The 72,089-nt window shown below is 41.6% G+C and overlaps 4 protein-coding genes across 4 annotated transcripts; all 4 read left to right on the top strand.

The window, feature by feature from the left end:
* Window positions 1–25,121: 25,121 nt before the first annotated feature.
* On the top strand, window positions 25,122–25,916 carry LOC121443865 (spindlin-2-like; the record flags this gene model as incomplete). Its single annotated transcript, XM_041645616.1, has 2 exons — window positions 25,122–25,569; window positions 25,717–25,916. Coding segments are annotated over 2 exons (648 nt in total), but the record flags the coding sequence as incomplete, so codon positions are not given.
* A 7,700-nt stretch (window positions 25,917–33,616) lies between these two features.
* Window positions 33,617–34,428, top strand: LOC121443856 (spindlin-2-like; the record flags this gene model as incomplete). The annotated part of the gene is made up of 2 exons (XM_041645611.1): window positions 33,617–34,024; window positions 34,162–34,428. Coding segments are annotated over 2 exons (675 nt in total), but the record flags the coding sequence as incomplete, so codon positions are not given.
* Window positions 34,429–43,295: 8,867 nt separating this feature from the next.
* Window positions 43,296–49,582, top strand: LOC121443855 (Y-linked testis-specific protein 1-like; the record flags this gene model as incomplete). Its single annotated transcript, XM_041645610.1, has 3 exons — window positions 43,296–43,847; window positions 43,986–44,247; window positions 49,569–49,582. Coding segments are annotated over exons 1-3 (828 nt in total), but the record flags the coding sequence as incomplete, so codon positions are not given.
* Window positions 49,583–54,262: 4,680 nt separating this feature from the next.
* On the top strand, window positions 54,263–69,773 carry LOC121443854 (Y-linked testis-specific protein 1-like). The gene is made up of 5 exons (XM_041645609.1): window positions 54,263–54,285; window positions 54,555–54,660; window positions 56,839–56,997; window positions 68,983–69,442; window positions 69,556–69,773. The coding sequence occupies exons 1-5, from the start codon at window positions 54,263–54,265 to the stop codon at window positions 69,771–69,773; spliced, it is 966 nt and encodes a 321-aa protein (XP_041501543.1).
* Window positions 69,774–72,089: the final 2,316 nt, after the last annotated feature.

The following is a 72,089-nucleotide window of genomic DNA, read 5'->3' as shown; positions in this document are numbered from 1 at the left end:
TGGTGTATTGCTGACGCACAGCTTCCTGCCTGCCACTGCTCAGGAACCCTCAGGACCTGTGTTGTCGTCTCGGGACACACTGTCCCCTGCCTCACGCTGCCCAGGAACCAGCAGGACCTGTCATGTCATCTCAGGACACACTGTCCCTTGCCTGCCATTGCTCTGGAACCCACAGGACCTGTTGTGTTGTCCCGGGACCCCCTGCCCACTACAGACTTCTAAGGAACCTGCAAAACCTATGGTGTCTGAAAGACCCCAGCTTAGCTGCTGTAAAGCCATCTTGCAAAGCCATCTTGCAAAAACTTACAAACAAATGTAAGTTCAAGGTAAAGTCAGTACTCCTAGGTGACCAAAACAGGATATCTGTGGTCAGACACCAGGCCTAGGAGGGGAACGAACAGTTCTGGGAAAAACTACATGTACCCTAGATAGGGCCAAGTCTGTTATTATTATCAGACCTTCATGTCTCCGGGGAACTTGTCCCCTAAATGAACCCATCACCTCATTCGAACTGACCAATGAGATCCCTGTAACCATGCATTGTTTCTGTACGCCTGCTTTTGCCACCCTTTTCCTATAAAAAGACCTTCTCCCAGCCTGCAGGCACGCAAGTCCTCCGAAAGGACTTTGCCGCCCACAGGTACCTGTGCCCAACCAATAAACCTCTTGCTAATTGCAGCCAGTGGTCTCGACTGTTCCTTGGGTTAGGGGTCTCCTCCTGTCAGCTTTGCCTTTAAAGGTACAAGTCATATTGAAGTCGTCATTCAGACCCCCAAGGCTGATGATTCTGTGTAAGAGAAGAGGGAGAGAGTGCAGCCATCAGCTCAGCCTAAACTACTATTCGCTGGGGTGGGGAAGAAAGCTCCACAGCACGGGCAAGTGACTAGGAGTATACACAGTAAAGGCATATTCGGTTACCGGTCTGTACGGCAAGCATTTTCCCAGCAGGTGATTTCCCCATGGTTTCTTGTCCTGCTTCCAGCAGGAGCAATTGCCATTTCTGCAAGGAGCTAGGCTGTCGCTCTAGAGGTTTGGACGATACCTGGCAGAGCAGAGTCATACTTGCCTGCGGCTTATGTCAGAAATGATTCCAGAGTGGGTGGTTGTGACTCTGGCTCCTCCTTTCCACTTCCTCCTGGCAGATGACATCTTGTTCCCCAACTGAGGAGAAGGATGCACCTCGAATGGAGGGAGCTTACAGTTACTCTTCTGGTCAGAGACCTGAAGGTGGAGCTGCAGCCGTGTGGGTGTGGGGCTGAGTCCTCGAGGAAGAGGAAGTATGGAAGAGAGTGGCAGGCAGGTTTGTTCTCTGGGTGGGCAGCACAAACTGCTTGTGGTGGAGGCTTCAGGAGCTCAGGAGAAACCTGGGTTCGGCTTCTTTGTGCTGGAGGCCTAGGATTTAGCAGGTGGAGGAGCTCAGTTTCACCTCAGTGTCTTGGATTCAGGGCTACAGGCAAGTAGGAGGTACTTTCTCTTAGTTGTTCAGGGAGTAAAGCTCAGGGCCGGACCTCAGCCACGAATGCTCCTCTAAGGCATTCTGGTGGGCAGAAGGAGGTAGTGCGTTTGCTCAGCAGAGAGAGATAGGCTGTGAGACAGAGTGCTTTTACTTATTTGTTGTGGTTTATTTATTTGTTAAGTTCGTATTGTTAATTAGGATAGAAATGGAGCAAAAGAGCGGAGATCCTGCAGTCACTTTTTTAGGCCATTTTCATTTCCATAAAAGAGGACACTCTGCAAATTTCTTTCTGACATCTACTCTGGATTTCTGAATTTCTCTTGATGCTTTTAGAACTAAGGACTGAATCACCTGGGCCCCCATCGCACACTTGTCTGCACCACATGACCAGTATCACTCTAGGACTTTATGTGAAATCACTCTTGTGACTTGTTGATTGCCTTGGCGGGTTACTTAGTCTAGGGTTAGTAACCCACCTAGCAGTTCAGTTATTCCAGGGTCATGGAGAGGCACTACCTGGAAGATATGAGCTAGGAAAGAGGAAGGAGGCTAAGCGGGGGTTCTTGTCAAAGCCTCAGTTTATTAGAGACAGGGTACAACTTATATAGGGTAAAGAGTTAGGGGGTGGGCACAGGGGCCTGGGCTCTTGCCGCGTGGTTCACGTTGGTCACATGGTCTGTGTTGGTCACGTAGCCAGGAGGTTACCTTCGGTCAGGTCACTGTAGGCCAAGAAGTCACGAGTTGACATACCTAGATCTTTAGATAGTTTGAAATGTGGGATGGGTTCCGCTAACAGATAGCTTTCCATTAACAGCCAATTTGGGTGTGGGGTAGGCTCTGTCAATAGAACGATTCCTAACACAATTATGGGTGTGGGGTTCTCTGCAGACTCCCCAGGGTGAGGTTTCCTGTAATGATTTTAGGAGGAAATTGGCTCCCAACAGATCCCCCTTTCTTTTATAAAGACAGGCAGCTATTAAGTGGAGGGCATCAGGTCAGAGTTCAACCATGGTGTGAGATCTAAAGGAGAAGGGACTGGGACAAGGAGAGACCCTCCTCTCGAATGGTGAAGCAATTTACCTCTCCTGGGAACAGAGGGGTGCCTTATGATTCTTAGGTCGAGTGGGGACCAGGTCTTTATCCCCCTTACCTGTCCTAGGGTTTTCAGTATCCTGTCTTAGGTTGGGGAATTTCCTGCCACAAGTCACCCGTCCTTGGAGCTCCTCAAATGAAAGGTATCTAGCGAGATTTAAAGTAAGCAGATCACAGGGCACCCTGTCTTAGGCCATGTGGAGTGCACCCCTCGTGCCTGGTACCATGCCATTTTGAGCCGGTTTCTACAACCTCTGTATGGTGTGCTGTTCAGGTGAGGGCTCCACAATATCTCCCGTCATTGGGCCCCTGCGTCTATCATTAATGAAAAGACTGTGAGGAGCTCCTCAAACAAAATATATAGTGAAAGTGTCTCGGAAGATCAGTTTTGTGTGTAGGTGGGGAGGGCCTGTGAATAGATGAACCTTTGTCTTGGAGATGCCTAGATTTATTGTGGGAGCTGTGGGTCTGCTTTTCGTCCTGCCCGGCTCCTGCACGGCTAGCTTTACACCAGAAATAACAGCACACAAACTGTATTCTTTTAAACACTGCTTGGCCCATTATATCTAGCCTCTTCTCGGCTAACTCTCACATCTGGACTAGCCCATTTCTAATAATGAGTGTAGCACCCCAAGGTGCGCTTACCAGGAAGATTCTAGCCTATGTCCATCCTGGGTCGGAGCTTCATCGCATCTGCCCTGGAGAGGAGAGCTATTGAGTCTGAGCTCACTTCCTCTTCCTCCCAGCATTCTGTTCTGTTTACTCCACCCACCTATGTTCTAACCTATGAGGGCCAAGCAGTTTCTTTATTTTTTAACCAATGACATTCCTCCATCATAGAGTGTTCACATCTGGTGTTGATGCTCCATTATCCACAGAAACCCTTACTCACCTCCTTGTCAGAGCCAGATTTTGTGGTAACCGAGTTTGCTAAGTGTTGTAGGCCTGCTCAGCTGCACATTGGCTTCCAGGCCCTGCATCAGTTCTGTACTCAACACAGCAGGCGTCTTCAGCCCCATAATGAGGTGGGTGAGTGGGAAGGCAACCGGAAACTGTGGCTTGTCTTTTCTGTTCCCTGTGCCTGTTCTTCCTCCAGTAGGACATGATAGGGTCTCTCTCGGTTCCTTGTATCCAACCCGGAGGATGGAGCAGAAATGCTGACCTTGGCACAAGCTGTGGATGCTCAAGCATTGCCAGCAGCTCAGCAGGATTGCTTGGACATGGGCCTCGTCCGGAAGTTGGCATATGTAGCTGCTGGGGATCTGGCACCCATGAATGCCTTCATTGGTGGTTTGACTGCCCAGGAGGTCATGAAGGTCAGCAGGAGGGGGAAGGGGTGTGGAGCGCTGTGCCTCTCTTATTCCATCACTGCCTGTTTGTTGCTGTCACTCTCGGCACCTGTGACTGCTGGCGATGCTCTTTCCCCAGGCTTCTTCTGATGTGGGAGTGTCATATATCAATCTGTTGATTTCATTGGTTAAGCAATAAAGAAACTGCTTGGCCCTGTGGGTGGAGTAAACAGAACAAAATGCTGGGAGGAAGAGGAAGTGAGGTCAGACTCCACAGCTCTCCTCTCAGGAGCAGACGCCTGAGAGAGACGCCATGCCCCGCTCCTGGGCAGACACACGCCATGAAGCTCCAACCCAGGATGGACTAGGCTAGAATCTTCCCAGTAAGACCGGTTCTCACAGATTATTAGAGATGGGTTGATCGGGATAACAGAAGTTGCCTGTAAGTGCTAGAGCTAAAGGGCCAAGCAGTGTTTAAATGAATACAGTTTGTGTGTTGTTATTTCAGGGCATAAGCTAGCCGAGCAGGCGGCTGGGGTGTTAGGAATGCAGCCCCGCCGCCCCTATTACTACAGAATGGCGCCCACGTGGACAACTGCTTCCACATAAAGCCTGAGACAGCTTGGGAAGTAATTCTAGAACAAGATGAAAGCATTGTGCCTGGTTTCTTGGTAGCAATAATTTCTTGGTTCTGCTCTGCTTGCTAGAGGCAAGCAAGCACCTCATCTAAGAGAGGCTTCCTGACTCAGCTTTAGCTGCAAAGCCTGCAGCTCATTAAGAGGTCCTGCCATGAAACACTTAAACAGTGTTGACGAAAAGCTGAACGCATGCTTTTTGGTTTTCAGCCATAGCAGGAAAAAAGCTGTGCCGTTTAAAAATGCTGGCTTTCTGGGCTGTCCTGCCAGGGCAAACTCTGACTCTTTTACGCAGGTGGTTCGTGCGGTTTGCAAGCACAGGCTGCTGAATCTCGTTTGCTGGTAGGGACCTTGAAATGCCATAGAGTTGTGGCAGTAAACATGGGAGGCTGGAAAGCTAAGGAATGGACTGGATCTAGCTGGCAAAGCCACGCCTTTAATCCTACCCATATTGTTCAGTAATTTAAAGGCTCGTGTGGTCAGAAAAAGAGAGATATACAGTAAAGAGAGATTCAAAGACAAAGAAAATTTCTAAATGGTTTAAAGTTTGTTAAAAATATATGCAGACTAAAAGTTGAAGTTCTTAAAGTAAAAAAACAAAAAAAGGAAGAGAGTTGTTGTGTGTGGTAGTACACACCTTTAATCCCAACACTTGGAAGGCAGAGGGAGATTGACCTCTGTGACTTCAAGGTGTGGTAGCACACACCTTTAATCCCAGTGCCTAGAAGGCAGAGACAAACAGATCTCTGTGAGTTCAAGGTGTAGTAGTGTACACCTTTAATCCCGAATGCCTGGGAGGCAGAGACAGGCGGATCTCTGAGAGTTCAAGGACAGCCTGGTCTACAGAGTTACTTCAGGTCAAACATACAGAGAACCTGTCTCAAAAAGCAAAGAGTTAAAAGTAAAAATAAACAAAATAGAGGTTAAAATAAAATGAACAAAGATGGAAAATACACAGAGAATCTTGATACTGTATGCTATTATGCTCTCTTTGAATTGTGTGAATGCTGAGGAAGGAGCAACAGCTGCTAAAAGATATTTATTTATAAATGCTACTGAAGCATAGATCCAACATAGATATTTTGATGTCTTGACTTTGAAATTTGGATCTAAGGACATGATGCTTTGGAAAGGAGTTTCTTATTTTGTTTTCACAGAGGATGAGATGCTGTTCATTTCTTCTATTCCGATTTGGTATGATGGACCACGCCCTCCTGAAGGGTTGGTGTAAACATCTTCAGAAAATTGCTTCGCTCAACTGCCAACTGAGAAGAAACTAGCACACAGGTTATAATATGAAAGACCTAATTAATGACGCCCCCATTCAGCAGGAAGCAGTTTGGAGAGAAATAACTACGCCCATATTCCCAAATAATGTTTATAAATGTTCTTTTACATTTAAAGGGGGATATGATATAGATATGAATAATTTGCATTAGTATAGATTTTGCTTTATTGATAGAGATTTAAGGTCAAATTTGTTATATGTATATGCATTTCTGATCTTTATTAAGGTATTGTGATTGTGTAGTTCATTATTAAAATGTAATGTATAATTAGGAAATATAGGTTGTTGATGGATAATCATAAATAATAGTCAAGTTTGTAGTCATGTTAGTTAATATTTTCTAGATGTGTGTAGATATATTTTAGATAGGCATTCTTCATATTTTTCAAAGATTATAGAATATGGCATTTTAAATGTTTTAATAACTGAGGACTTTTCATGACAATGAGACACTCTGCTCCTGGCAGCACCAGTGTACTTCAAGAGGAAGATGGGCATAGAAGAGGATCCTTATGGAGTTTGATAGCCATTTGGGCAAGAAACTGCTCTTGCCTGGACTATTGCATAAACTGGAAACAGAGAACCCACAGAGAGAGGACTACTCGTGAGAGAGGACTAAAGGTGAGATGATCTTTCAGGGTTCCTGATTCATGAAGGAGTCTGCAAGACATTCTGCAGGACACAACAGGTAGTGACTGAACAGACTTTGAATTTTCCTGCTTCATGGAAACGTCTGCTGGATACTATGGGCCTGAAGGCTGAAGATTGATGCCCCAACGGTACAAAAGAACTTTGGGTGACTGTACAGGCAGCGAGATGTCTCTGTCATTTCTAGAGTTTTAAAAGTTGCTTTTTTCTTGTTTGCTTAGGTAGTATTGTATCTTTCTGGAGTCTTCGATGGAGTTAAGAATAGTTAGTTATAGTTATAGTTTTCCTTAGTTATGATAAAGATTATTGTAACTTTTACTTGATAACTGTTTTGTTATATGTAATTTTGCTATGTTAAAGTTAAAGCCTTCTTTTTATTTGTTTAAGCAGAAAAAGGGGAAGTGATGTGGGAGTGTCATATATCAATCTGTTGATTTCATTGGTTAAGCAATAAAGAAACTGCTTGGCCCTGTGGGTGGAGTAAACAGAACAAAATGCTGGGAGGAAGAGGAAGTGAGGTCAGACTCCACAGCTCTTCTCTCAGGAGCAGACGCCTGAGAGAGATGCCATGCCCCACTCCTGGGCAGACACATGCCATGAAGCTCCGACTCAGGATGGACTAAGCTAGAATCTGCCCGGTAAGACCGGTTCTCACAGATTATTAGAGATGGGTTGATCAGGATATCAGAATTAGCCTGTAAGTGCTAGAGCTAAAGGGCCAAGCAGTGCTTAAATGAATACAATTTGTGTGTTGTTATTTCGGGGCATAAGCTAGCTGAGCAGGCGGCTGGGGTGTTAGGAACGCAGCCCCACCGCCCCTATTACTACATTCTTCTGGGAAGTTTCTGCCCATTAGGCAGGTGGCTGAACTTTGATGCCCTTGACCCCCTGAGCACAAAGTGACTTTCATGGAAGATAAATGCTTGCCAGTAGGTCAGTGGGAACAATGGAAAGTTTGGGAACATCTTGAGGGAAGTCTATCCCTAACCTGTCTTTATTCACATAAATACAGCGTCAGAACTGTTACAATGGACAAGTGGCTGTATTTGGATCAGACCTCCAAGAGAAGCTCGGCAAGCAGAAGTAGAAGTACTTCCTTGTGATTAACACTAGTGGCTTCTGTCATTAAGCCATTCTAGACCCTAGAAAACACATGGTCTGCTAAAGAAATGTTCTAGCCCTCTCTAATACAGAACAAGGGACAAGTTTCTTGGATGCATTTTGATGTCTCCCTCCTGTAACATTTTCTGAGTTAGCAAAACTCAGTAAAAACTTAAATGGTGTTAAATTCTATTTGCCTTTGCATGCCCAGATTGCTCAGTGGAAAAGAGAAATTTCTTCCATATTTCTTCAGTGAAGCTATTTTCGAGATGGTTAGGTTTAGATGGCAAAAAAGAAACAAATACAATTATCTTTGCCAGCTTTTTGGCACTTGCCACAAAAAAGTGTTAGACTTCCATAATTGGGAGGCTGAAGCCAGAGATTTTGACCAGCCTGGGCTACACAGCAAATACGAGAAGCCAAAGACACCCTGGTGTCCTTATGTGGATTGAACAAGAAACAAAATAGATCCCAAAGAAGAAAACCTCAGGAGATGCAGAATACTCTGTTTTTGTTGATCCCCCTCAAAATCTTTAAAATGATACAAGACAGGTTTTGGAATGCCATGGACATTAAACTGTAGCTGTCATAACCTAAAATGTATTTGTAAAAAAAAAAGTGACTCTTCAGGGAAAATCTCCATTGGAAGTATTTTTCATGATAAACGCTTAATGTTTATCGTGTATGTTCTTGACATTCTATGTTAAATGGACTCGTCTAAATATTTTAAACATTCTGCTTAAAATTCCAGCTTGGGAAGTTGTGGTGCCTGGACCTGTATCACAAAAGCTCTTTGCACGTGTTTGGTTTCTGTTGTGGTCAGTGCATACTCGGATGGGGTGTCAAATGTGTAAGAGAAGCAACAGAAACAGAAGTAGCAAATAGCAATGTCTGATGAGGCTGGTTTTCAGTTCTTATGAAGACTTTCCCCTAGGAAGTTGGCATTCTAGTGATGAGTCAGGTATCAGGGTGAACAGCTGACCATGCAAAGGTAGTAGTAGCTAGGTAGTAGTAGTAGTCAAGATAGGTATTGACTGGAGCTGTGTGGTGAGTTGAGGTGTAGGGAGACTACATCCCATTTATATCCCAAGGGAAAGTGTAACTAGAGGAGGTTTTTGAGAAGTGTCATGTGAGTCGGTCTTTCAGAGAAATTTCTTGTGTGTGTGGTTTTATTTGGGTAATTCTGGTTGCCACTAACTGAAAAACCAGTAGCTATTGGGTCATTCAGACCTCTTGTTTCTGGTTTCGGTTTTCCTTTGTATGTACCTTTGGACCTCTGAAGACACTTGCGCCCAAATGTAACTGCATGCACACCTCTCCCCACACAAATCTGATCTTAGATCCACTTCAGGATGCTCAGACCCATTTTTTTTGTAATCATTGAAGCCAAATAGAGAATCCTGTGGATAATGGGAAGACAGCTGTCATAATAGAATACCCTGTGGTGAAGACATAGTTGGAGCCTGCTTCTCTTTGAGCCTTCATTGTGCTTCATGACATAAATCCCTTCGCGGGATCTGTCTGTGAAGTTTTGTGTGTTGGTGCCCGGGAAAAAGCTCTGTTCTCCTTATTCCCACCCAGAAATTAAAGTCTGAGACTGCTGCTGCTGCAGTATGAGACATAAATCCACACATCAGGGTATTCAGCCACCTGAAACAAGTGGGCCCTGAGACAGAACACATCTGTGATGGTGACTTCTTCCAAAACCTGGGTGATGTGGCCAATGCCCAGGGCAATGTGGATGCTTATAAGATGGAGTAAAGTGAGGACAAGTGTGTGTGTGTGTGTGTGTGTGTGTTCACAAGATGCTTGTGTTCCTGTCTTATCCAAACATTACTGCTGCTCACCTGCTGTGTGTGTGTTTGTGTGTGTGCTTCCGAGATGCTTTTGTTCCTGCGTGTGTTCCTGTCTTATCCAAACATTACTGGAGCTCACCTGCTGTGTGTGTGTTTGTGTGTGTGTGTGTTCGTGAGATGCTTGTGTTCCTGTGTGTGTTCCTGTCTTATCCAAACACTACTGCTGCTCGCCTGCTATGTGTGTGTTTGTGTGTGTGTGTTCATGAGATGCTTGTGTTCCTGCGTATGTTCCTGTCTTATCTAAATATTACTGCTGCTCACCTGCTGTGTGTGTGTGTGTGTGTGTGTGTGTGCTGTGAAGGCATATGTTGGGGAATGTATATGTGTTTGTGTGTATGTGTGTGTATTTATGTGTCTGTGTGTCTTTCATGTGTGCATTATTCCAAATGTATTTTACTTGTTTGTCAGTGTGTGTATGTTGGATATCCCATGAACATATTCCATGGGGCTTTTGTGTGATTGGGCTAGAAGGGGCTGTGTTGACTTTTGTGGTACATTTGGTTTTGTGGGTGGATGACATTAGTAGTGCTATTCTTTTGCTATCAGTCTCTTGGAAGAACATGAAAGTTGCTTTCTTGGGAACTACAAATAAGTTTGGAAACTGTCTAGGTTCTCGGGAGGCAGATGACAAAGTATAACGAGAGGAGCCTGAAAAGCCAGAACCCAGTGGATATTCCATATAAGCATAAGAGGGTGCTGGGTTCTGGAAGTGTGATTACTTAATGGATTTCCCATTTTCAGTTTTTAGATATCCTCTTGAATATTGGTTCATTGCCCTAGGCCAGCTTCTCCAAAGTACACCGAAAACAACAATAGGAGGACAGTGCTGTAGACACACAGGCTCTTGAGGGTTTTTGGTTGGACTCTAATATTCCCTCCTGTGTGTTGTGTTGAACTTCATGTCCTTCAAAAGCTTCTTTGTCCATGAGGCAGGTTGAATGCCTTGCTATCTGTGGCCAGTGGGACAACTGAGGCCAATCAAAAAGGTTCAGGCAGAGGGCACAGTGCTAGCTTATGGGTAGCTATGCTCTCACACAGTGCACTTTTCAGTTTAAATTGGCTTTGACCCTGGCATTGGGGTCTTTGTCCTGGGGTCAGATCTCTGCCTTGTAGGAAAAGCAGGTTTTCTACATGAGGATGCCCCAGAGACATGACTGTGGCAAGTGCTTGAGAACGCTGGAGGACCTAAAGCTCCCCAGACACTTGCCCTCTGACACATGCCATTCAGCAAGTCTGCTCCAGTTAGCACTTGTTTAGCATGAACCCTTTCAAGTGCAGGAGATTGGGCTTTTATCTGGGTTGGGTTCTACATAAAAAAAGATGCAAGAACCCCTAGAGGATGCAAGGGTTTGGGAGTGTCAAATGACAGGAACCTAGGTCTTGGCTCCTAAGATGTATCCTTCCATGAGCCAATCTCAGGGGGAGATGTAAGGGCTTTTCCTACATTCCAGTCCTCCAGACCTGAAATAATCACACAGAAGCTGTATTAATTACAGAATTTTTTCTAGTTTCTGTCTCCCAGACAGCTGCAGTATAAGCGTCAGCACAATTACAGAACCAAACATGCCTCCATCCTCCCTCCCCGCCCCCCCCCCACACTAGAGGCCCACTGTTGCTCAGGTAATCCATTTCCTTGGTTCGGTGATGGTGTTCTTTCCCCAGATTGGAAGGGAATTTGAGGACTTGGGATCTACAAGGATTCTGGCCTGAGGATATGCAGCAGAAAATCCTCCCAGTGAGACTCATGGACTTGTTTCTCTGCTCTGGAGTCTTCCTGAATTAGAGGCAGACAGAGGCCAAGGCCATTTATTGTCTTTATTGGGTTCACAGCATGAACACAGAAATGTCAGCTGTCATTTGGTAACCAAGTTTCATCTCCCCATTGCCCTGTTCGGACACAGCTGTCTCCTTGAGCATAGTGGAAGGGGTCCTGTCCTAGGGAATCACAAGAATCATGCCAGGTCTTCCATCTTGCTATGCTGATGCTCAACATAGGTTTAATGTGGGATTCCTGCTGTATGCTATGAATAATAATGGTTAATAAAAAAGCTGTTTTGGGCCTTTGATAGGGTAGAGCAGAGCTAGGTGGGGAAAACTAAACTGAATAATGGGAGAAAGGAAGTAGGATCAGAGAGAAGCCATGTAGCTGCGGCTAGAGAAAGATATAGTGGAACTTTGCTGGTAGGCCACCACCTTGGTAGTATAATATAAAATAATGGTGATGGGTTAATTCTATATATAAGACCTAGCCAGCAATACGCTTATGTAATTGTTTAAGCAGTGATTTAATTAATAAAATTTCTGTGTGGTTATTTTGTGAGTCTGGGTAGTACGAAATGAACAAGCTGCCAACTACTACATAAGCTGTACCCTTTAGACTCTTGGTCTTGAAGGTTGGACCTAGGGTAAGCAGGCATGAACAAATAGGTACTGGGTATGCTCACACAGAGTTTGGGAGACGTGTTTTGCCCTATGCCCAGGACTTCACTTTTGATTATGTGTGAGCAGGGATGGCAAGCAGAACAATCTGCCTCAAGTAACCTTGCATCGGCATTTTCTGAATGCCTGCAAGATTTCTGTACCTCCCTGTTTGGCCTAAGGCCCCTGTATTCCCTCCAGTTCCTTCCTGGACAAATTGGACATATGTCTTATGGAAGGTTCCAGAACACCTGGAAGGGTCGTAAAAGAAAATGGAAGATGTACGGGAACAGGGTATGGACCCTTAGGAATCTGTCTGAGTAATTCATCAGCTGTATTCATTAGCATGGTTTTCTTCCTAACCTGGGGGTTGGCACCTAAGGCTCCCTACACCACCCCCTTTTTACCACTGGGGGTCCCTGCAGGAAGGTCTTCTAGGAACTAAGAATTTCTCTGGTCATTGGTACTTGTTGTCTTATTCCAGACTTTACTGACACAGCTCAACCATCACCTGTATACACAATGCCACTCCTCCATCCAGTAATGTGCTGGATGGAGCTCTGACTGCCTGCTCTGCCTTGTGAGGCAGCTTACCTGGAAGCCCTGGGATTCTCCCAGACCAGTTCTGTTTGAGAGAAGTACTTAATGGGATCCAGCCACAGGTCTTCTGCAATGGCCTGGGAAGAGGAGAGGCAAGTGACTCTCTTGCATCTCTCTGCAGGATGCTACCTCAGGTGTGAGGCTTTAAGCCTCCATGCAGCCTCTTTCTGGGAGCAGGATATCCAGAAAAAAAAAACAAGCTCAGTCAGATTGTTGTCTCCTGGGTAGTTGTGGACACACTGTCCAGAAATGTGAGTCTCCTCCGAGATTCCTGCCAGCAGCCGAAGGTGACATGGTCACAGTGCACAGACCACTCCACACTGGCTCGAGCCAGTTTCCTCATATCCTGGGGCTTGAGAGGGAGATAGTCTAGCTTGCAGGGTGCAGAGCCCTCCTTCCATCCTAGCAACAACTAATCCTAATTGAGATTCCCCTACAGGCCTTTTAACAAATGTTGAGCCTGTTGAAGCATATGGGAATGTGTTTTTATGATCTAGGGCAAGTGGCAGATAGTATGTGCAACTTAACCCTCATTTGACATGGCCTCTGAGATGGTGAAGCATTGTGTGAATATCACATTGTGTGAATATCACATTGTGAATGCAGTGACCTCCATCCTCACACTAATATGCCATCAATAGGTAAACTCTTGCTCCATTACCTTAGTAGGGGCATGCAGTACCCACTGAACATGGACAGTTACACTAGAAATGTGTTGCATTGCTGCAGGACTCGAAAACATTACACAGAGTGGGAAGGGAGAACTGACTGACTCACATGTAGCGGCATAAATGAATGCAGACAGATTGTATTAATATATAAAGCTTTAATGGGGAAATAGACTTACAGAACCACAGGTTCCTGCGGAGAACAGGAAAGCAGAAGGGGCGGTTCGGAGCACCTCTGCAATCTTTATAAGTTAAAAATATCCTCTGGGGACCCCGCCCCCTGCTAGCAAGGTGATTGGCTGGGTCTCTCCTACACTCACAGAAAGAGTCCTTATGGACTCCCCAACAAGAAGCTAATGGAGGTTGTGTTCTTCTGGAGGGATATCCTGCTCCAAGAATGAAGCTGCCTGGCAGATAAAAGCCTCACACCTGAGGAAAGACCCCAAATAATAAGCCAGCAAAGCCTCCAAACTAACTCCTTATTCCCTCACCTCCCAACAGCTATGAACTTCTTTCCCCACTGGTACATGTTTTCTTCCTTGCCCAGTTTGCACTGAAACCAGTCCACTTAAAATAGGAATAGATAAATATCTTGATATATACCATGTACTAAAGTTAACTTCTACTATAACTTCTACTAAAATTGAAGAATTAGTTGTTGGCCCTGGATCATTGGGCTACCGGCGGCCCTGTTTAGTTGCTGAGGAATCCCATCAGGACGGGTGAGTGTGTGCTACCCAGGGGCGGACTGTCCCGGAAGAGAACACAAACCCCCTCCCCCAGCTCCTTCTGCAGGGCTGTCTTTCTTTCGCACGACCCAGCACCCCCAGCACCCCTCCCCAACCCTGCCCAGCTGTATGCTAGGACCAGTGCTCAACTACAGTCTTAAGCTCCTAAACTAAGGCGACCCACCCAGAGCGGTGAGTGCCTGCCAGCCGGGCAGGCCTCAGGGTCCCCTGTAAGGGAGTAGGGCACCTTCAGCTCTGGTACCAGGCTTCCTGCGCGCTCCTGGATACCCCCCCCACTTGCTCCATTCATCCTGTTGGCCCTGGATCATTGGGCTACCGGCGGCCCTGTTTAGTTGCTGAGGAATCCCATCAGGACGGTTGCGGAGGAATACCATCTGGACGGGAACGGTTCCTGCTTCTACACTGAAGAGATATACCCTGAGAATCAATCACAGCAAAGTCTGGACCAAGAGACCAGGCCTCTCCTGGCTCCATTTGAAGGAAGAGATGGGAAGGCGCCAATACAAGAATTCCTCCAACAATCTGAAAGGCAACATGACACCACCAGAAACCAGGGATCCCGAAATAAGAAGAATTGTACACCCTACTCCTGAAGAAATAGAAGAAATTGACTCAAAAGTGAACTATATGAAAATAATAGAGGACCTTAAACAGGAGGTGAAAAACTGCCATAAACAATTAGAGATTACAAACAAAAAGGTAGAGGAAATGAATAAATCGCTCAAAGACACGCAAGAAAACCAAGAGAAACAAGAAAAAGCAATCAAACAGGTTAGGGAAGCGGTTCAAGACATGAAGAATGAAATGGAAGCAATGAAGAAAGCACAAACCGAGGGAAGAATGGAGATGGAAAATCTGGGTAAACGAACAGGAATGACAGAAACAAGTACTAACAACAGATTACAAGAGATAGAAGAGAGAATATCAGACACTGAAGATACCATAGAAAAAATCAACACACTGATCAAAGAAAACAGCAAAACCAACAAATTCTCATCACAAAACATTCAGGAAATTTGGGACACAATAAAAAGACCAAACCTAAGAATAATTGGAGTAGAAGAAGGAGAAGAAGTGCAGCTCAACGGTACAGAAAATATACTTAATAAAATTATAGAAGAAAACTTTCCCAACCTGAAGAAAGAGGTACCTATGAAGGTTCAAGAAGCATACAGAACATCAAATAGGCTGGATCAAAAAAAAAAAAAAACATCCCCTCGCCATATAATAATCAAAACACAAAATACACAGAATAAAGAAAGAATATTAAGAGCCGCAAAGGAAAAAGGCCAAGTTACTTATAAAGGTAAACCTATCAGACTTACACCTGACTTCTCTATGGAAACCATGAAAGCCAGAAGGTCCTGGATAGATATACTGCAAAAACTAAGAGATCATGGATGCAAGCCCAGACTACTATATCCAGCCAAGCTTTCATTCACTATAAATGGGGAAAACAAAATTTTCCAGGATAAAAACAAATTCAAACAATACGTAGCCACAAATCCAGCATTACAGAAAATTATAGAAGGAAAATCACTAACCAAGGAGTCCAACAATGCCCACAATAACTCAGTCATCTAGAGACCTTTCACCAGCACAACTCAAAGAAGGGAAACACACAAACCCTACTACTAAAAAAGTGACCGGAGTTAACAACCACTGGTCATTAATATCACTTAATGTCAATGGGCTCAACTCACCTATAAAAAGGCACAGGCTAAGGGATTGGATACGAAAACAGGATCCAACGTTCTGCTGTCTACAAGAAACACACCTCAACCACAAACACAGGCACCTACTCAGAGTAAAGGGCTGGGAAAAGGCTTATCAAGCAAATGGTCCTAAGAAACAAGCAGGTGTGGCCATACTAATTTCTAACAAAGTTGACTTCAAACTTAAATCAATCAGAAGAGATGGAGAGGGACATTTTATACTCATAACAGGAACAATTCATCAGGATGAAGTCTCAATCCTGAATATCTATGCCCCGAATATAAAAGCGCCCACGTATGTAAAAGAAACATTACTAAAACTCAAGGCAGCCATCAAACCACACACACTAATAGTAGGAGACTTCAACACTCCTCTCTCACCAATGGACAGGTCAATCAAACAGAAACCTAACAGAGAAATTAGAGAATTAATGGAGGTAATGAAGCAAATGGACTTAACAGACATCTATAGATTATTCCACCCGAAGAGGAAAGAATATACCTTCTTCTCTGCAGCTCATGGAACCTTCTCGAAAATTGACCACATACTCGGTAACAAAGCTAACTTACACAGTTACAAAAAAATATTAGTAACCACCTGTGTCTTATCAGATCACCATGGATTAAAGTTAGAATTCAACAACAATGCTACCCCCAGAAAGCCTACAAACTCATGGAAACTGAACAGTCAACTTCTGAACCATACCTGGATTAAGGAAGAAATAAAGAAAGAAATTAAAGTCTTCCTTGAATTCAATGAAAATAAAGAAACAACATACTCGAACTTATGGGACACTATGAAAGCAGTGCTAAGAGGAAAGTTCATCGCACTAAGTGCCCACTTAAAGAAAACAGAGAAAACACATATTGAAGACTTAACAGCCCACCTGAAAGCTCTAGAAAAAAAAGAAGCAGACTCACCTAGGAGGAGTAGAAGATTGGAAATAATCAAACTGAGGGCTGAAATCAACAAAATAGAAACACAGAAAACAATCCAAAGAATCAATGAAACAAAAAGCTGGTTCCTGGAGAAAATCAACAAGATTGATAAACCCCTATCCAAACTAATCAAACGGCAGAGAGAGAATACGCAAATTAATAAGATCAGAAATGAAAAGGGGGACATAACCACAGACACAGAGGAAATTCAGAGAATCATCAGATCATATTACAAAAGCCCGTATAACACAAAACTGGAAAATGTAAAAGAAATGGACACTTTTTTAGATAAATACCATATACCAAAGTTACACCAGGACCAGGTGAACAATCTAAACAGACCTGTTGGTCGCGAAGAACTAGAAGCTGTTATCAAAAACCTCCCTACTAAAAAAAGCCCAGGACCAGATGGTTTCAATGCGGAATTCTACCAGAACTTCCAAGAAGAGCTAATACCCATACTCCTTAATGTATTCCACAATATAGAAACAGAAGGGTCATTACCTAATTCCTTTTATGAAGCTACAGTTACTCTGATACCAAAACCACACAAAGACTCAACCAGGAAAGAGAATTACAGGCCAATCTCACTCATGAACATCGACGCAAAAATCCTCAACAAAATACTGGCAAACCGAATCCAAGAACACATTAGGAAAATTATCCATTATGATCAAGTAGGCTTCATTCCTGAGATGCAGGGCTGGTTCAACATACGAAAATCTATCAATGTAATCCAGCATATAAATAAACTGAAGGAAAATAACCATATGATCATCTCATTAGATGCTGAAAAAGCATTCGACAAAATTCAACATCCATTTATGTTAAAAGTCTTGGAGAGATTAGGGATACAAGGGTCATACCTAAATATAATAAAAGCTATATACTGCAAGCCGACAGCAAACATCAAATTAAACGGAGAGAAACTCAAAGCCATCCCACTTAACTCAGGAACACGACAAGGATGTCCACTCTCTCCATACCTCTTCAATATAGTACTTGAAGTTCTAGCAATAGCAATAAGACAACATAATGGGATCAAGGGGATTCGAATTGGAAAGGAAGAAGTTAAACTTTCGTTATTCGCAGATGATATGATAGTGTACTTAAGCGACCCCCAAAACTCCACCAAAGAACTTTTACAGCTGATAAACAGCTTTAGTAATGTGGCAGGATACAAGATCAACTCCAAAAAATCAGTCGCCCTCTTATACACAAAGGATAGGGAAGCAGAGAGGGAAATCAGAGAAGCTTCACCATTCACGATAGCCACAAACAGCATTAAATATCTTGGGGTAAATCTAACCAAGGAAGTGAAAGATCTATTTGACAAGAACTTTAAGGCATTGAAGAAAGAAATTGAAGAGGATACCAAAAAATGGATGGATCTACCTTGGTCTTGGATTGGGAGGATCAACATAGTAAAAATGGCAATTCTACCTAAGGCAATTTATAGATTCAATGCAATCCCCATCAAGATCCCATCAAAATTCTTCACAGATCTGGAGAGGACAATAATCAACTTTATATGGAAAAACAAAAAACCCAGGATAGCCAAAACAATCCTATACAATAAAGGATCTTCTGGAGGCATTACCATCCCTGACTTCAAACTCTATTACAGAGCTACAGTAATGAAAACAGTGTGGTACTGGCATAAAAACAGAGAAGTCGACCAATGGAATCGTATAGAAGACCCGAATTTTAACCCACACACCTATGAACACCTCATTTTTGATAAAGGAGCTAAAAGTATACAATGGAAGAAAGAAAGCATCTTCAACAAATGGTGCTGGCACAACTGGATGTCAACCTGTAGAAGAATGAAAATAGACCCACATCTTTCACCGTGCACAAAACTCAAGTCCAAATGGATTAAAGACCTCAATATCAGCCCGAACACACTGAAAAGGATAGAAGAGAAAGTGGGAAATACCCTACAACAGATGGGCACAGGAGATCGCTTCCTATGTATAACCCCAGAAGCACAGACATTAAGAGCAACATTGAATAAATGGGACCTACTAAAACTGAGAAGCTTCTGCAAAGCAATGGACACTGTCACTAAGACACAAAGGCAACCTACTGACTGGGAGAAGATCTTCACCAACCCCGCAACAGACAAAGGTCGGATCTCCAAAATATATAGAGAACTCAAGAAACTAGACTTTAAAATGCTAATTAACCCAATTAAAAAATGGGGCACTGATCTGAACAGAGAATTCTCAACAAAAGAAGTTCAAATGGCCAAAAGACACATAAGGTCATGCTCAACTTCCTTAGCAATCAGGGAAATGCAAATCAAAACAACTTTGAGATATCATCTTACACCTGTGAGAATGGCTAAAGTCAAAAACAACAACGATAACCTTTGCTGGAGAGGTTGTGGAGGAAGGGGTACCCTCATCCATTGCTGGTGGGAATGCAATCTTGTGCAACCACTGTGGAAGTCAGTGTTTCGGTTTCTTAGGAAATTCGGGATCAACCTACCCCTGGACCCAGCAATACCACTCTTGGGAATATACCCAAGAAATGCCCTATCATATGACAAAAGCATTTGTTCAACTATGTTCATAGCAGTATTATTTGTAATAGCCAGAACCTGGAAACAACCTAGATGCCCTTCAATGGAAGAATGGATGAAGAAAGTATGGAATATCTACACATTAGAGGACTACTTAGCGGTAAAAAACAATGACTTCTCGAATTTTGCATGCAAATGGATGGAAATAGAAAACACTATCCTGAGTGAGGTATCCCAGACCCAAAAAGATGAACATGGGATGTACTCATTCATAATTGGTTTCTAGCCATAAATAAGGGTCACGGAGTCTACAATAGGTGAATCTAAAGAAGCTAAGTAAGAAGGGGAACCCAAGGAAAAACATATAGTTATCCTCTTGGCTAAGGGAAGTAGACAAAAGTGCCGGGGAGAAAATTGGGATCTTGGGGTGGGGAGGGTTGGGAGTAAGGGGAGATGGGGAGAGAAAAGTTAGAAGGGAAGGAGGTCGGGCCTTGGGAAAGCAGGAGGATTGGGATAAAGGAAGGTTGGACAGGGGAGCACGGAACCACAATTCTTAGTTAAGAGAACCACTTTAGGGTTGGCAAGAGACCTGACCCTAGAGGGGCTCCCAGGTGCCCAAGCTGAGGTCCCCAGTTAGTTCCTTGGGCAGTTGAGAATAGGGAACCTGAAATGACCCTATCCTTGAGCAATACTGACGAATATCTTTTTTTTTCCTTTTTTTTTTATTGAGAAAAGGAGAAAAAAAACAAGTTTCCACCTCCTCCCAGCCTCCCATTTCCCTCCCCCTCCTCCCCCCCTACGCCCCCTCCTCCCACCCTTCTCCCCCTCCCCCCACTCCTTTCCCCCTCCCTGTCCAGTCCAAAGAGCAGTCAGGGTTTTCTGCCCTGTGGTAAGACCTAGGACCTCCCACCTCCGTCCATATCTAGGAAGGTGAACATCCAAACTGGCTGGGCTCCCACAAAGCCATCACATTACGTAGGATCAAACCCCCGTGCCATTGTCCTTTGCGTCTCATCAGCCCTCATAGTTCGCCATGTTCAGAGAGTCCAGTTTTATCCCATGCTTTTTCAGTCACAGTCCAGCTGGTCTTGGTGAGCTCTCAATAGATCAGCTCCACTGTCTCAGTGGGTGGGTGAATCCCTCGTGGTCCGGACTTCTTTGCTCATGTTCTGACGAATATCTTGCATATCATCATAGAACCTTCATCTGGTGATGGATGGAGATAGAGACAGAGACCCACACTGGAGCACTGGACTGAGCTCCCAAAGTCCCAATGAGGAGCATTATTTTAACTTTAAGAACTTCAACTTTTAGCCTGCACATATTTTTAACACACTGTAAATCATTTAAAATTTTTCTTTGTCTTTGAATCTCTCTGTACTCAATATCTCTCTTTGTTTTTTTGACCACATGAATCCTTAATTTACACAGCAATCTCAATATGACGAAAAGGTGGCTTTGCCAGCTAGATGTAGCCTATTCCTTAGCTTTCTGCCATTGCAAACTTATGGCTGAGGTACCGGCCAGAGCCACATTCAGTGCCACAAGTCTACAGTGTTTCAAGGTCCTTGCCATCAAACAAGCTGCAAAAGACAACACTCAAGCCCTCTCTTTGTAGCTGGCCCTCCTGACTCAAACAGTCAGAGTTTGTTCTGGCAGGATGGCCCAGAATTCCGGCATTTTAAAACAACACAGTTTTTTTTTTCCTGCTACTGCTGAAAACAAACAAGCATTCAGCTGGCTTTTATCAACACCATTTAAATGTTTCGTGGCAGGACCACTTAACAGCTGCAGGGTTTTGCAGCTGAAGGTGAGTCAGGAATCTTCTCTTAAATGAGTGTGCTTGCTTGCTACTAGCAAGTAGTGCAGACCAGAGATATAGCTGCTAAAAAGAAAACATGCTTTACTCGTTCCCGGGCTTTCTCAGGCTTTCAGTGGATTCAGTTTTCCACATGTCTGAGTGCCATTCTGTAGTAATCTGAGCAGCAGAGCTGTGTAACCAGCACCAGGGCAGCCTCGCTAGCTAATGTCCAGAAATAATTACACACAAACGATTCCTTTAAACACCGCCTGGCCCATTAGTTTAGCCTATTAGCCCATTTTTAATAATCTATGTAGCATCACGAGTGTGCTCACCAGGAAAGATTCAACAGGTCTAACCTGGTTGCTGGCTGCATTGCCCTCTGCCTCAGAGAGGAGAGCTATCACGTCTTCCCACGAGAGTGGATCATGGTGTCTCTGAGCACACTGCTTCTTGCTCCCAGCATTCTGTTCTCTTTCTCCTCCCACCTATGTTCTAAATTAACAGGGGAAGCAGTTTCTTTATTTAATTAAGCAATGAATTACTACCATCACTTTATCCTTTCAAGAGCTTGCCCTAATAAATCTTCCATGTCTCTTCTGCTGTATAATCTTTCATTTGAAAAGAACTTGCCTTTTCAGGGGAGGATTTTTTTGACATCTCTGTGGATGGAGATCATAAGAAGAGGATCAGATGAGCAACCATGACAACTCTTATGCTGTAGAGTTAGGTGGACCAGAGATTGATTGCTGACAATCCTGTGCTATGCGTCAGATGCCCATGAACTCTGCCCCTGTTGTCAGACAGGCAGACATCAAGGTGGTCACACATACTTAACTCATTCAGTGTTCACAGACATTTATATTGAGTTTTAATCTTGTCCTAAACTAATAAAAAAAAACAAGAATAGGAGAAGAGAGGAGCCTGAAGTAGGGCCTCCAAATGGGTCATTTGCAAAGGTAAGGTTTCCTGCCTCTATGTATGCTTTCTCCTTTCCTTAGTCAAATAATCCCCCACACCAGTTTAGAATTGTGATTAATAGAATGATTATATCTTTAAAGGGCAAAAACTTACAGATGACCATCCCTGACAACAGCCCTCAGCGGGATCAGGAAAGAAGCATAGAGGCCGGAAGGGAAACTGGAAGCAAGAGATCAAGCTGAAGGTAAATGTTGGTTTTTGAAAGAGAGAGAGACCACACCTCAATGTGCTGGTATCTCAGTGGCTATTGGCTTAAGGAGTGGAAGAAACTCATGCAACACACTTATTTGGATATAGCAAAAAAAAAAATGTTACTAGAAGGTGAGAAAAAAAAACTATTTTAGTTTATTTATTTCAGTCCTTCCAGACACATCACAGAGATAGGATCTCTTCATGCATGAGAGTCACCGATGATTTCCCTTTAAGAAAATACCCACAAAACTCCCAATAACATCATCAGCATTCAACAACATGTCTATGATTGCTTTGCCTTGCCTTTGCTTCTCAGTAAATGATGCTGTTAGTTAATCTCTGCAAACAATGCAAATTTCCCTGTACCTAAATAGACAGAATTGACAGGTTATCTTGAACACAACAGGGAGTCACACTACGATGGAATGGGTTAATCATCACCAGTGTGGCAGTGACATATTTAGGATCTTTCCTTTGTCTAAAAATCACAGAATTGTAAACATGATATGTTGTCATACAGATTTCTTAGGGTTTTGTCCCCCTGGTGGTTTCCTTGGTATGCTTCCATAATTTTTGCCAGATCCAATCAGTTTTGCCATGCACTCTCAGCTCCACATCATTGTGTTCCCCTTATGTTCTAGTCCAGGCATTTTTGACATCTTGAAACTGTTGCAAGAGTATCTCATGTTCCACCTAAATGATTTGGAGTGTTATTTAGGCTGAGTTTTATCTTCCATCCATGAGTTCATTGACTTTCCTTGGGCGTAATTCCCGGGACACTGAGCCTAACTCCTGGTGGATTCCTCTAGTTACTTCTCCTTGCTGAGACAGCTTACACTCTCAGTACTACTATGACAGTATTTCTGTAGCAAACATTCTTCTCAAGATGAGAAGAAATTTCAATATTACAATCCATTTGTTTTTATTGTGATTTAAACACACACACGCACACACACACACACACACACAAGTTAATGCACATACACTGATGATATTAATTGAGTAGGCCATTCTGGGGTTGTCAAGATCATTATCTCTCGAGGGGTTCTTAGAGGCATGGGGTGACCCCCTAGAGGAACTTGGGCAGGTGAGGAGAGGTTGACTGCACTGTGCCATGTCTATAGTCACAATGGGTGCCTTATCCTATAGTCAGACTGATGACTATCTTGAATATCACCATGGAACTTTTGTATGGCCAAGATGGAGATCAAGTCAGGGTAAAAATCAGAAAACTAGATGGAGCTTCCAAGCTCCAGTTGAATAGCCGACTGATGGAGAATAAGAGCAAGGATGTCAGGAATAAAATGGCTTGGTCCACACACTGAGACACTGTGCCTGAACAAAGGGGGTTTCAACTAAACCATTGGCCTGGGAATGAAAGAACATGGAATCAAAGTGGAAGCTCTGAATGTGGCTGACAATTGGACCAGACTGAGAAGCCAATGATAATGGCACTGAAATTTGTCTGCACTTCATATACAGGCATTTTTGTGATCATATTCTATGTGGATGCTTGCCTTCCTAAATCTCGATGGATGCAGGGTAGGCTTGGACTTCAAACAGGTCAAGGTACCCCGCCCTCAATTTAAATTGGAGTAGGAGTGGAGAGGTTTGGTGGGGGAGTGAGAAGAAAGTGGGAGGAGGAGACGAAGTGGAAATTTTGATATTCATTATTATGAAGTAATATAAAAATCAATAGTAGATAACCAATAAAGAGATTGGAGCTAGAAAAAAAAAACATTCATGTGAGTTGTTGACTCAGACACCAAAGACTTTTTTACAGAAAAGGCACAAAAAGAGATTGGGTTACCTGGCAAAATATGACTCATGTATTTGGGAAGATGAGTGAGGTTTTATTTTGGGTCTCCAGGGGGCTGTGTGAGCAACATTATAGGACATGTATGCTGGATATTTCTGTGGGTTAGTAGGGAAGAAAACTGCCTATGAGGGGTTTAATGACCTAAGTAGAGTCTTGATGATGTCACAAAGCTTTGGTTGGGGGTGGCAACACTGTTCCACATGAAGCACTAGTCTTCTGTGAAGGTGGGCTGACTATCTTCACGGTGGCTGAGGAGGTGAGTTCAGCTCTTGGGCTCCACAACTGTTCAACAGGATTAGGCAGCTGAACATTTCCAGAAGATGGAATCTGGAGAGCCAAGACATTTTCTTTTGGTAAATATGTTTAGGAAGAAAGAGGGACCTCTGTAGTCCCTGAGAGGTTTCCTTCAAATCTCCTGTGAGTCTAAAATTTATGTTGTTAACAGCTTCTATATTTGATAGCTGTGGGGACAGTGAATGCCAGGTATTCTTCCCACTTTATCTTTGCTATCAATGTCCAATTCATCAGTTCACGAAAGGGGCGAAGATCCTCTTTGTCCATATGTGTTTTAAAAGATATTAATTATTTCTAAATGGTGCTGTTGCCCAGATTAATGAGTCTTTATTTTTGCAGTTTGTCTCACAAAACTCACTTCTCTAGTGAAGACATGGAATGGCTTTATGTAATAAACCTGGGTCTGGATCAGGAGACACAATACATAGAACCAGTGGACTGGAGTGCCATGACCTTGGGCAGGTGGTTTTGGATCAACCACCTAACCAACAGCTTGAGTGGGAAGGAGAGAAGTGGCTGTCCTTCGAATTCTTTGCCATCTGTTCAGATTTTTCTTTCTCACTTTGGGCATAGGCATCCAGTCTCCTCTCATTGACACAGTCAGTCCGGAATTAGGTTTCTCAGTAGAGGTCCATTGCCTTTGGGCAGCAGGAATATGTCTCTGATACACATATACTGAGCTGTAGACAATAGTTTGATAATTTTCCTATGAATTTCTTAAGACCAAATTACATTTAGGCAGCCCAAATCTATTCAGCACTGCCTTTATCACCTTCCCCAAAGATCTTCCAGAAAAGAATCTTGACATCGCATCCTCCCCTTCTTAACCTTGCAGGCACTTATGGTGTAGGAAACCACTTTGTGTCTGATTGAAACTGAAGACTTCTTCCAATGCAGAGATTGGCAGCTATGAAGCCCAAGCACAGAAAGAGAGCCAAGAGACAGTGGAACAGGAGTGTTGTGGCCTATCTCAGTAAATCTACCACCATGATAAAGATGCCTCTTAGTATGAGATGCATGCCACCTCTCCAGAAGAAGAATGGGCCAACTCTCCAGAAGCAAAAACTGAGTAAGCCTTTTGAGGCCCTGGAGAATATTGTTGGCCGCCGAATTTCTCATGGCTGGAAGGAAGCCAATGAACCAGTCACCCAGTGGAAAGCCATCATTCTAGATCAACTGCCAACATATCCCTCTCTCTATTTGTTGAAATATGATGGGATTGATTGTGTCTATGGCTTGGAGCTTCACAGCGATGAAAGGATTTTAAACCTTAAGATCCTGCCTAATAATGTGCCATTTCCTCTGGTGACAGACACTCATCTGTCAAACACCATAGTTGGCAGAGCAGTGAAACATACATTTACGGGCACAAATGGCTCTAAGGAAGACTGGAATGGGATGGTCCTAGAGGAGGTGCCAATCATGAAGACCTGGTTCTATATTACCTACAAGAAAGATCCGGTCTTGTATATTTACCACCTCCTGGATGACTACCTTGAAGGCAACCTCCACATCATGCCAGGCTCTAAGGAGGAGTGCAGTGTCATGGTCCCAGATGAGGTGCAGACCAGGATGACCTGTTTCTACATTGTCAAGGAGAATGATCCAGTCCTGTACCTTTACCACCATCTTGATGACTCCATTGAAGGCAACGTCCACATCATGCCTGAATGTCCTCCAGTAGAGGTGACTTTGGCATTAGGCAGGGATTCCTTGGCAGGCAAAGGTGTGCAGTACAACAAAAAAGATGGAACCCAAGAGATAGGTAAAATTATTTGCCAAGTTCCCACCAAACCTTCTGTGTATTTCATCAAGTTTAATAATGACTTCCATATCTATGTCTACGATTTGGTGAAGATTTGTTAAAGTGAAATTCTCAAAATTTGAGGGGCACACTTACAACTGTGTTTGGGGAATGTGTTTTTTTCAGAGATACCGCAGGTCTTCTATTAATCCTGGTATTATTTTCCAATGGAATATTCTTGCTCGAAAAATAAAAATTTGTGAACATGTTTTGTTCTTTGGTGAATGATGGATTATTTTTGGTGGATGGGACATCACAGAAATACATGCCTCAAAACAAAGCAGGATTTATGGTCTTTCCCCATGGAGAGGATGGACTGGGAATGCTTGGTGTGGTAAAGGACAAGATGGCAGTCTAGGGAGTAGTGGAGAGGGGACAAAAGTTGTAGGATCTCGGGACGGGATAAAGCTTGAGGGAAAAACATGTCAACTGGAAAGATGTGACAGATATCAGAGTGAGGTATTGGGACTTAAGAGGATAAAGAGTAGATTAATCAGGAAGGGACACAAATGTATACTCAAAATCAGAGGAAATTAGGTTTCATTTGGTGAATAGTTTAATTCGTACTGGCTGTAAGTCACTGGATGTTTGAACTCCACTGGAGCATGTTGAGTGACCAGGAGCCTCCTGCTTAGAGAAAAGTGTCTCCGCCCAGTTGCTCTTCTGCAGTGGGATGGACGTCACGCTATCTACTTCCTTTTGTCAGAATTCTGTCTGCCACCTACTTTGTCATGCCTGGATTCGGTATTCCTTGAACTCTCATTGGTCCTTTGCATGCCATCCAACCCTTATGAGTTCATTTAAATAATTGCCCTGTCATATCTGGAAAACAGTGTTCCCTTTCATTGATCATGTTCTGTAGGACTTGGGCTATAAATCTCATCGACAGACGCATCCACACACAGGATAAACATGTACACATTGATGCCCACTAATGTGTGACATGCACACATATGATGAATGCACCGATCTCCATCAAATCAGTAAACGAGGGAATCCCTGATGCTAGGTGGAGTGTGGCAAAGACCCCACAAACCCATCAGACCCCCAAATACCAGTATGGTATTGATGTCTGACTCCCATCATGTAAGGATCCTGCCATCCTGTAACGGGGCGATTTTTGCTTCCTTGATCTTCACAAACTTGGTTAAAATGTTAGAGTTGTCAAACTGCCAGTTAGGGTCCAGCATGTAGATCAGCTGTCTCAGGTCAGGTGATTTGGCTACAATTTGGGTGATAACTTATACCAGGGAATTCTGGTACACCCTCACCTCTTCTTCTCCCAGTCCTCATCATCACTCTTGTGGCTGGGCTTGGAGCACAAAGAAGGCAAAATGGAAAAATCCTCCTCCTCAGTTTCAAAACAATGTCCATCTTTCATATGACCTGACTCTCACAGGGAATGCAGCACATTTTATCCTTCTAGGTCTCCTCATTCTTTGGTTCACTCATTTTTCCAATGAATGATTGAATTCATCGATTCTTCCATCTCTCCCTCTCTCTCTCTCTCTCTCTCTCTCTCTCTCTCTCTCTCTCTCTCTCTCTCTCTCCTTACTTCCCTTCTTCAATTATCCCCTTTATAGTAGTAATTTGAGCAGCGGGGCTGCAACCCCTGCACCATGGCCGCCTACCTAGCTTATGCCCCTAAATAAGAACACACAAACTGTATTCTTTTAAACACTTCCTGGCCCAGTATTTTCAGCCTCTTAACCCATTTCTAATAATGTATGTTGCAGCATGAGGTGCGCTTACCAGGAAAGATTCAGCATGTCTGACCTGGTGGCTGGCTGCATTGCCATCTGCCTCAGGGAGCAGAGCTCCCGTGTCTGCCCCGGAGAGGGGTGCATGGCATCTCTGAGCTCACTTCCTCTTTCTAGCAGCATTCTGTTCTCTTTACTCCTCCCACCTATGTTCTAACCTATCAAGGGAAGCAGATTCTTTATTTAATTAAGCAATGACCTTCTTCCATCACTTTATCCTTTCAACAGCTTGCCCAAATAAATCTTCCACGTCTCTTCTGTTGTATAATCTTTCATTTGTAAAGAACTTGCCCTCTTAGGGAAGGATTTTTCTGACATCTCTGTGGACGGAGGTCATATGAGGAAAGTCGTGATCCGTAATACCATATTGGGATAGCGGCAGTCCACAGACTCTCACCCTCTCTGAAAACAAAATAAGAACCTCCTTTCCAAAGCATCATGTCCTTAGATCCAAATTTTAAAGTCAAGGCACTTTCAAAATATCTATGTGGGATTAGTTCAGCAGCATTTATAAACAAATATCTTTTAGCAGCTATTGCTCCTTCCTCAGCATTCAAATGATTCAAACATAGCACAATAGCATACAGTATCAAAATTCTCTGTGTATTTTCCATCTTTGTTAGCTTCAATTTAAGCTCTAATTTATTTTTCCTTTTTATATTTTGCCTTTTGAGACAGGTTCTCTGTATCTTTGACCTGGAATAACTCTGTAGAACAGGCTGTCCTTGAAGTTTCAGAGATCCACATGTCTCTGCCTCCCAGCATTGGGATCAAAGGTGTATGGTACTACACCTGAATTCACAGAGACCTGTTTGTCTCTGCCTTCTCGGCACTGGGATTAAAGGTATGTGCTACCACACCTTGATGTTACAGAGGTCAATCTCTCTCTGCCTCCCAAGTGTTGGGATTAAAGGTGTGTACTACTGCAACCAACAACTTTCTTCATTTTATTTTAACTTTAAGAACTTCAACTTTTAGCCTGCACATATTTTTAACACACTGTAAATCATTTAAACATTTTCTTTGTCTTTGAATCTCTCTTTACTCAATATCTCTCTTTGTTTTTTTGACCACATGAATCCTTAATTTACACAGCAATCTCAATATGACGAAAAGGTGGCTTTGCCAGCTAGATGTAGCCTATTCCTTAGCTTTCTGCCATTCCAACCTTATGGCTGAGGTACCGGCCAGAGCCGCATTCAGTGCCACAAGTCTACAGTGTTTCAAGGTCCTTGCCATCAAACAAGCTGCAAAAGACAACACTCAAGCCCTCTCTTTGTAGCTGGCCCTCCTGACTCAAACAGTCAGAGTTTGTTCTGGCAGGATGGCCCAGAATTCCGGCATTTTAAAACGTCACAGTTTTTTTTTCCTGCTACTGCTGAAAACAAACAAGCATTCAGCTGGCTTTTATCAACACCATTTAAATGTTTCGTGGCAGGACCTCTTAACAGCAGCAGGGTTTTGCAGCTGAAGGTGAGTCAGGAATGTTCTCTTAAATGAGTGTGCTTGCTTGCTACTAGCAAGTAGTGCAGACCAGAGATATAGCTGCTAAAAAGAAAACATGCTTTACTCGTTCCCGGGCTTTCTCAGGCTTTCAGTGGATTCAGTTTTCCACATGTCTGAGTGCCATTCTGTAGTAATTTGAGCAGTGGAGCTGTGTAACCAGCACCAGGGCAGCCTCGCTAGCTAATGTCCAGAAATAATTACACACAAACGATTCTTTTAAACACTGCCTGGCCCATTAGTTTAGCCTATTAACCCATTTCTAATAATCTATGTAGCATCACGAGTGTGCTCACCAAGAAAGATTCAACAGGTCTATCCTGGTTAGTGGCTGCATTGCCCTCTGCCTCAGAGAGGAGAGCTATCACGTCTTCCCACGAGAGTGGATCATGGTGTCTCTGAGCACACTGCTTCTTGCTCCCAGCATTCTGTTCTCTTTCTCCCCCACCTGTGTTCTAAATTAACAGGGGAAGCAGTTTCTTTATTTAATTAAGCAATGAATTACTACCATCACTTTATCCTTTCAAGAGCTTGCCCTAATAAATCTTCCATGTCTCTTCTGCTGTATAATCTTTCATTTGAAAAGAACTTGCCTTTTCAGGGGAGGATTTTTTTGACATCTCTGTGGATGGAGATCATATGAAGAGGATCAGATGAGCATCCATGACAACTGTTTTGCTGTAGAGTTAGGTGGACCAGAGATTGATTGCTGACAATCCTGTGCTATGCGTCAGATGCCCATGAACTCTGCCCCTGTTGTCAGACAGGCAGACATCAAGGTGGTCACACATACTTAACTCATTCAGTGTTCACAGACATTTATATTGAGTTTTAATCTTGTCCTAAACTAATAAAAAAAAAACAAGAATAGGAGAAGAGAGGAGCTTGAAGTAGGGCCTCCAAAAGGGTCATTTGCAAAGGTAAGGTTACCTGCCTCCATATATGCTGTCTCCTTTCCTTAGTTAAATCCATCCTTCCATAGAGCATCTAAAGGCAAACAAATGTCTAGCCAACAGCTAAGCATAGGTTTGAACGCAACAGCCTTTGATCTGAAATAAGTGCTGTCCCTTTAATGTCTCTAACAACACAGAAATGTTTGTAAGAATGGCCCAACCACACTTTTAAGCAATTCTGGGACCCCAAAGATGCAGCAAGTTATGTTTATTGGTAATAAACATGGTTCTTATGGGACAAAAGAATGTAGCATTAAAAAGCAGATCGGTGTACTCACGATGATTCATGTGATATGGCACACACAGGATTCTGGTTCTGAATACTTCATGCTCAGTGGGTTTTGGAGATTGTGGTGACCCTGAACCTAGCTGGAGGCTTTGGGGCCTGAAAGGACAAGCCTTGGTATTTGAGGACATCCTTGTACTTGGCCCCCACTGTTTACTGATTTCCTTACAGAGAATGAGCAGCCATCTACTCCTGCTGCCATGCCTTCCCCACATGAACAAAGAGAACACCCTCCAACCCAGGTGGCTTGCGTCACATATGAAGGCATAAGTCACAAACAATCTCCCACACGTGTTTAAAATTATGATTAATATAATGATTATTTCTTTAAAGGGGAAAAACTTACAGATGACCATCCCTGACAAAAGCCCTCCACGGGATGAGGAAAGGAGCCTAGTAGCTGGAAGGGAAACTGGAAGCAAGAGATCAATCTGATGGTAAATGTTGCTTTTTGAAAGAGAGAGAGACCACACCACAATGGGATGGTATCTCAGTGGCTATTAGCTGTAGGAGCGGAGGAGGTCGTGCAAAACACTTATTTGGCTATAACAAAAAAAAATGTTAGTAGTATGTGAGAAAAAAAAACAATTTTTGTTTATTTATTTCAGTCCTTCCAAATACATCACAGAGATAGAATCTCTTCATGCATGAGAGTCACCGATGTTTTCCCTTTAAGAAAAACCCCACAAAACTCCCAATAACATCATCAGCATTCAACAACATGTCTATGATTGCTTTGCCTTGCCTTTGCTTGTCAGTAAATGATGCTGCTAGTTAATCTGTGCAAGCAATGCAAATTTCCCTGTAACTAAATAGACAAAATTGACAGGTTATCTTAAACACATCAGGGAGTCACACTACGATGGATTGGGTTAATCATCACCAGTGTGACAGTGACATATTTAAGATCTTTTGTTTGTCTATAAATATCAGAATTGTCAACATAATATGTTGTCATTGAGATTTCTTTTGGTTTTGTCCCACTGGTGGTTTCCTTGGAATGCTTCCATAATTTTTGCCAGATCCAATCAGTTTTGCCATGCACTCTCAGCTCCACATCATTGTGTTCCCCTTATGTTCTAGTCCAGGCATTTTAGACATCTTGTAACTGTTGCAAGAGTATCTCATGTTCCACCTAAATGATTTGGAGTGTTATTTAGGCTGAGTTTTATCTTCCATCCATGAGTTCATTGACTTTCCTTGGGCGTAATTCCTGGGACACTGAGCCTAATTCCTGGGGAATTCCTCCAGTTACTTCTCCTTGCTGAGACAGCTTAGACTCTCAGTACTACTGTGACAGTGTTTCTGTAGCAAACTTCCTTCTCAAATTGAGGAGAAATTTCAATATTATAATCCATTTGTTTTTAATGTGATTTAAACACGCACACACACCCACAAGTTAATGCACATACACTGATGATTAGCGGGCCATTCTGGGGATGTCACGATCATTATCTCTCAAGGGGTTCTAAGCCATGGAGTGACCCATTCTAGGAACTTGGGCAGGTGGGGGGATGTTGTACTTCTTGTCAACAGATGATGTTGTCTGTACTTAATATACAGGCTTTTTTTGTGATCCTATTCTATGTGGATGCATACCTTCCTAAAACTGGATGGATGAAGGGTGGACTTGGACTTCCCACAGGTCATGGTAGCCTGCTGGATATTTGGACTGGAGTTGGAGTGGAGAGGTTTGGTGGGGCAGCGAGAAGAAAGTGGGAGAGGAAACGAAGTGGAAATTTTGATATTTATTATTATGAAGTAATATAAAAATCAATAGAAGATAACCAATGAAGAGATTGGAGCTAGGTGAAAAAAACATTCATGTGAGTTGTTGATTCAGACAAGACTTTTTACAGAAAAAAACACATAACTGTGTTGAGATACTTGGCAAAATATGACTCTTGTATTTGGGAAGATCTGTACGGTTTTTATTTTGGTTCTCCAGGGGGGTGTATGAGCAGCATTATAGGACCTGTATGCTGGATATTTCTGTGGGTTAGTAGAAAAGAAACCTGCCTATGAGGGGTTTTATTACATAAGTAGAGCCTTGGTGATGTCACAAAGTAGTGGTTGGGGGTGGCCAATCTGTTCCACATGAAGCACTAGTCTTCTGTGAAGGTGGGCTTACTATCTTCTCGGTGGCTGAGGAGGTGAGTTCAGCTCTTGGGCTCCACAACTGTTAAACAGGATTAGGCAGCAGAAGATTTCCAGAAGATGGAATCTGGTGAGCCAAGACATTTTCTTTTGGTAAATATGTTTAGGAAGCAACTGGGACCTCTGTCATCCCAGAAAGGTTTCCGTCAAATCTCCTGCGAGTCTAAAATTTATGTTGTTAACAGCTACTATATTTGATGGCTGTGGGGATGGTGAACGCCAGGTATTCTTCCCACTTTATCTTTGCTATAAATGGCCAATTCATCAGTCCACTAAAGTGGCAAAGATCCTCTTTGTCCATATGTGTTTTAAAAAATTTTAATTATTTCTAAATGGTGCTGTTGCCCTGATTAATGAGTCTTTAAATTTGCAGTCTGTCTCACAATACTCACTTCTCTAATGAAGACACGGAATGGCATTATGTAATAACCCTGGGTCTGGATGATGAGACACAATAGAGAGAGGGAGTGGACTGGAGTGCCATGACCTTGGGCAGGTGGTTTTGGATCAACCACCTAACCAACAGCTTGAGTGGGAAGGAGAGAAGTGGCTGTCCTTCGAATGCTTTGCCATCTGCTCAGATTTTTCTTTCTCACTTTGGGGATAGGCATACAGTCTCCTTTCATTGACACAGTCATTCAGAAATTAGGTTTCTCAGTAGAGGTCCATTTCCTTTGGACAGAAGGAATGTGTCTCTAATACACATATACTGAGCTGTAGACAATAGTTTGGTAATTTTCCTATAAATTTCTTAAGACCAAATTACATTTAGGCAGCCCAAATCTATTCAGCACTGCCTTTGTCACCTGCCCCAAAAAGCTTCCAGAAAGTGTCTTGACCTCACATCCTCACCTTCTTATCCCTGCAGGCACTTATGTTGGAGGAAACCACTTTGTGTCTTATTGAAACTGAAGAATTCTTCCAATGCAGAGATTGGCAGCTATGAAGCCTATGCACAGAAAGAGAGCCAAGAGACAGTGGAAAGAAATGCTATGGCCTGTCTCAGTAAGTCTACCGCCATGATGAAGATGCCTCTTAGTATGAGATGCATGCCACTTCTCCAGAAGAAGAATGGGCCATCTCTCCAGAAGCAAAAACTGAGTAAGCCTTTTGAGGCCCTGGAGAATATTGGTGGCTGCAGAATTTCTCATGGATGGATGGAAGCCAATGAAGCAGTCACCCAGTGGAAAGCCATCATTCTAGATCAACTGCCAACATATCCTTCTCTCTATTTGTTGAAATATGATGGGATTGATTGTGTCTATGGCTTGGAGCTTCACAGCGATGTAAGGATTTTAGATCTTAAGATCCTGCCTAATAATGTGCCATTTCCTCAGGTGACAGACACTCATCTGTCAAACTCCACAGTTGTCGGAGCAGTGAAACATACATTCATGGGCAAAAATGGCTCTAAGGATGACTGTAAAGGGATTGTCCTAGAGGAGGTGCGACTCATGAATCCCTGGTTCTATATTACCTACAAGAAAGAACCGGTCTTGTCCATTACCACCTCCTGGATGACTACCTTGAAGGAAACATGCACATCATGCAAGGATCTAAGAAGGAGTGGAGTGGCATGGTCCCAGATGAGGTGCAGACCATGACGACCTGTTTCTACATTGTCAACGAGAATGATCCAGTCCTGTATCTTTACCACCATCTTGATGACTCCATTGAAGGCAACCTCCACATCATGCCTGAATGTCCTCCAGTAGAGGAGACTTTGGAATTAGGCAGGGATTCCTTGGCAGGCAAAAGTGTGCAGTACAACAAAAAAGATGGAACCCAAGAGATAGGTAACATTATTTGCCATGTTCCCAACAAACCTTCTGTGTATTTCATCAAGTTTGATAATGACATCCATATCTATGTCTATGATTTGGTGAAGATCTGTTAAAGTGAAATTCACAAATTTTGAGGGGCAGACATAAAACTGTGTTTGGGGAATGTGTTCTTTTCAGAGATACCTCAGGTCTTCTATTAATCCTGGTAATTTTTCCAATGGAATATCCTGCTCGAAAAATAAAAACTTGTGAACATGTTGTGTTCTTTGGTCAATGATGGATTGTGTTTGGTGGATGGGACATCACAGAAATACATGCCTCAAAACAAAGCAGGATTTATGGTTTTTTCCCCTTGGAGAGGATGGACTGGGGATGCTTGGTGTGGTAAAGGACAAGATGGCTGTCTAGGAAGTAGTGGAGAGGGACAAAAAGTAGGATCTCGGGGCGGGATAAAGCTTGAGGGAAAAACATGTCAAATGGAAAGATGTGACAGATATCAGAGTGAGGTATTGGGACTTAAGATGATAAAGAGTAGATTAATCAGAAAGTGATACAAATGTATACTCAAAATCAGAGAAAATTAGGTTTCATTTGATGAATGGTTTAATTCGTACTGGCTGTAAGTCACTGGATGTTTGATCTCCATTGGAGCATGTTCAGTGACCAGGAGCCCCCTGCTTAGAGAAAAGTGTCTCCTCCTAGTTGCTCTTCTGCAGTGGGATGGACGTCAAGCTACTTACTTCCTTTTGCCAGAATTCTGTCTGCCACCTACTTTGTCATGCCTTGATTCGGTATGCCTTGAACTCTCATAGGTCTTATGCATGCCATCCAACCCTTGTGAGTTCATTTAAATAATTGTCTTGCCATATCTGGAAAACAGTGTTCCCTTTCATTGATCATGTTCTGTAGGACTTGGGCTATAAAACTGATGAACAGACGCACCCACACACAGGAAAAACATGTACACATTGATACCCACTATTGTGTGTCATGCACAAATATGACGAATGCACCGAGCTCCATCAAATCAGTAAACTAGGGAATCCATGATGCTAGGTGGACTGTGGCAAAGACCCCACAAACCCATCAGACCCCAAATACCAGTATGGTATTGATGTCTGACTCCCATCATGTAAGGATCCTGCCATCATTTAATGGGGCGATTTTTGGTTCCTTCATCTTCACAAACTTGGTTAAAATGTTAGAGTTGTCAAACTCCCAGATAGGGTCCAGGAAGTAGATCAGCTATCCCAGGTCAAGTGATTTGGCTACAATTTGGGTGAGAACTTTACCAGGCCATTCTGGTACACCCTTACCTCTTCTTCTCCCTGTCCTAATCGTTACTCTCATTGGTGGGTCTGGAGCACAATGAAGGAAAAATGGAATAAGCCTCTTCCTTTGTGGAAAATCTTGTCAATCCTTCATTTGGCCTGACTCTCAGAGGGAATGCAGCACATTTTATCCTACTATGTCTCCTCATTCATTGGTTCACTCATTTTTCCAATGAATGATTGAATTAATCCATTCTTCCATCTCTCTCTCTCTCTCTCTCTCTCTCTCTCTCTCTCTCTCTCTCTCTTCTTCCTTCCTTCTTCCATTTCCCCCTTTATAATAGCAATTTGCGCGGCGGGGCCGCGTCCCCAGCACCATGGCCGCCTTGCTAGCTAATGCCTGGAAATATCAACACCAAAACTGTATTCTTTTAAACACTCCCTGGCCCATTAGTTTCAGCCTCTTAACCCATTTCTAATAATGTATGTTGCAGCACGAGTTGCACTTACCATGAAAGATTCAGCATGTCTGACCTCGTGGATGGCTGCATCGCCATCTGCCTCAGAGAGCAGAGCTACCATGTCTGCCCGGGAGAGGTGAGCATGGCGCCTCTGAACTTACTTCTTCTTCCCCTCAGCATTCTGTTATGTTTACTCCACCCAACTATGTTCCTACCTATCAGGGCAAAGAGTTTCTTTATTTAATTAACCAATGACCAATCCTACATCATTTCCCCTATTTCTGTTTAAAAAAGAATGGAATCTTTAACTTTAACATAGTAAAATTACATATAACAAAACAATTCTCAAGCATGAATTATAGTTACAATATTTATATCTATTTTATCTTTTATCATGACATTGGAAAACTATAACTATGTATCTATTCTTCAACTCCATCAAAGATTCCAGAAGAATACAATATTACCTAAGAAAACAAAAAGTAAGCCATTTTCAAACTCTAGAAAGTCAGAGACATCTCACTGCCTGGACAGTCACCGAAAGTTCCTCTGTACCATTGGGGTATCCATCTTCAGTATACAGGCCCATAGTTTCCAGGAGATATTTCCATGAAGCAGGACATTTCAAAGGCAGTCACTATCTGCTTGTCTTAAAGAATGTCTTGCAGACTCTTTCATGAATCAGGAACACCAAAAGATCATCTCACCTTTAGAAAAGTTCAGTAGTCCTCTCTCTGCGTGTTCTCTGTGTCCAGGTTAGGCTATCGTCCAGGCAAGAGCAGTTTCTTGCGCAAAAGGCTATCAAACTCCAGAAGGATACTCTTTGATGGCCATCTTCTTCCTGAAGTAGATTGGTGTTGCCAATATTAGAGTGTCTCATTGCCATGAAAATCCCTGAGGTATAAAAACATTAAATAGTATATATCGTTGTCTAAGAAAGATATGTAGAATGCCAATCTAACTGAAATATATATGTATATAGCTAGAAAATCTAACTAACATGACTATAAACTTGACTGTTATTGATGATTATCCATTAACAACCTATATACATTACATTTTTAAATGAACTACACAATCACAATACCTTAATAAAGATCAAAATTGAATATACATATAACAAAATTGACCTTAAATCTCTATCAAAAAAGCAAAATCTATAATAATGCAAATTATTCATATCTATATCACATCTGCCATTAGATGTAAAAGAACATTTATAAGCCATATTTGGGAACATGGGTGCAGTTTTTTCTCTCCAAACTGCTTTCTGCTGAATGGGGGCGACGTTAGTTTGGTCTTTCATGGTATAAGCTGTGTGCTAGTTTCATCTCACTTGGCAGTTGAGCGAAGCAATTTTTTGAAGGTATGCACAGCAACCTTTCAGGAGGGCATCGTCCATCATATCATATTGGGATAGATGCATCCACAGACTCTCACCCTCTTTGAAACAAAATAAGAAACTCCTTTCCAAAGCATCATGTCCTTAGATCTGAATTTCAAAGTCAAGGCATTTTTAAAATATCTATGTTGGATTAGTTCAGCAGCATTTGTAAAAAAATATCTTTTAGCAGCTATTGCTCCTTCCTCAGAATTCAAACAATTCAAACAGAGCATAATAGCATACAATAACAAAATTCTCTGTGTATTTTCCATCTTTGTGAGCTTTAATTTAAGCTCTATTTTGTTTATTTTTTCCTTTTTATTTTTTGCCTTTTAATACAGGTTCTCTGTATCTTTGACCTGGAATAACTCTGTAGACCAGGCTGTCATTTAAGTTTCAGAGATCCACCTGTCTCTGCCTCCCATGATTTGGGATTAAAGGTGAATGCTCCTACACGTTGAACTCACAGAGATCTGTTTGTCTCTGCCTTCTAGGCACTGGGATTAAAGGCGTGTGCTACCACACCTTGAAGTCACAGAGGTTAATCTTGCTCTGCCTCCCATGTGATGGGATTAAAGGTGTATACTACCACACCCAACAACTCTCTTCTTTTTTTTAACTTTAAAACGTCAACTTTTAGCGTGCACATATTTTTTACACACTGTAAATCATGTAAAATTTTCTTTGTCTTTGAATCTCTCTTTACTCTATATCTCTCTCTGTTCCTCTGACCTCAGGAGTCTTTAATTTACCAAGCAATCTCAGTAGGACTTAAGTCGTGTCTTTGTGGGCTAGATGTAGCCCATTCCTTAGCTTTCTGCCATTCCAAAATTTTTGGCTGAGGTACCGGCCTGAGCCACACTCAGTGCCACAAGTGTACCGTGTTTCAAGGTCCTTGCCATCAAACAAGCTGCAACAGACAACACTCAAGCCCTCTCTCTGTAGCTGGCCCTCCTGCCTCAAACAGTCAGAGTTTGCCCTGGCGGGACAGCCCAAAAATCGGCATTTTAAAACAACACAGGTATTTTTCCTGCTTCTGCTGAAAACAAACAAGCATTCAGTTGGATTTTATCAACACCATTTAAATGTTTCATGGCAGGACCTCTTAAGTGCTGCAGCGTTTTGCAGATGGAGCTGAATCAGGAAGCCTCTTTTAGATGAGAGCCCTTGCTTGCTTGTAGCAAGCAGAGCAGACCCGAGAAATCGCTGCTACCAAGAAAACATGCTTTACTCTTTGCCACGCTTTCTCAGGCTTTCAGTGGATTCAGTTGTCCACACAGCTGTGTCCCATTCTGTAGTAATTGGAGGAGCGTGGCTGCATCCCCAGCACCACAGCTACCTCACTAGCTTACAACCTGAAATTATTACACACAAACAGTATTCTTTTAAACACTACCTGGCCCATTAATTTAGCCTCTTAACCTATTTCTAATAAACTTTGTAGCATCACGAGTGCGCTCACCCGGAAAGATTCAGCATGTCTGACCTGGTGGCTGTCTGCATCGCCATCAGCCTCAGAGAGCAGAGCTATCACATCTGCCTGGTAGAGGGGAGCATGGCTTCTCTGAGCTCACTTACTGTTCCTCCCATCATTCTGTTCTCTTTACTCCTCCCACCTATGTTCTAACCTATCAGTGGAAGCAGATTCTTTATTTAATTAAGCAATGACCTTCCATCACTTTATCCTTTCAACAGCTTGCCCAAATAAATATTCCATGTCTCTTCTGTTGTATAATCTTTCATTTGTAAAAAACTTGCCCTCTCAGGGAAGGATTTTTCTGACATCTCTGTGGATGGAGATCGTATGAGGAAGATCAGATGAGCAACCATGACAACTCTTATGCTGTAGAGTTAGGGGGACCAGAGATTGATTGCTGACAATCCTGTGCTATGCGTCAGATGACCATGAACTCTGCCCCTGTTGACAGACAGGCAGACATCAAGGTAGTCACACATACTTAACTCATTCAGTGTTCACAGATCCTATAGATTTATTTTCAATTCTTCTCCTAAACTAAAAAGGAACCAATATTAAGAGTAGAAAGAGGCCTGAAGAAAGGCCTCAAAATGGGTCATTTTGCAAAGGTAAGGTTACCTGACTCCATTTATGCTGTCTCCCTTTCTTAGTCAAATCCATCCTTCCATAGAGTAGCTATAAGCAAAACAAAGTCTAGCCAAGAGCTAAGCATAGGTTTGAACCTAACAGCATTTGATCTCTGAAATAAGTGCTGTCCCCTTAAGGTCTCATAACAACACAGGAAAGTTTGTAGGACTGTCCCAGCAACAATTTAAAGCAATTCAAGGACACCAAAGAAGCAGCAAGTTATGTTTATTGGTAATAAAGATAGTTTTGATGGGACAAAAGAATGTAGCATTAAAAAACAGATTGGTGTACTCACGATGATTTCATGTAATATGGCATACACAGGATTCTGGTTCTGAATACTTCATGCTCAGTGGGTTTTGGAGATTGTGGTGACCCTGAACCTAGCTGTAGGCTTTGGGGCCTGAAAGGACAAGCCTTGATATTTCAGGACATCCTTGTACTTGGTCCCCACTGTTTACTGATTTCCTTACAGAGAATGAGCAGCCATCTACTCCTGCTGCCATGCCTTCCCCACAATAACAGAGAGAACACCCTCCACACCCAGGTTGTGGCATATAAAGGCATAAGTCACAAACAATCTCCCACACCAGTTTAGAATTGTGATTAATAGAATGATTATTTCTTTAAAGGGGAAAATTTTCAGATGACCATCCCTGACAAAAGCCCCCTGTGGGATCAGGAAAGGAGCCTAGTAGCCGAAAGGGAAACTGGAAGCAAGAGATCAAGCTGATGGTAAATGTTGCTTTTTAAAAGAGAGAGAGACCACACCTCAATGGGCTGATATCTCAGTGGCTATTGGCTGAAGGAGCGGAAGGAGCTCACACAACACACTTATTTGGGTATAGCAAAAAAAACAAAATGTTATTAGTGTGTGAGAAAAAAAAACTATTTTAGTTTATTTATTTCAGTCATTCCAGATGCATAACAGAGACAGGGTCTGCTTCATTTATGAGAGTCACCGATGATTTCCCTTTAAGAAAAACCCCACAAAACTCCCAATAACATCATCAGCATTCAACAACATGTCTATGATTGCTTTGCCTTGCCTTTGCTTCTCAGTAAATGATGCTGTTAGTTAATCTGTGCGAGCAATGCAAATTTCCCTGTAACTAAATAGACAGAATAGACAGGTTATCTTAAACACATCAGGGAGTCACACTACGATGGAATGGGTTAATCATCACCAGTGTGATAGTGACATATTTAAGATCTTTTGTTTGTCTATAAATCTCAGAATTGTCAACATGATATGTTGTCATACAGATTTCTTAGGGTTTTGTCCCCCTGGTGGTTTCCTTGGTATGCTTCCATAATTTTTGCCAGATCCAATCAGTTTTGCCATGCACTCTCAGCTCCACATCATTGTGTTCCCCTTATGTTCTAGTCCAGGAATTTAGGCATCTTGTAACTTTTGCAAGAGTATCTCATGTTCCACCTAAATGATTTGGAGTGTTATTTAGGCTGAGTTTTATCTTCCATCTGTGAGTTCATTGACTTTCCTTGGGCGTAATTCCTGGGACACTGAGCCTAACCCCTGGGGGATTGCTCCAGTTACTTCTCCTTGCTGAGACAGCTTAGACTCTCAGTACTACTGTGACAGTGTTTCTGCAGCAAACATTCTTCTCAAGATGAGAAGAAATTTCAATATTACAATCCATTTGTTTTTATTGTGATTTAAACACACACACACACACACAAGTTAATGCACATACACTGACAATATCTCAATTTAGCGGGCCATTCTGGATTTGTCAAGATCATTATCTCTCGAGGGGTTCTTAGAAAGCCATGGGGTGACCCCTTCTAGGAACTTGGGCAGTTGAGGAGAGGTTGACTGCACTGTGCCATGTCCATAGGCACTATGGGTGCCTTGTCCTATAGTCAGACTGATGACTATCATGAATATCACCATGGAACTTTTGTTTGGCAAATGATGGAGATAAAGTCAGGGTAAAAATCAGAAAACTAGATGGAGTTTCCAAGCTCCAGTTGAATAGCCAACTGATGGAGAATAAGAGCATGGATGTCAGGAATAAAATGGCTTGGTCCACACACTGACACACTGTGCCTGAACTAAGGGGATTTCAACTAAACCAGTGGTCTGGGAATGAAAGAACATGGGATCAAAGTGGAAGCTCTGAATGTGGCTGACAATTGGGGCAGACAGAGAAGCCAATGATAATGCCACTGGCATTTGTCTGCACTTCATATACAGGCTTTTTTGTGATCCTATTCTATGTGGATGCATACCTTCCTAAATCTGGATGGATGAAGGGTGGGCATGGACTTCCCACAGGTCAAGGTACCCAGCCCTCCATTTGGATTGGAGTAAGAGTAGAGAGGTTTTGTTGGGGAGCGAGAAGAAAGTGGGAAGAGGAAACGAAGTAGAAATTTTGATATTTATTATTATGAAGTAATATAAAAATCAATAGAAGATAACCAAAGAAGAGCTTGGAGCTTGGAAAAAAAACATTCATGTGAGTTGTTGACTCAGACACCAAAGACTTTTTTACAGAAAAAAAAAACATAAAATGATTGAGTTACTTGGCCAAATATGACCCATGTATTTGGGAAAATGAGTCGGGTTTTTATTTTGGGTCTCCAGGGGGCTGTTTGAACAGCATTATAGGACCTGTATGCTGGATATTTCTGTGGGTTAGTAGGGAAGATACCTGCCTATGAGGAGATTAATGACATAAGTAGAGCTTTGTTGATGTCACAAAGCTGTAGTTGGGGGTTGCAACTCTGTTCCACATGAAGCACTAGTCTTCTGGGAAGGTGGTCTTACTATCTTCACAGAGGCTGAGGAGGTGTGTTTCGCTCTTGGGCTCCACAATTGTTCAACAGGATTCGGCAGCTGAACATTTCCAGAAGATGGAATCTGGTGAGCCAAGACATATTATTTTGGTAAATAAGTTTAGGAAGCAACTGGGACCTCTGTAGTCCCGGAAAGGTTTCCTTCAAATCTCCCGTGAGTCTAAAATTTATGTTGTTAACAGCTTCTATACTTGATAGCTCTGGGGATGGTGAATGCCAGGTATTCTTCCCACTTTATCTTTGCTATCAATGTCCAATTCATCAGTTCACTAAAGTTGCAAAGATCCTCTCTGTCCATATGTGTTTTAAAAGATATTAATTATTTCTAAATGGTGTTGTTGCCCAGATTAATGAGTCTTTATTTTTGCAGTTTGTCTCACAATACTCACTTCTCTAATGAAGACATGGTATGGCTTTATGCAATAAACATGGGTCTGGATCAGGAGACACAATACAGAGAGCCAGTGGACTGGAGTGCCATGACCTTGGGCAGGTGGTTTTGGATCAACCACCTAGCCAATAGCTTGAGTGGGAAGGAGAGAAGTGGCTGTCCTTCGAATTCTTTGTCATCTGTACAGATTTTTCTATCTCAATTTGGGGATAGGCATAGAGTCTCCTCTCATTGACACAGTCAGTCAGGAATAAGGTTTCTCAGTAGAGGTCCATTGCCTTTGGGCAGCAGGAATGTGTCTCTGATACACAGATACTGAGCTGTAGACAATAGTTTGATAATTTTCCTATGAATTTCTTAAGACCAAATTACATTTAGGCAGCCCAAATCTATTCAGCACTGCCATTGTCACCTGCTCCAAAAATCTTCCAGAAAAGAGTCTTGACCTCACATCCTCACCTTCTTATCCTGGCAGGCAAATATAGTGGAGGAAACCACTTTGTGTCTGATTTTAACTGAAGACTTCTTCCAATGCAGAGATTGGTAGCTATGAAGCCTATGCACAGAAAGAGAGCCAAGAGACAGTGGAACAGGAGTGCTGTGGCCTATCTCAGTATGTCTACCGCCATGATGAAGATGGCTCTTAGTATGAGATGCATGCCACCTCTCCAGAAGAAGAATGGGTTATCTCTCCAGAAGCAAAAACTGAGTAAGCCTTTTGAGGCCCTGGAGAATATTGTTGGCCGTAGAATTTGTCATGGCTGGACAGAAGCCAATGAACCAGTCACCCAGAGGAAATCCATCATTCTAGATCAACTGCCAACATATCCCTCTCTCTATTTGTTGAAATATGATGGGATTGATTGTGTCTATGGCTTGGAGCTTCCCAGCGATGAAAGGATTTTAAACCTTAAGATCCTGCCTAATAATGTGCCATTTCCTCAGGTGACAGACACTCATCTGTCAAACACCATAGTTGGCAGAGCAGTGAAACATACATTCACGGGCACAAATGGCTCTAAGGAAGACTGGAATGGGATGGTCCTAGAGGAGGTGCCAATCATGAAGACCTGGTTCTATATTACCTACAAGAATGATCCGGTCTTTTATATTTACAACCTGCCAGATGACTACCTTGAAGCCAACGTCCACGTCATGCCAGGCTCTGAGGAGGAGTGGAGTGGAGATGTCCCATATGAGGTGCAGACCATGAGGATCTGTTTCTACATTGTCAACGAGAATGATCCAGTCCTGTACGTTTACCACCATCTTGATGACTCCATTGAAGGCAACCTCCACATCATGCCTGAATGTCCTCCAGTAGAGGTGACTTTGGAATTAGGCAGGGATTCCTTGGCAGGCAAAAGTATGCAGTACAACAAAAAAGATGGAACCCAAGAGATAGGCAAAATTATTTGCCAAGTTCCCACCAAACCTTCTGTGTATTTCATCAAGTTTGATAATGACTTCCATATCTATGTCTATGATTTGGTGAAGATATGTTAAAGTGAAATTCTCAACTTTTGAGGGGCACACTTAAAACTGTGTTTGGGGAATGTGTTCTTTTCAGAGATACCTCAGGTCTTCTATTAATCCTGGTAATTTTTCCAATGGAATATCCTGCTCGAAAAATAAAAATTTGTGAACATGTTGTGTTCTTTGGTCAATGATGGATTATGTTTGGTGGATGGGACATCACAGAAATACATGCCTCAAAACAAAGCAGGATTTATGGTCTTTTCCCCTTGGAGAGGATGGACTGGGGATGCTTGTTGTGGTAAAGGACAAGATTGCTGCATAGGAAGTAGTGGAGAGGGCACAAAAAGTTGTAGGATCTCGGGGAGGCATAAAGCTTGAGGGAAAACCATGTCAAATGGAAAGATGTGACAGATATCAGAGTGAGGTATTGGTACTTAAGAGGATAAAGAGTAGATTAATCAGGAAGGGACACAAATCTATACTCAAAATCAGAGAAAATTAGGTTTCATTTGATGAATGTTTTAATTCGTACTAGCTGTAAGTCACTGGATGTTTGATCTCCACTGGAGCATGTTGTGTGACCAGGAGCCTCCTGCTTAGAGAAAAGTGTCTCCTCCCAGTTGCTCTTCTGCAGTGGGATGGACATCAAGCTACCTACTTCCTTTTGCCAGAATTCTGTCTGCCACCTTCTTTGTCATGCCTGGATTCGGTATGCCTTGAACACTCATAGGTCTTATGCATGCCGTCCAACCCTTGTGAGTTAATTTAAATAATTGCCCTGCCATGTTTGGAAAACAGTTTTCCCTTTCATTGATCATTTTCTGTAGAACTTTTGCTATAGAAGTCATCAACAGACGCACCCCACACAGGTTAAACATGTACACATTGATGCCCACTAATGTGTGACATGCACACATATGATGAATGCACCGATCTCCATCAATTCAGTAAACTAGGGAATCCATGATGCTAGGTCGAGTGTGGCAAAGACCCCACAAACCCTTCAGACCCAAAATACCAGTATGGTATTGATGTCTGACTCCCATCATGTAAGGATCCTGCCATCCTGTAACGGGGCGATTTTTGCTTCCTTCATCTTCACAAACTTGCTTAAAATGTTAGAGTTGTCAAACTGCCAGTTAGGGTCCACATGTAGATCAGCTGTCCCAGGTCAGGTAATTTGGCTACAATTTGGGTGAGAACTTGTACCAGGGCATTCTGGTACACCCTCACCTCTTCTTCTCCCAGTCCTCATCATCATTCTTGTGGCTGGGCTTGGAGCACAAAGAAGACAAAATGGAAGAAGCCTCCTCCTCAGTGGAAAACATTGTCAATCCTTCATTTGGCCTGACTCTCAGAGGGAATCCAGCACATTTTATCCTTCTAGGTCTCCTCATTCATTGGTTCACTCATTTTTCCAATGAATGATTGAATTCATCCATTCTTCCATGTCTCTCTCTCTCTCTCTCTCTCTCTCTCTCTCTCTCTCTCTCTCTCTCTCTTCTTCCTTCACTTTTTCCCTTTCCCTTTTTATAGTAGTCATTTGAGCAGTGGGACTGCATCTCCAGCACTGTGGCTGCCTTGCAAGCTTATGCTTGCAATAACAACACCAAAACTGTATTCTTTTAAACACTACCTGGCCCATTAGTTTCAGCCTCTTAACCCATTTCTAATAATCTATGTAGCACCACAAGGTGCACTTTTCAGGAAAGATTCAGCATGTCTGACCTGGTGGCTGGTTGCATCGCCATCTCCCTCACAGAGCAGAGCTGTAGTATCTGCCCGGGAGATGGGAATATGGGGTCTCTGATATTACTTCCTCTTCCACCCAGCATTCTGTTGTGTTTACTCCACTCACCTATATTCTAACCAATCAGGGCAAGCAGTTTCTTTATTTAATTAACCAATGACCTATCCTCCATCATTTCCCCTTTTCCTTTTTAAACAAAAAAGAAGGCTTTAACTTTAACATAGCAAAATTACATATAACAAAGCAGTTATCAAGCAAGAATTACAGTTACAATACTTATATCTATTTTATCTTTTTTCATAACAATGGAAAACTATAGCAACCTATCTATTCTTCAACTCCATCAACGACTCCAGAAGAATACAATATTACCTAAGCAAAAACAAGTAAGCCATTTTCAAACTCTAGAAATGACAGAGACATTTCGCTGCTTGGACAGTCACCCAAAGTTCCTATGTACCATTGGGGTATCCATCTTCAGTATACAGGCCCGCAGTGTCCAGCAGAAATTTCCATGAAGCAGGAAATTTCAAAGGCAGTCACTATCTGCTTGTCTTGAAGAATGTCTTGCAGACTCTTTTTGAATTAGGAACCACAAAAGACCATCTCCTTTTTAGTCAAGTTCAGTCGTTCTCTCTCTGCGAGCTCTCTGTGTCCAGGTTATGCAATCATCCAGGCAAGAGTAATTTCTTGCCCAAATGGCTATCAAACTCCATAAGAATCCTCTTTGATGTGCTTTTTCTTCCTGAAGTAGATTGGTTCTGACAGGATCAGAGTGTCACATTTTAACAAAAAACCCTAAGTTCTTAAAACATTAAATAGCATATTTCATAGTCTTTGAAAGATATGATGAATGCCTATCTAACTGAAATATATATCTATATAGCTAGAAAATCTAACTAAAATGACTACAAACTTGAATATTATTAATGATTTTCCATTAACAACCGATATACATTACATTTTTAAATGAACTACACAATCACAATACCTTAAAAAAGATCAAAAATGGTTATACTTATAGCAAAATTGACCTTTAATCTCTATCAATAAAGCAAAATCTATACTAATGCAAATTATTCATAGCTATACCACATCTCCCTTTAGATGTAAAAGAACATTTATAAGCCATATTTGGGAACATGGGTGCAGTTTTTTCTCTCCAAACTGCTTCCTGCTGAATGGGGGCATCGTTAGTTAGGTCTATCATGGTATAACCTGTGTCTTAGTTTCATCTCAGTTGGCAGTTGACCGAAGCTATTTTTTGAAGGTGTTCACAGCAACCTTTCATGAGGCCATGGTCCATCATACCATATTGAGACAGAGGCAATCTACAGACTCTCACCCTCTGTGAAAACAAAATAAGAAACTCTTTTCCAAAGCATCATGTCCTTAGATCCAAATTTCAAAGTCAAGGCATTTTCAAAAGGTCTATGTTGGATTAGTTCAGCAGCATTTATTAAAAAATATCTTTTAGCAACTATTGCTCCTTCCTCAGAATTCAAATGATTCAAACAGTGCGTAATAGCATACAATATCAAAATTCTCTGTGTATTTTCAATCTTTGTGTGCTTCATTTTAACATCTCTTTCATTTATTTAGTTATTTTTTTTATTTTTTGTCTTTTGAGAAGGGTTCTGTGTATCTGGAATAACTCTGTAGACCCTGCTGTCCTTGAAGTCTCATTGATCTGCCTGCCTCTTCCTCCCAGGCATTGGGATTAAAGTTGTATGCTACTACACCTTGAACTCACAGAGATCTGTTTGTCCCTGCCTTCTAGGCACTGGGATTAAAGGTGTTTGCTACAACACCTTGAAGTCACAGAGGTCAATCTCCCTCTGCCTCCCAAGTGTTGGGATTAAAGATGTGTACTACCTCACCCAACTACTCTCTTTCTTCCCTTTTTTTGTTTTTTACTTTAAGAACATTAATCTTTAGCATACATATATTTCTAACACACTGTAAACCATTTAAACATTTCTTTGACTTTGAATCTTTCTTTTACTGTATATGTCTCTTTTTTGACCACATGAGTCCTTAATTTACCAAGCAATATCAGTAGGATTAAAGCTGTGGTTTGCCAGCTAGATCCAGTCCATTCCTTAGCTTCCCAGCCTTATGGCTGAGGTACTGGTTGTATCCATGTTTACTGCCACAACTCTATGGCATTTCAAGGTCTCTGCGAGCAAGTAAGTTGCAGCATAATGTCCACAGACAACACACAAGTCCTCTCTCTGTAGTTGGCCCTCCTGCCTCAAACTGTCAGAGTTTGCCCTGGCAGGATGGCCCAGAAAGCCAGCATTTTTAAATGGCGTAGCTTTTTTCCTTCTATGGCTGAAAACCAAAAAGCATGCATTCAGCATTTCATCAACACCATTTAAGTGTTTCCTTTCAGGACCTCTTAATGTGCTGCAGAATTTTGCAGCTAAAGCTGAGTCAGGAAGCCTCTCTTAGATGAGAGCTCTTGCTTGCCTCAAGCAAGCAGAGTAGACCCGAGAAATTGTTGCTATCAGGAAAACATGCGTTGCTCTTTCCCAAGCTTTTTCAATCTTCCTGTGGATTCAGTAGTCCACACGTGTGGGTGCCATTCTACAGTAATAGGAGCAGCAGGGCTGTGTCCCTGGCACCCCGGCCACCTGCTAGTTTATGCCAGAACTAACAACACACAAACTGTATTCATTTAAACACTGCTTGGTCCATTTCAATCTAGCCTCTTCTCGGCTATCTCTCGCACATGGACTAGCCCATTTCTCATAATCTGTGTAGCCTACGAGGTGGCTAACAGGGAGCTTCTAGCCTACGTCCATCCTGGGTTGGAACTACATCCTGTTCCTCTGGCCTGGTTGGGGAGCATGGCGTCTCTGCTCCAGAGAGCAGAGCTGTCGAGTCTGAGCTCACTTCCTCTTCCTCCCTGAATTCTGTTATGTTTACTCCTCCCACTTATGTTTTAACCTATGAGTCCAAGCAGTTTCTTTATTACTTAACCAATGACCTTCCCCCATCAGAGATGGAAAATCTGGGAAAACAAACAGGAACTACAAAGACAAGTACTACCAACAGATTACAAGATATAGAAGAAAGAATGTCAGACACTGAAGATAACATAGAGAAAATAAAAACACTGATCAAAGAAAACAGCAAAACCAACAAATTCTCTTCACAAAACAATTGGGAAATCTGGGAAACAATAAAAGAAAACATACCAAAGAATTATAGGGGTAGAGAAAGAGAAGAAGTACAGCTCAACAGTCCAGAAAATATATTTAATAAAATTATAGAAGAAAAATTTCCCATCCTAAAGAAAGATATTCCTTTGAAGGTTCAAGAAGCATACAGAGCACCAAACAGGCTGGACAAAAAAATATCTCCTTGCCATATAGAAATCAAAACACAAAACATACAGAATAAAGAAAGAATATTAAGATCTGCAAAGAAATAAGGCCAAGTTACTTATGAAGGTAAAACTCTCATACTTACACCTGACTTCTCTATGGAAAGCATGAAAGGCAGAAGGTTTGGATAGATGTACTGCAGAAAAATAGAGAACATGGATGCAAGCCCAGTTTACTATACCCAGCACAGCTTTCATTCAGTAGAAATGGAGAAAACAAAATTTTCCAGGATAAAAACAAATTTAAAAAACACGTAGCCACAAATCCAGCCTCATAGAAAGTTATAGAAGAAAAATCACAACACAAGAAGTCCAACAATGCCCAGAATAAATCAGACATCTAGTGAACCTTCACCAGCACAACTAGAAGAAGGGAGAAACACAAACTCTATTACAAAAAAAAAATTACCGGAGTTAACAACCACTAGTCTTTAATATCACTTAATATCAATGGACTCAATTCACCTATAAAAATGCACAGGCTAAGAGATTGGATCCAAAAACAGAATCCAACATTCTGCTGTTTACAGGAAACACACCTCAACCACAAAGACAGACACCTATTCAGAGTAAAGGACTGGGAAAAGGTTAATCAAGCAAATGGACCTAAGAAACTAGCAGGTGTAGCCATACTAATTTCAAACAGAGTTGACTTCAAAGTAAAATCAATCAGAAGAGATGGAGGTGGCCATTTTTACTCATAACAGAAAAAATTCATGAGGACAAAATCTCAATCCTGAATATCTATGCTCCTAATATAAAAGCACCCACTTATGTAAAAGAAACATTACTAAAACTCAAGGCAGTCATCAAACCACACACACAAATAGTAGGAGATTTCAACACTCCTCTCTCACCAATGGACAGGTCAATCCGACAAAAAACTAACAGAGAAATAAGAGGATTAAGGGAGGTAATGAATCAAATGGAATTAACAGACATCTATAGACCATTCCACCCAAATAGGAAAGAATATACCTTCTTCTCTGAAGCTCATGGAACCTTCTCAAAAATCGACCTCATAGTCGGTAACAAAGCAAACTTACACAGTTACAAAAAAATATTAATAACCACATGTATCTTATCGGTTCACCATGGATTAAAGTTAGAATTCAAGAACAATGCTACCCCGAGAAAGCCTATGAACTCATGGAAACTGGACAGTCAACTACTGAACTACACCTGGATCAAGGAAGAAATAAAGAAAGAATTTACAGTCTTTCTTACAATCAATGAAAATAAAGACTCAACATACTCAAACCTATGGGACACTAGGAAAGCTGTGCTAAGAGGAAAGTTCATAGCACTGAGTACCCACTTAAAGAAAACAGAGAAAGCACACGTTGGAGACTTTCACTATGCTGGACTGAATATGGACAAATCTGATTCTCACTTCTACAGTGTCAGTAGTGTAATGATTATTTAATCTGTGCCCTTTGTATTCAAAGGTAAAGCTTGAGGGTTTTGCCAAAAAATGAATCCTTAAGACCACCTTTGGCAAATGGCGAAAGTCTGGAGTAAGCTTTGTCCCAGGAGGGAGGTCTGACAGTTTATTCAGTGAAATAAATGGAGTAAGCTAACTTGAGGGGAGTCAAGGCATTGGCTCTTCGTGAGAAAAGGTAAATGTTGAGATCTTTGTAGGGAAAGTGTATAAGTTGGAAAACCCTTGAACACGGGAGAAATATCATACACCATCCTGTTATAGGTGAATGCCCTTACTAACCCATTCAGAGAAGGAAGGTCCCATTATGGCACTTCAACTTCCAATACTTCTTTAGAACTTTCTCATCTTTTAGTGACTCTTGGAGAGTTAGGCATCAGCAAGAGCTTTCTTCATTATGCCTTGGTGCCTGTCAGCAGCGAGATTTCGTCTTCTTTCTCAGGTTGTTTTCTTATCCCATGTATGGGCACCAGTGATGTGGCAAGTTGGTTTCTAGTGATTGGATTTAAAAACATAGCTTAGGATTCAGTTTCTAATTTTAAAATTAAGACAGTGACCCAAAACCTACCATGGAGCAATGCATTTCACTAGCTACCTGTACCAAATATTAAATTAATATTAAAATTTAAATCATTTTTATTTAGAGCAGCATATTTGGGGGGTACTTTGAAACAGAATAAAAATCTTGAGAGTTATTGACAGAATCCTTCAAGGTAGGATGCCGTATTATTCAAAATAACATCTCTAATGTCACCTTATGAATAAAAGAATGTATGAGTTTCCTTGAGTCAAAGACAATGCTTCCTAATCTTCCTGAGATAGGTGGATTAGGTGTAAGAACACATTCTTAATGGAGAGAAGGATGATGGCCCAGTTTGAACCAGAGTAGTTTTCATGAAAACTTCATTAAACTAAGTATACATGAGGTATCTTGGAAACAGGACTACAGAAAACCTCTTCTTAGAATGGAAAGTTATGAGTCTATCTTCAGCAAATGAGAAATTCCAATTGTCTTTATCACAGGGAGGAGGGCTCCAGTCATATTTGGTAAAATAGTAATATGCAATTCACTCATGATCAAAAGTGGAGGGTTGCAAGGCATCATGGGTAATGAATAAGTGTCTGGCTCTGCACTAGCATCCAGCAAATTTTCACAATGCAATCATACATACCCAATGAGAAATATTTGATAGTCTAAGGCAAATCTCATAACAATCTTCCAAAAGACTAAGTAGTAATGCAAGCATTAATATTTCCTCAAGGATGTGTTCAGCTGTACATATCTGTGCATATAGAAACAGTGCATTTTTGTTTTTTTTCCTTTTATTTATTTATTAAAGATTTCTGTCTTTCCCCGCTACTTCTTCCTATTTCCCTCTCCCTCCACCAGTCAAGTTCCCCTGACTTGTCAGCCCATAGAGCTATCAGGATTCACTGCCCAGTGGGAGGTCCAAGGACCACACACCTCCATCCAGGTCTAGTAAGTGAGCATCCAAATTTCCTAGGCTCCCACAAAGCCAGTACGTGCAGTAGGATCAAAAACCCACTGACATTGTTCTTGAATTCTCAGTAGTCCTCATTGTCCGCTATGTTCAGCGAGTCCGGTTTTCTCCCAGGTTTTTTCAGACCCAAGCCAGCTGGCCTTGGTGAGTTCCCTATAGAACATCTCCATTGCCCCATGTGTGGTTACACCCCTCGCGGTCCTGAGTTCCATGCTCATACTCTTTCTCCTTCTGCTCCTGATTTGGACCTTGAGATATCTTTGAATATTCAAGAAACATACAGAACACCAAAAAGACTGGATCAAAGAAAAACATGCCCTCACCATATAATAATCAAAACACTAAATACACAGGTTAAAGAAAGAATATTAAGAAACAGTGCATTTTTGAAAAACACACTTGGAGACAGATGGCTTGAGAGCCAATTTTCTCTTTCCACCTTTTGTCCTGTGATCTAAAAGCAGAAAGTTGTCAGATCCCATGGATCACATATGTGTTTGTATGATTATCTTTGTCAGAGGGGTTTCTTTCCCTTTTGGCAGATGAAACATGTCTAAATCCTCTTTGAGACAAAGGGAGATGATTACAGCCACCATGTTCTCTATGGGAAGCATGAATATCTGCTTTGTTAGAGCCTGTCCCAATGTAGTTTTGATAGGTCTTGAATGTTTTTGGCTGCCTTTGGGAGGAGCAATACCTCTACCACACTTCTCATGAGATTGTGAGGATCTGCAGCCTCCCTTAGACACAGAAGGTTCTCTGCACATTTGAGAAGTAGCTTTTTATTTCTGGCTCACTTTTGGAGGATGAATGCTTGAACTCTGTTTAGGACAAAGAGCATATAAGGCAGCCTTCATGTTCTGAATGGGAAACATGAACAACTGCCTTGTTAGTGGGGACCTGTTCCAATTTGATTTTGGTAGATTTGGAATATCTAGGAATTCCTTGGGAAGAAGGAGAAAACCTGAGGCCCTCCTCATAAGGTTGTGAGGATCTCAAACTCCCTTTGCAGAAGTAGTATTGAGGCTCTCTTTAGGCTCAGTTTTAAGCCTTGCAGCAACATTGTTATAAACCAAACCTCTGCCCCGTTTTTGGGAGAATGGTGCAATTTTAAGCCTTCATCTTCTGTTGGCACAGATTTGAGGCATGATTCTTTAGAATCAAGTTTTGATTTTGTTTCTTTGATTACACATATTTGGAACCATCTTGTCGATAGAGAGAACATCTTTGATATTTTGTAGGAGGGGAACTAGGTTTGAAGTTCAATTCTGATTATACTTGGTTTGGAAACAATCCTTGGAGGGGTTGCAATAGAACGTGAGTACTTTCTGATATATATGGAAAATGTGAGCCTACCTTTGTCGGATGTGAATGATATTAAAGCATCCAAATCTAAATGTAAATATCTGATACTTCATTTAAGAAACGCATCATGCCTCACTATTTTTTGGTAGAATTTGTACTTCAATGGCTTTTTATTGGGACAGTCTCCATGAGAAGGAATAGGAATGAACTGTCATGTGCACAAGTAGAAATTCTTAAAGATTCCATTGAAAAGAAAGTTACCACTCCTTCTTGGGTAGATAGTATAGGTTCTAGAAGCCCTTGGGATGGTGTGGGATTTCCAAATGTATCATAAATAGGACTTGCGGACTCCATATTCTTGTGGTTATATACTGAAGGGCTTTGAGTACATTTTTCAGAATTACAATGTCTCAGAGCCTCTACAAAGGATGGTAAAATTTCTAGAGCACCTGACACAGGTTCAGAGGTCTTACAAACCTCTTTTGCTGTGGGCAAAATTTCTGAGGTCTCTGGTGTAAGGGAAGGTATCAGAGTCTACATTGAAGGAGGTTGATATTCTAAGGAAGTTTTCAGGGATTCCTCCAGAGATACTGATTGTCCTAAGTTTCTTTCTCAGATATAGATGGTCCCACAGTACTTTGGCCGAGAATGAAATTTCCAGAGATCGTGAGGTAAATGGAAAAGTTTCTGAAGTTCTTCGGGAAGCTTCTGATATATTACAAGCCTCTTTGTTAGATGAAAAAGTTCTGATGTCTCTGGCATTCTGGGAGGTTGTTTTAGAATCTGCACTGAAGGAAGGAGATGTGCTAGAGAATTTTGGGCAGATAGTGTAGTTTCTATATTCCTTTCATTTGAAGATGCTATTTCTAGAGTGCTATGGGTAGATTGTGGAGTTTCTAAGTGTCGCCTGTGAATATTCTGATAGCCCAAAATCTCCTAGATCAGATAATGCTAATGATAAGGATTGCCCTGGATGCCCTTGTTTCAAACAGGTTCCTGAAGCCTCTTCAAGTGACAAGGAAGTATATGAAGACCATGAAAAGATGGTGAGTGTCAAAGAGATACTTGTGCTGATATGGACATTCCTAGAGCCCCTTGTGCAGACAGTGCATTTCCTGGAAGAGTTTTGCTGCAGTGGTTTTATAAAGTCACCTGTTTGCATGAAAGACATTTGTTTTAAATCTTTGTCCATTAATGAAATTCTATCAGGCCCCATTTGAGATGAGGCAGTATTCACAAAGTGTTGGTTAGATGGAGAAAATCCCAGAGCTCTATAGGAAATTGTTGGTGATCTCAGTGTCACTTGTTCAGTTATAGAGGGCCTGTGCACCTTTGGCAATTGTTGAAAATCTCATTGTCTCTAAAATAGATGTCTGAGTGTCTATAGACCTTGAGAGAGGTTTCAAAATACCACAAATCTCTATATAAAATGGCAAAGGATCTGTTGTCTCTTAAGCAATATTGGGAAGAACACAGAGGCCACTCCAAAGAAGCTGAATATCTAGAACACTTTGAGGTAATAATGGTGCTGTTACTATAGACTTTTGGATAGCACCTTGTGTAGATAGTGATGTTCCTAAAGGATCTTTTGAAGATTGAGAAATTCCACAATCTTGTGGAATAGATGATGAATGTACAACAGCCTCTTGGGCTAAAGAAGGTTCTAGGTCCTCTTGAGAAGAAATGAACATTTCTAGATGTTCTTCATCAGATTTTGAATGTCCTACAATTGCTTTTGCTGATATGGAAGTTCCAAGAGCTTTTTGCATGAATAATGAATCTCCAAAACACACTTACTGAAGTGTTGATGATCTGAGAATCCCTTTGCAACTCTAGACAATTTTGAGTACAATTGAGCTGATAATAAATATTGGGTTGTCCATAGTACAGATGGAGTACCTCTCAGGGAAAATTTAGAAGATAGAGAAAATTGAACAGATTTTTGGAGAGATGATGATTCCTGAATTTATTAGTCAGAAATGGAAAGGAACAGAGCAGAGCACTTCCGGCAGATATTGAACGTACCAGAATTTCTGGGAGAAGTGTCAAAGTTTCTAGACTCACAGATGAAGACTCTGAATATTTAAGTACCATTAAGGGAGATGTCAAAGTTTCTGACGACTTTGGAATCCATTGGGAATTTCCCAACTACTCTGTGAATGAGGTTGAAGTTGCCAAGCACCATGCACATCTAAAGAACCTTCTACTTTGTGGAGAAAAGATGATGTTTCTAGAATAACTAGAGAAGCTGAAAAATATTACAATATTCCCTGGGCAGGGAAAAATGTGTTTCTTGTGGGACAGATGGGAACTTTGCCACAGACCCTAGTTTAAAAGAAGAGTCTTGCACTTTGTGGGAATATCTGGATCATTCTGGAGACCCTTGGACAAATGAGCAATGTCCTAGAGACCCTTGTCCTGATATAGACACTCACAAAGTTCCTTGGAGAGATAATGAAGTCCTTCATATGCCTTCTGATGTGTTGTTTATCCTAGAGTCACTTTTGTGGATACAGAAATTTTCTATGACATTTGATCTACTGGGGAATGTTCCAGAGTACCTGGTTTAAGTTGGGTAGGTCTCAGAGACTCTTGGGAAGATAGAGAATGTTTGAGAGAAGTTTGGACCTTTGTTGAAGATTCTACATGCTTCTAGAAAGGTGTGCACAGTTCTGATTAATTTTGGGAAAATAGAGAAAATCTCCCAGTATGTTGGAGTGTAGAACTGAAAAGCCATTGTGTCCTTGAGGCAGATAGAAATTTTTCTACATGCCCTGATATAGACAGAGCAGGTTTAAACACCCCTTGGGCAGATGACCAGTCTTTTAATTTCCCCTTTGAAAATTAAGTATTTCCCTCAGTTCCTTGGGAAAGAGATCATCATTGGCATATGGCAAAGATTCTGTTCTCCTCTGATAAACGATGGATTCCTATACCTCTTGGGAAGATGGAGGTGTTCCTGAAACACCCTGAGTAGACACAGGAGGTCTGAGCGTCCATGAAACAGATGGAGACATTCCTAAATTTATTTTGTTAGGTGGAAAAAAATCCTAGAGTCACGGGAGTAGATAATGAAGATCTCAAATCCACTCTTGAGTAATTGGATAACACTAGATTGCCATGTGTCCAGGTAGAAACTTCCAGAGTCATTTTCCCACATGAATAAAGGCAAGATTTCACAGCTTCTAATAAAGATAATGAATGTCTGGAACTCATTTGAACAGATAAGGAAATTTCCAAAGACTCTAGGGAAGAGGATAGAGTGCATTGCCCAGATAAAGAAATCATCATTTGCCCTTTTCAAGAAGTCAAAGTTCCTAAAGTTTCTGGAGCAGACGGATCTCTTTGGTGAACCCTTTGTGCAGACTTCCAATATCCAAGAGGTACCATAGAATGAAACATAGGGCCCTAGATAGCTTGCATAGGTTTAGAGTAATGAAAAGTTTCTTCTTCCGACAGTTTAGGTTTCAAAAGGCACTGGAAAGAATGGAAATAACTCAAGTTTTCTGGGGCATATTCAGAATGTTCCTATAGCCCATCAGATACCACATGCCATCTAGTAGTTGTAGAACTTTTGCATACACGTGGTGAAGATGATGAATATCTTGGGGAGTCCCAGGCAGTTAGCAAAGGTTCTACAAAAATGTTGGAGACCCTGGAACAGATTTCAAAGTTTCTACCATTTTTTGGCATGCTGGCTTTATCCCTGAGACACTGGGGTAGATGTTGAATATGCTAATGTACTTTGTGCAGAAGTTTACTGTGATAATGTATGTTGTGTATGCGAGGAAGTTCCTGAGAGCCCTTGAGCATGTAGGATGTCCTAGACACCTTTGTGCAGAGGTGGACAGACCCTTGTGTAAGTACACAGGAACCTACGTTTTTTGAGCACATTGAGAAGTTGATTAACTCACCTGGCAAAAGGAGGAAAGTCCCAGTGTCTCTTGAGGACAAGGACCATTTACTGAAATTCCTTCATGTGATGGAGAATTTTCCAATGTCTCTCTTTTATGTGACATTGCCCATGATAACTATGTGTTTTTTGGACTTTTCCTTGGATGTCTGCAGAAGATAGCAAAGGCTCCAGAGTTCCTTTTGAAGATGCTGATGGACTCAGTGATCAGAAACATTAACTTCTAGAGGCAGATGAGCAGAGATTAGAAATGCTGGATCACTTGGGACATGCGATGAAAATCTTCTAGGCACTTTATTAAATGGTGAAGACTATGTAGGGCCTGGGCTAGATGGACAGATTACCACAGGTTCTCTGACAGAAGACAAATGGCTGAGATTCATTTGGACAAGTTGAGATGATTATAGATTTCCAGAAATAAATGTAAAGGATAAAGTTCTCCTTGAGGAAATGAAAAAAATCACAGAGTTCCTTGTGCACAATGGAAATTTCCAGAGGTGATCCAAAATACAGAAAATGTTCAGGACACCCTGACCTCGCAGAAATTTGGAACATTTCCTGCAAACCATGGCTCATGGAGAAGACAAAGATCCTCGTGTCCTCTTTTCAGATTGAGAAGGTTTCAGGGATCCTGGGACAGATGGTGGATACTATAAAGAGTTTTGCACAGAATGAGACGTTTTCTGAGGGATTTGAGATGAAGCAGGATGCTTCCTAGTTCCTCGATTACACAGCAATGTCGCGAGAGTTCCTTGTGCAGACATAGATAAGTCCAAAGACCGTTGAGGAAATAAAGAAGGGTACAAAAAAGCCCTTCTGCATCCTGATACTCACAAAGATATCTGACTAGATTGCAAAGATTCTAACAGTGTCTGGGTATTTTGAATAAACATCAGAGGTTCTGTCCTTAATGCAAAATGTCCTACTGTATGTTGTAGTGATGTCAAATCCAATTGTGCCTTTGGGAGGTATGAGAATCTCCACAGTGTCCTGGGAAGCAGAGGAAGACTCTAAGATTCCCTTGTGCAGATTTGGACATTTTCAGAGTTCCTTGTGATGGTGGGCATGTTTCCACAATCATTTCATCAGAACAAGAAGATGCTGGAGTTGTTTATCTTGAGGACAAAACACCCAGATGCCCTGGTACAGATGGCATGTTCCCCTGGTCATTTGGGTAGATGAAGAATTTGTATATGACACTGGAACTGCTTTGAAAAGTGTAGAAACTTGTAGAGTTTCTTCAGCAAATTGTGCTAATTTCAGCATTTCCTCAGATGACATAACTTGTTCCAGAGGCCCATTTGCAGGTTTCAACGCACTTATATTCCCTTGGCCAGAAGGGAAAAAATCTGCAGATCTTTGGCCAAACTTAAAAATCATCTAGGCACTAGAGTTTGTTACAAAGCTTCTATTATGCTTTTAGCAGACCAAGTTTCCACACTTTCTCTCACACTTGAAAAATGCCCCAAGGATTCGGGAAATATTGCTATTGTCTCAAAATTTTTGAAGAATATACTGACTGTTTTGAAGACCTTTGCATAAATGACAAAGAACTTGGGCAAGCAAAGTTACCTCTGTAGCTTTTGAGACTACTTTAGGAAATTTCAAAATAGCAAATTTCCTAGAGACCATGGATTATATAAAGGATTTTCTGAGCACCTAGAGAAAATGATAAATATTCTATGTGCACTAGTGAAGACAAAATTTCCCTGAGGTTTCTGGCTAGATTTGTTATGTCCCATAGTCCTTGAAATCCTTGTAGTATGTTGGATAGATGAAGGAATAATTTTAGACTATTGGGAAGAAATTAGATGTTTCAAAGCCCTATTAGATGGTACCAGAGTCCCTACAATTCATTGTGTTGATATAGATAGTTTTAGAGATCCTTGTTCAGATAGTGAAGATCCTACATTCTTGGGCAGATGCCAAAAAATTCTACAGTTCCTTTAGTAGGTAAAGAAATTACCAGCAGCGTTTGAGCAGGTGGAGAAACACTGAGTTCCTTATGGGCACATTGATTAGTCTCTAACTTAGAAGGCGGATGTCTTTCTGTGCTTTGTGCCTGTGTGTGCTTTACAAAATTGGGTTCTGCATAAGGAATAGTTTTTTCAGGAATTTGAGTAGTAGGTGAAGTTTTTAGCATCACCTGCCCTTATGTTTTCACTTTCAGTTTCTTGTGAAGATGGTCAAAATTCGTTCTCTTTTTTCAAAGATGGAGAAGGAGGTGCTTTGAGCTACCAGGCATCCCTGTTTAGGTGCTGAGGAGATTCATCTGTAGTGGTGAGTGTGTGTGATCCAAGGGCGGACTGTCCCAGTAGAGAGCACAAAGCCTCTCCCCCAGCTGCTTCTGAAGGGCTGTCTTTCTTACACATAATCCCCCAAACTTGCTTGTTCTGAAGGATCCTTCTAAGGAACAGGTTTCTGCTCCTACACTAAGGCTACCCACCCAGAGAGGTGAGTGCCTGCCTAACGGCCAGGCCTCAAAAATCCCCAAAGTTAGCACGGGCACCTTCAACTTGGCAGCATGGTTTCCTGTGCTCTTCTGGACACCACCCTGCCTGTCACATTCTTCCTTTTGTCCCAGGCTTATTGGGTTACCAGCTGTCCCTCTTTAGGTGATGAGGAGCTCCATCTGGATTGGTGAGTGTGTGCTATCCAGGGGCGGATTGTCCCAGAAGTGAGCACAAACCCTTTTCCCCCAGCCTCTTCTGCAGGGGTGTCTTTTTCACACACCCCCAAGCCTGTGTGGTCTGCAAGGTCCTTTCCTCAGAACAGGTTTCTGCTCCTACAGTAAGGCTACCCACCCAGAGAGGTGAGTGTCTGCCTACTGGGCAGGCCTCTACGACCCCCAAAGATAGCACGGGCACCTTCAGCTTGGAGGCAGGGTCTCCTGTGCTCTACTGGATCCAGCCCTGCCCCACAAGTTTGCCCAGTTGTCTGTGGGTCATTGAATTACGAGGCGTACATGTTTCGGTGCTGAGGAGTTTCATATGGGGGAATGGTTTCTGCTTCTACACTGAGGAGATACACCCAGAGAGTCAGTCACAGCAAAGTCTCTACCAGGACACCAGGCCTCTTCTGGCTCCATTTGAAGGAAGAGATTGGAAAGCGCCAATGCAAGCATTCCTCCAACAACCTGAATGGCAACATGACATCACCAGAATCCAGGGATCCTGAAATAAGAATTGTACAGCCTACTCCAGAACAATTAGAAGAAATCGACTCAAAGGTGAATTATATGAAAATAATAGAGGACCTTTAACAGGAGGTGAAAAACTGCCATAAACAATTAGAGATTACAAACAAAAAGGTAGAGGAAATATATAAATTGCTCAAAGATACCCAAGACAACCAAGAGAAACAAGAAAAGGCAATCAAAAATGTAAGAAAAGTAGTTCAAGACATTAAGAATGAAATGGAAGTAATGAAGAATAGACAAACCAAGGAAAGAATGGAGATGGAAAATCTGGGTAAACAAACAGGAACTACCAAGACAAGTACTACCAACAGATTACAAGAAATAGAAGAAAGAATGTCAGACACTGAAGATAACATAGGGAAAATAAAAACACTGGTCAAAGAAAACAGCAAAACCAACAAATTCTCATCACAAAACCATTGGGAAATATGGGAAACAATAAAAAAAACATACCAAAGAATTATAGGGGTAGAGAAAGAGAAGAAATACAGCTAAACATTCCAGAAAATTTATTTAATAAAATTATAGAAGAAAAATTTCCCATTCTAAAGAAAGATATTCCTTTGAAGGTTCAAGAAGCATACAGAACACCAAATAGGCTAGACCAAAAAGAAATATCTCCTTGCCATATAGAAATCAAAACACAAAACATACAGAATAAAGAAAGAATATTAAGATCTGCAAAGAAATAAGGCCAACTTACGTATGAAGGTAAACCTATCATACGTACACCTGAATTTTCGATGGAAAGCATGAAAGGCAGAAGGTTTGGATAGATGTACTGAAGAAAAAAAGAGAGCATGGATGCAAGACCAGATTACTATACCCAGCCCAGCTTTCATTCAGGAGAAATGGAGAAAACAAAATTTTCCAGGATAAAAACAAATTTAAACAACACGTAGCAACAAATCCAGCCTTACAGAAAGTAATAGAAGGAAAATCACAACACAAGGAGTCCAACAATGCACACAATAACTCAGACATCTAGTGACCCTACACCAGCACAACTACAAGAAGGGAAAAACACAAACTCTATTACCAATATAATAAAAAAAGTGACCAGCGTAAACAACCACTGTTCTTTAATATCACTTAATATCAATGGACTCAACTCACCTATAAAAATGCACAGGCTAAGAGATTGGATACAAAAACAGGATCCAACATTCTGCTGTTTACAAGAAACACACCCCAACCACAAAGACAGTGTAAAGGACTGAGAAAACTTTTGTCAAGCAAATGTAACTAAGAAAGAAGCAGGTGTAGGCATACTAATTTCTAACAGAGTTGACTTCAAACTAAAATGAATCAGAAGAGAGAGAGATGGACATTTTTACTCATAATAGAAACAATACATGAGGACAAAGTCTCAATCCTGAATCCTATGCTCCTAATATAAAAGCACGCACTTATGCAAAAGAAACATTACTAAAACTCAAGGCAGTCATCTATCCACAACTAATAATTGTAGGAGATTTCAACAATCCTCTCTCACCAATAGACAGGTCAATCTGACAAAAAACTAACAGAGAAATAAGAGGATTAAGGGAGGTAATGAATCAAATGGAATTAACAGACATCTATTGATCATTCCACCCAAATCGGAAAGAATATACATTCTTCTCTGCAGCTCATGGAACCTTCTCTATAATTGACCACATAATTGTTAACAATGCAAACTTACACAGTTACAAAAAAATATCAGGAACAACCTGTATCTTATTGGATCACCATGGATTAAATTGAGAATTCATCAACAGTGCTACCCCAAGAAAGCCTACAAACTCATGGCAACTGACAGTCAACTACTGAACCACACCTGGATCAAGGAAGAAATAAAGAAAGAAATTAATGTCTTTCTTGAACTCAATTAAAATAAAGACTCAACATAAATAAACCAATGGGACACTATGCAAGCTGTGCTAAGAGGAAAGTTCATAGCACTAAGTGCCCACTTAAAGAAAACAGAGAAAGCACACATTGGAGACTTAACAGCCCACTTGAAAGGTTTAGAAAAAAAGAAGCAGACTCACATAGAAGGAGTAGAAGACTAGAAATAAACTGAGGGCTGAAATCAACAAAAAAGATTCACAAAAAACAATTCAAAGAATCAATGAAACAAAAAGCTGGTTCCTGTAGAAAATAAACAAGATTGATAAACCCCTAAGCAAACTAATCAAACAGCGGAGAGGGAATATGCAAATTAATAAGATCAGAAATGAAAAGGGGGACATAACAATAGACACAGAGAAAATTCAGAAAATCATTAGATCTTTCTACAAAAGTCTATATGCCATAAAATTTTAAAATGTTAAAGAAACAGACACTTTGTTAGATAAGTTCCATATACCAAATTTGACCAGAACCAGGTGAACAATCTGAATAAACATGTTAGTCTCGAAGAATTACAAGTTGTTATACAAAATCTCCCTACCAAAAAAAAGCCCATGTCCAGATGATTTCAATGCAGAAATCTCCCAGAACTTCCAAGAAGACCTAATACTTATACTCCTTAATGTATTTCACAATAAAGAATCAGAAAAGTCATTGCCTTGTATGAAGCTACAGTTACCCTGATACTGAAACCACACAAAGACTCAACCAGGAAAGGTAATTACAAGCCAATCTCACTCATGAACATCGACACGAAAATCCTCAATAAAATAGTGGCAAATCGAATCCAAGAACACATTAGAAAAATTATCCATTATTATCAGGTAGGCTTCATCCTAGGGATGCAGGGCTGGCTCAACATATGCAAATATGTCAATGTAATCCATCATATAAATAAACTGAAAAAAATATGATCATTTCATTAGATGCTGAAAAAACATTTGACAAATTTCAACATCCCTTCATGATAAAGGTCTTAGAGACATTAAGGATACAAGGGTCATACCTAACTGTAATAAAAGCCATTTATAGCGAGCCAACAACTTAAATCAAATTAAATGCAGAGAAACTCAAAGCTATCCCACTAAAATCAGAAGCACGACAAGGCTGTCCACTCTCCATACATCTTCAATATAGTGCTTGAAGTTCTCGCCATAGCAATAAGGCAACATAAGAAGATCCAAAGGATTTGAATTGGAAAGGAAGAAGTTAAACTTTCATTATTTGTAGATGATATGATAGTGTACATGAGTGAGTCTAAAAACTCCAGCAAAGAACTCCTAAAGCTGATAAACCCCTTTAGTAGCATGGCAGGATACAAGACCAATTCCAAAAAATCAGTTGTCCTCCTATACACAAAGGATAAGGAAGCAGAGAGAGAAATCAGAGAAGCTTCATCTTTCATGAGAGCCACAAATAGCATAAAATATCTTGGTGTAACTCTAACCAAGGATCTGAAGGACCTATTTGACAAGAATTTTAAGTCTTTGAAGAAAGAAATTGAGGAGGATACCAGAAAATGGAAGGACCTCCCTTGCTCTTGGATTGGGGGGATCAACATAGTAAAAGTGGCAATTCTACCAAGGGTAATTTATAAATTCAATGCTATCCCCATTAAAATCCCATCGAAATTTTACACAGACCTTGAGAGGACATTAATCAACTTTATCTGATAACACAAAGAACCCAGGATAGTCAAAACAATCTTATACAATAAAGGAACTTCTGGAGACATTACGATCCCTGACTTCAAACTCTATTACAGAGCTTCAGTAATGAAAACACTTTGGTATTGGCACAAAAACAGAGAAGTTGATCAATGGACTAGAGTAGAAGACCTGGATTTTATCCCACAAACCTATGAACACCCGATATTTGATAATGGAGCTAAAACTATTCAATGGAAGAAAGAAAGCATCTTCAACAAATGGTGCTGGCAGATCTGGTTGTCAACTTGTAGAAAAATGAAAATAGATCTATATCTATCACCATGGACAAAAACCTATTCCAAATGGATTAAAGACCTCAATATCAGGCTGAACACATTGAACCTGATAGAAGAGAATTTGGGAAGTACTCTACAACATATGGGCACAAGAGATCACTTCCTAGGCATATCCCCAGCAGCACAGACATTAAGGACAACATTGAATAAATGGGACCTCCTAAAACTGAGAAGCTTCTGTAAAGCAAAGGACACTGTCAGTAAGACAAGAAGGCAACCCACTGACTGGGAGAAGATCTTCTCCAAATAGCAAGAGATAAATGTCTTATCTCTAAAATATATAAAAATCTCAAGAAACTAGACTTTAAAATGCTAATAAACACAATTAAAAATGGGCCACTGAACTGAAAGGAGAATTCCAAACAAAAGAAGTTCAGATGGCCAAAAAACAATCAAGGTCATGTTCATCCTCCTTGGTGATCAGGGAAATGCAAATTACAACAAATTTGAGATGTCATCTTACACCTGTCAGAATGGCTAAAATCTAAAAGACAAATGATAGCATTTACTGGAGAGGTTGTGGAGTAAGGGGCACACTCGTCCATTGCTGGTGGGAATGCAAACATGTGCAACCACTTTGGAAATCTGTGTTGCGATTTCTCAGGAAATTTGGGATCAACCTACACCAAGATCCAGTAATACCACTCTTGAGACATGCCCTATCATATGTCAAAAGAATTTCTTCAACTATGTTCATAGCATCATTATTTGTAATAGCCAGGACCTGGAAACAACCTAGTTGCCCTTCAATGGAAGAATGGATGAAGAGAGTGTGGAATATATACATATTAGAGTACTACTCAGCGGCAAAAAAAAAATGATTTCGCAAATTTTGCATGAGAATGGATGGAAATAGAAAACACTATCTTGAGTGAGGTATACCAGACGCAAAAAGATGAACATGGGATGTACTCACTCAAAATTGGTTTCTAGCCATAAATTAAGGACATTGAGCATATAATTTATGATCCTAGAGTAGCTAAATAAGAACGTGACCCCCCCCCCAAAAAAAGGACATATAGTCATCTGCCTGGATATGGGAAGTAGACAAGATTGCAGGGCAAAACCTGGGATCTTGTGGGAGAGGTGGCTTGGGGCTAAGGGGATAAGGAGTAAGAAATGTGAGAAGGGGAGAATGGGGGGAACATGGGGGAATGGGATGGTTGGGATAAAGGAAGGGTGGACACTGGAGCATAGAAATTTATATCCTAATTAAGGGAGCCATCTTAGGGTTGGCAAAAGACTTGACTCTAGAGGGGTTCACAGGTGTCACGGGAGATGTCCCTAGAAACTGAGGAGAGGGAACCTGAAATGACACTATTCTATAGTCATACTGATGTATATCTTGCATATCTCCTTAGAGCCTTCATCTGGCGATGGATCGAGATATAGACAGAGACCCAAATTGGAGCACTGGACTGAGCTGAAGATCCCAAGGCCAGCTGGACTGTGACTGAAAAAGCATGGGATAAAAGTGGACTCTCTGAATATGGTGGACAATAGGGCTGCTGAGAAGCCAAGGACAATGTCTCTGGGTTTTGATCCTACTTCATGTTCTGACTTTTTGGGAGCCTAGCCATTATGGATGTTCATCATCCTAGGCCAGGATGGAAGGGGGAGATCTTTGGACTTTCCACAGAGCAGAAACCCTGACTGCTCTTCAGTCTGGAGAGGGAGAGGGAGAGCAGTGCAGGGGAGGGGAAGAAGGGTGGGAGGATGGTGAGGGAAATGGGAGGCTGGAAAAAGGCAGAATTTTTTTTTCAATTAAAAAATAATATCCAAACAGGAGCAGAAGGAGAGAGAACATGAGCAAGGAAGTCAGGACAATGAGGGGTGCACCCACCCACTATGACATTGGAAATGATCTATTGGGAGCTCACCATGGCCAGCAGGACTGGGACTGAATAGCATGGGATGAAACCGGACTTTCTGAATCTGACAGAGAATGAAGGCTGATAAGAAGCCAAGAACATTGGCAATAGGTTACGATTCTAATACATGAACTGGCTTTGTGGGAGCCTAGCCTATTTGGATGCTCACTTTCCTGGTCCTTGATAGAAGTAGGAGAACCTTGGACTTCTGGCAGGTCAGAGAATTTGGACTTCTCTTAATTCTTGAGAGGGAGGGGGAATGGTGTGGGGGGAGGTGATAGGGTTATGCGAGTGAAGGAAGGGGGTAATGTGTGCAAGAAGGGGGAGGGAAATGGAAAACGGCAAGGAGGTGGAAATTTTTTTTTGCAACAACTAAAAAAATACAATAAAAAAATGATGGAGAAGGAACTAGAGTTGCTTGTGTTAGAGAGGAAAGTCCTTGAGTCATTGGTGTTGGTGGCAATGTGTTTGTAATCATTGGGACAAATGGAGACATTCCCAAATCCTCTGGTATAGAAGACAGATTTCTATGTATGCACTGGTCAATCTTATATAGTCCCAACTATATATATGCTGTCTCTTGTAGTGATTGTTGATTATATGATGAATAAGGTAGAGCTCCCTGTGTAGATATGTAAAGTTGGTCCTATAGAAAATGTGCAAGATCTTTGGATGTTGATAAAAAAGACTCATGGGATCTGGTGCCATGCTGTAAATGTCCTGTATTTCCAGAAGGAAATCCATGGCCCTGTAGGCCCTTTGAAAAAATGGTGATAAATCTGTGAAAACAAATGTCCTAACTTCTTTTGGAAAGATTCTGGTGGACCCAGAATTAATGTGGAAGATGCTCAATATTCTACAGTTCCTGATCTTGATGAGAAAGAACTCAGTGTATTTTGGAGAGACATAGAATTTTCCCAATGCCTTTGATAACACATGCAAGTTGGTTGATTCCTTAGAGTTGTTTGAAGAGTTAAATGTGCATCTGGTGAGTTCGTTTAAATATCTGCCCTACCATATCTGGAATACACTGATGCCTTGCATTGATCATGTTCTGTGGGACTTGGGCTATAAAACTCATGAACAGTCTCACTGGCACACAGGATGAACATGTACACATTGATGCACACTGCTGTGTGATATGAACACTTATGGTGAATGCATGCGATCTCCATAAAATCAGTTAACTAGGGAATCTGTGATGTTAGGGGAATGTGGCAAAGACCCAACAAACCCATTAGACCCCAAAATACCAGTGTTATATTGATGCCTGCCTCCTATCATGCAAGGATCCCGCCCTCTTGTAATGGGGCAATTTTTGGTTCCTTCATCTTCACAAACTTTGTTGAAAAGTTGGAGGTATCAAACTGCCAGTCAGCATTCAGCATATAGATCAGCTCCTGGGCTCCACAACTGTTCAACAGGATTAGGCAGCTGAACATTTCCAAAAGATGGAATATGGAGAGCCAAGACATTTTCTTTTGGTAAATATGTTTAGGTAGCAAGTGGGACCTCTGTAGTCCCAGAAAGGTTTCCATCAAATCTCCCTTGAGTCTAAAATTTTTGTTGTTAACAGCTTCTATATTTGATAGCTGTGGGGATGGTGAATGCCAGGTATTCTACCCACTTTATCTTTGCTATCATTGTCCAATTCATCAGTCCACTAAAGTGGCAAAGATCCTCTTTGTCCATATGTGTTTTAAAACATATTATTTCTAAATGGTGCTGTTGCCCAGATTAATGAGTCTATATTTTTGCAGTTTGTCTCACAAAACTCACTTTTCTTATGAAAACACAGAATGACTTTATGTAATAAACCTGGCTCTGGATCAGGAGACACAATACAGAGAGCCAGTGGACTGGAGTGCCATGACCTTGGGCAGGTGGTTTTGGATCAACCACGTAACCAAGAGCTTGAGTGGGAAGGAGAGAAGTGGCTCTCCTTCAAATTCTTTGCCATCTGTTCAGATTTTTCTTTCTCACTTTGGGGATAGGCATACAGTCTCCTCTCATTGACACAGTCAGTCAGGAATTAGATTTCTCAGTAGAGGTCCATTGCCTTTGGGCAGCAGGAATGTGTCTCTGATAAATATATACTGAGCTGTAGACAATAGTTTGATAATTTTCATATATAATTTATTAAGACCAAATTACATTTAGTCAGCCAACATCTATTCAGCACTGCCTTTGTCACCTTCCCCAAACATTTTCCAGAAAAGAGTCTTAACCTCGCATCCTCCCCTTCTTATCCTTGCAGGCACTTATGGTGGAGGAAACCACTTTGTGTCTGATTGAAACTGAAGAATTCTTCCAATGCAGAGATTGGCAGCTATGAAGACCAAGCACAGAAAGAGAGCCAAGAGACAGTGGAACAGGAGTGCTGTGGCCTATCTCAGTAAGTTTACTGTCATGATAAAGATGACTCTTAGCATGAGATGCATGTCACCTCTCCAGTGGGCCATCTCTCCAGAAGAAAAACTGACTAAGCCTTTTGAGGCCCTGGAGAAAATTGTTGGCCTCAGAATTTTTCATGGCTGGAAGGAAGCCAATGAACCAGTCACCCAGTGGAAAGCCATCATTCTAGATCAACTGCCAACATATCCCTCTCTCTATTTGTTGAAATATGATGGGATTGATTGTGTCTATGGCTTGGAGCTTCAGAGCGATGAAAGGATTTTAAACCTTAAGATCCTGCCTAATAATGTGCCATTTCCTCAGGTGACAGTCACTCATCTGTCAAACACCATAGTTGGCAGAGCAGTGAAACATACATTCACGGGCACAAATGGCTCTAAGGAAGACTGGAATGGGATGGTCCTAGAGGAGGTGCCAATCATGAAGATCTGGTTCTATATTACCTACAAGAAAGATCCTGTCTTGTACATTTACCACCTCCTGGATGACTACCTTGAGGCAACCTCCACATCATGCCAGGCTCTAAGGAGGAGTGCAGTGTCATGGTCCCAGATGAGGTGCAGACCATGATGACCTGTTTCTACATTGTTATCGAGAGTGATCCAGTCCTGTACCTTTACCACCGTCTTGATGACTCCATTGAAGGCAACGTCCACATCATGCCTGAATATCCTCCAGTAGAGGTGACTTTGGAATTAGGAAGGGATTCCTTGGCAGGCAAAAGTGTGCAGTACAACAAGAAAGATGGAACCCAAGAGATAGGTAAAATTATTTGCCAAGTTCCCACCAAACCTTCTGTGTATTTCATCAAGTTTGATAATGACATCCATATCTATGTCTATAATTTGGTGAAGAACTGTTAAAGTGAAATTCTCAAATTTTGAGGGGCACACTTAAAACTGTGTTTGGGGAATGTGTTTTTTTCAGAGATACCTCAGGTCTTCTATTAATCCCGGTATTTTTTCCAATGGAATATTCTTGCTCGAAAAATAAAAATTTGTGAACATGTTGTGTTCTTTGGTCAATGATGGATTGTGTTTGGTGGATGGGACATCACAGAAATACATGCCTCAAAACAAAGCAGGATTTATGGTCTTTTCTCCTTGGAGTGCATGGACTGGGGATGCTTGGTGTGGTAAAGGACAAGATGGCTATCTAGGAAGTAGTGGAGAGGGACAAAAAGTTGTAGGATCTCGGGGCGGGATAAATCTTGAGGGAAAATCATTTCAAATGGAAAGATGTGACAGATATCAGAGTGAGGTATTGGGACTTAAGATGATAAAGAGTAGATTTATCAGGAAGGGACACAAATATATGCTCAAAATCAGAGAAAATTAGGTTTCATTTTATGAATAGTTTAATTCGTACTGGCTGTAAGTCACTGGATGTTTGATCTCCGCTGGATCATGTTGAGTGACCAGGAGCCTCCTGTTAGAAAAAAGTGTCTCCTCCCATTTGCTCTTTTGCAGTGGGATGGACGTCAAGCTACCTACTTCCTTTTGCCAGAATTCTGTCTGCCACCTACTTTGTCATGCCTGGATTCGGTATGCCTTGAACTCTCATTGGTCTTATGCATGCCATCCCACCCTTGTGAGTTCATTTAAATAATTGCCCTGCCATATGTGGAAAACAGTGTTCCCTGTCATTGATCATGTTCTGTAGGACTTGGGCTATAAAACTCATCAACAGATGCACCCACACACATGATAAACATGTACACATTGATGCCCACTAATGTGTGACAGGCACACATATGATGAATGCACCGAACTCCATAAAATCAGTGAACTAGGGAATCCCTGATGCTAGGTGGAGTGTGGCAAAGACCCACAAACCCATCAGACCCCCAAATACCAGTATGGTATTGTTGTCTGACTCCCATCACGTAAGAATCCTGCCACACTCTAATGGGCGATTTTTACTTCCTTCATCTTCACAAACTTGGTTAAAATTTTAGAGTTGTCAAACTGACATTTAGGGTCCAGCATGTAGATCAGCTGTCCCAGGTCAGGTGATTTGGCTACAATTTGGGTGAGAACTTGTACCGGGGCATTCTGGTACGCCCTCACCTCTTCTTCTCCCAGTCCTCATCATCACTCTTGTGGCTGGGCTTGGAGCACAAAGAAGGCAAAATGGAAGAAGCCTCCTCCTCAGTGGAAAACATTGTCAATCCTTCATTTGCCCTGACTCTCAGAGGGAATGCAGCACATTTTATCCTTCTAGGTCTCCTCATTCATTGGTTCACTCATTTTTCCAATGAATAATTGAATTCATCCATTCTTCCATGTCTCTCTCTCTCTCTTCTTCCTTTCCTTCTTTCATTTCCTCCTTTATAGTAGTAATTTGAACAGCAGTGCTATGTCCCCAGCAACATGGCCACCTCGCTAGCTTATGCCCTGAAATAACAGCACAAAAACTGTGTTCTTATAAACACTGCCTGGCCCATTATTTTCAGCCTCTTAACCCATTTCTAATAATGTTAGTTGCAGCACGAGGTGTTCTTACTGGGAAAGTTTCAGCATGTTTATCCTGGTGGCTGGCTGCATTGCCTTCTGCCTCAGAGAGCAGAGCTACCGTGTCTGCCCGGGAGAAGGGAGCATTGCGTCTCTGACCTCAATTCCTCTTCCTCCCAGTATTCTGTTATGTTTACTCCACCCACCAATGTTCTAACCTATCAGGGAAAACAGTTTCTTTATTTAATTTATCAATGACCTATCCTCCTTCATTTCCCCTATTTCTGTTTAAGCAAGAATAAAATCTTTAACTTTAAAATAGCAAAATTACACATAACAAAACAGTTCTCTAGCAAGAATTAAAGTTACAATATTTATATCTATTTTATCTTTTCTCATAACAATGGAAAACTATAACTATCTCTATTCTTCAACTCCATCAAAGACCCCAGAAGAAAACAATATTACCTAAGCAAACAAAATGTAAGTCATTTTCAAACTCTAGAAATGACAAGACATCTCACTGCCTAGACAGTCACCCAAAATTCCTCTGTACCGTTGGGGTATCCATCTTCAGCCTACAGCCCCATAGTTTCCAGGAGATATTTCCATGAAGCAGGAAATTTCAAAGGCAGTCACTATCTGCTTGTCTTGAATATTGTCTTGCAGACTCTTTCATAAATCATTGACACCAAAAGATCATCTCACCTTTAGGCAAGTTCAGTA

Source organism: Microtus oregoni, unplaced genomic scaffold, assembly GCF_018167655.1.
Source record: "Microtus oregoni isolate MIOR12 unplaced genomic scaffold, Mior012 000113F_ref0000058, whole genome shotgun sequence".
Taxonomy (NCBI): Eukaryota; Metazoa; Chordata; class Mammalia; order Rodentia; family Cricetidae; genus Microtus; species Microtus oregoni.
This window is presented reverse-complemented; position numbering and strand designations above follow the sequence as displayed.

Bases quoted from the DNA above. Each gene is read 5' to 3' on its own strand.
- LOC121443854 (XM_041645609.1), top strand. From the start codon at position 54,263: ATGAAATTTCCAGAGATCGTGAG. The intron at 54,286-54,554 runs GTAAATGGAAAA...AAAATCTCCTAG, and splicing joins AAATTTCCAGAGATCGTGAG to ATCAGATAATGCTAATGATA. The intron at 54,661-56,838 runs GTGAGTGTCAAA...TCATTTGAACAG, and splicing joins ATGAAGACCATGAAAAGATG to ATAAGGAAATTTCCAAAGAC.